The following is a 71,607-nucleotide window of genomic DNA, read 5'->3' as shown; positions in this document are numbered from 1 at the left end:
AGAGCCTTTGTGGAATATGCCAACCAAGAGGAAGCACCCTCTGGTCAATTATTAGCCAGGAGAGGGCATAAAAAAGGTGGCTTTTTGTGATGCACTAACCCAGATGGGGTGCCTTCCATAAATTGGCAGCCAGTCTAAAGGCAGCGCCTTTTTAAAACTGTACAGCAGTGCCCACTGGGCATGAGATTTACACCAAAAAGCCCTTCCACTGGGCTGATGCAGCCCTGTAAGGCTTACTTTGGTACAGCCCAATCCCCTGACGTGGTCTGGTGCCATGTGCTTTGTACAACTATGCACAACCAATCTGGAGTCAAATTGCTTAGGTTTGAATCCCAACTGTGTGACCTTGGGGATAGTACTTATAACCTGCTCTGTCACCATTTCCTCATCTATAAGAAGTACCCTACACTTATTTATGGATTAGATGGCAATAATGAATATAAAGCACTTACGGGGATGCCTGGCACAAGGTTAGCAAGTGTTCAAAAACTCTTCAGTATTGTTATTATTTTCAGGAACCTTCTTCTAAAATAAGTTTTAAGAAATAAAACTAGTTTTGAAGCAAGGCTTGCAGGACGCTGTTGGCTTTCTTACCACTAGAGTCTGTTTCAGAATCAGAGTCACTGTTGCTATCTTCAGATTATTTCTTGTGTTTTCTTTCCAATAAATTTTTTTTTTCCTTCCTTTCTTGGACCTTTCACTTGAATGACTAGACTACTTTTTTTCTATAAAAAATACAAATAAAAAAGTAACTTCTAAAAAAGTATTTCTGATTATCAATCTTACTACACTTGAAATACTGAAAAGGAATAGATGATAGGCAATCTGAATAAAAGTCTAATGTTCAACTATTTATAAACATTTTTTAACTTCTCAAGAAAAGTCTGTATCTTAAAATACCTTCTGATGTAGAAACTGAAGTAGTACATTTATTTGGCTCTTCATTCTCTACTTGCATATGTTCAGCAGAGCTGAATTTAAAGAAAATGGTTATAAGAATTAGAAAAGTGGGCCGGGCGCGGTGGCTCAAGCCTGTAATCCCAGCACTTTGGGAGGCCGAGACGGGCGGATCACGAGGTCAGGAGATCGAGACCATCCTGGCTAACATGGTGAAACCCCGTCTCTACTAAAAATACAAAAAACTAGCCGGGCGAGGTGGCGGGCGCCTGTAGTCCCAGCTACTCGGGAGGCTGAGGCAGGAGAATGGCGTGAACCCGGGAGGCGGAGCTTGCAGTGAGCCGAGATTGCGCCACTGCACTCCAGTCTGGGCGACAGAGCGAGACTCCGCCTCAAAAAAAAAAAAAAAAAAAAAAAAAAGAATTAGAAAAGTGATGAAATATGGACCATAGAGTATAAAAACATAGACTTAAAACTTTTCAGCAACAACGACAATTGTCCAAGAACCATTAAAAACAAGCATTGGACTGCTTTCATAAGATACAGTTCATGTCTGTAATCCGGCACTTTGGGAAGCCAGGTGGGAGGATCACTTGAGTCCCAGAGTTCAAGACTGGCCTATGCAAAATAGCAAGACCCCATCTATACAAAATATTTAAAACATTAGCGGCCGGGCGCGGTGGCTCAAGCCTGTAATCCAGCACTTTGGGAGGCCGAGACGGGCGGATCACGAGGTCAGGAGATCGAGACCATCCTGGCTAACACGGTGAAACCCCTCTCTACTAAAAATACGAAAAACTAGCGGGCGAGGTGGCGGGCGCCTGTGGTCCCAGCTACTCGGGAGGCTGAGGCAGGAGAATGGTGTAAACCCGGGAGGCGGAGCTTGCAGTGAGCCGAGATCGGCCACTGCACTCCAGACCGGGCGACAGAGCAAGACTCCGTCTCAAAAAAAAAAAAAAAAAAAAAAAAAAAAAAAAAAAAAAAAATAAAACATTAGCCAGGTATGGTGGTGCTTGCTTATAGTCCCAGTTACTCAGGAGGCTGAGGTGGGAGGATCACTTGAGCCTAGGATGTCAAGGCTGCAGTGAGCCATGATCATGCCATTGCACTCCAGCCTGGGTGACAGAGCAAGACTGCCAAAAAAAAAAAAAAAAAAAAAAAAAAAAGAAAAAACCACAGTTCAAGGGTCTGCCACCTTCATATAATAAAATAACTTACATTTGCACAATGCTTTACAGATTGCAAAGCACTATTCAAACTGAAAGCAGCATGGAGGATTTATATTTTCAGAAGAAACCACAGGGCAAAAATCGAGAAATCAGAATCAGAAGGAAAGATGAAAGAAACTGTATATAAGAAGTCTGAGGAAGATAAGATATCATAATTTTATTCTAAGCATGTGAAAAACAAATGATAGAGCAGCAACTGTTCTGTCTCCTCAGAGCAAGAAGACCCTAAGAAGCTACAATCTAAAGAGATTTGGGGGACACATGTTCTCAGGACCTGAGGCTACGTCACGGTAAAAAATTGTGTGTGTGTGTGCATGTGTGTGCGTGTGTGTGTATATATAAAAATATATTTGTTTTGTTGCAGAGAATTCTGAAAATAAGTATTATTAAAGTTTTACAGTAGGCTTGACATGGTGGCTCATACTTATAATCTCAGCATTTTGGGAGGCCAAAGCACAAGAAGAGCTTGAGCCCAGGAATTCAAGACCAGTCTGGGCAACATAGTGAGACCCTTCTGTACAAAAAATTAAAAAATTAGCAGGGTGTGGTGGTGTTCACCTGTAGTCCCAGTTACTCGAGAGGCTGGGGCAGGAGGATCACTTGAGCTGGGAAGGTCAAGGCTGCGGTGAGCCATGATCATGCCACTGCACTCTAGCCTGGGTGACAGAGTGAGACTCCACATCAGAAAGAAAGAAAGAGAGAAAGAAAGCAAAAAATCAATAAATAAAGTTCTATAATACTTTAGAAAGGGACTTTCTATATTATATAATCTTTCCCTTTGAAGATCACATCTGCAATAATTTAGGTATTGCCTAGAAAATTATTTTTAGGTTCCTTCTGACTCTAATTCTATGAGTCCCGGTCCTTTAAGCATTTCCCAAGGGTATCTATAAGAATACACTTCAGATAATAATGCTTTATCACCTTGTCACAAATTACAGGTTTACCTGTGAAGCACATTGCCTCAACTCAACCTAAACACAGAAATAGATGAGAGGGAAGAAGAAACTGATGAGCAACACCAAAGAGAAAAGAAATAAGAAAAAAAAAAGCATTAATATTTCACATAGTATTGGATACAGAAAAATTAACTAATCCAAACTACACTGGTATCTTCATTTTTAAAAAATCGCTGTGTAATACTATTATCTGGAATGCAATCTGCTCCTGGGTTGAGGAAAAAAATCAAAATATAAATGTATTATCTGTTTTAACACTGAACTCTTCTATTAATAGGAAATTAGCACCCCATGAATAAAATGTAAAGAAAACAATTAGCATGCTAAAATCCATGAGCAACATGTTTTAATTCTTAGGTATGTTAGACTCCCTTTAGTTCCTTCTAAAAAAAAAGTACCTTACCTATCTGTTCTTTGGAGGACATTAATTTTTTTTGTATTTTAACGTTTGTCATTTACTATTTTAATTTTTGCTGTTACTCATAAACTAAAAAAAGAAAACTAAGAGAGATTCAATTTCCCCAAAGTTTAGCTGCTTTCATCTATAAAAATCCTCATAAAAGAAATATATTTGATTTCATTGCTTGAATAAATATTTTTTACTTCTTTATTCAGGGAAAAGGTATTGTAAGTATACAGAGTTAGACTCAGAGGGTTTCCCATTTCAAGAGCAGGCAATCTAAAAGTAAATATATGTCTAACCGTTCTTGGAATATGAGTATAGGGACCAAGGATGCCTGCCAGACTATAAAGACACACAGTCTTTGTGGTGTGAGGCACAAAATTAAGGCCCAATATTGTGGACTACCTTGACAATTGGGGAAACCAGGAGGGCTCCCAATAGCCTAACTGTGAATTCCCTTCTCCATTCTGCTCCTGCAAATAAGGTCCCCTAGCCAAATGACCCCGCTTCTCAAAGAGACTAGACGCAGTTCCATCTTATCTCTGGGTAGCAGATTTTAGTACACTGTCAGCCTGTGGAATTATTCAAACCAGCCAATTATATCCTTCCAAGGGGAAGCAGGTATTACCTCAATTTCTTGATACCACAAAGTCAACCTCCCACAGCCCTTGATTATTCACTGTCTTACCAACAGCAACCTCGGTGTGGCCCTTCGTGGCACGCTGTGTTCTCTCCCATTCCAGCTGTGAATATATGTGATTAATAAACCACTGTTGATCTCATCTGTCCTGTGTTCAGCTACTCCATAACACAAAGGGTGAGAATCCTTCCCTCATCAACCTGGTGAAGAACAGATGATTGTAACAGTCCCTGCTGCTACCTGGTTTTATCTGTGCCTTAAGATAAATTATTTATCTTCTATGTGCACAAATGCAAATTTTACCCAAGTTGTTCTTATATCTTTTGGTTAGGATTCTAAAATAAGAAGTTTGTTTGATTGACACAGACTGGGAGGACCTTTCTATCCCAAAGGCAGGAGGGTTCCTCAGAGGAAAAGTGCAGTAGTTTCACTCACCTCTCCCACATGGGTAAAAAATGTGTATCTCTAAACTAACTCAGGACTGTTTTTACTGCTTCTGCTCCCAGGCATGAAACCCTAATAGCCAACACCTGTGAAATGTTTATTATGTTCAAGGCACTAAATCATTACAATAACCCTAAAAACATCAGTACTATTGTATCCCCCCTTTTACAGGTGAAAAAAAAAAATGAAGCTTGGAGAGGTTACCAAGGTCACACAGGTATTAAGTGGCAAAGTAAGGCTTACAAACTCAGAAAGTCTCAATCCAGAAGCAGTCCTTCTCATCACTATGCTTTATTATATCCCACTAGTGGAAGAAAAAGACTAATCATGACATCTCCCAACTGTTGGAATTTCAATCTATCCCTCAATACCTACAACGTTTTTAAATTTCTCATTTTTTAACTGTAGTGCATGTAAGGCACTCAGTATAGTACCTGAAACACTCAATAAACATTTGATATGAGTACTTACACAGCAATAATTATAACTATTTTCCTTCTCAAACCATCTACTTCACACTCCAATATTCACTCTCATTAGAGGAAAACTCATCTCACTCTCCTCTCATTCTTCAAGGTCAAGATTGAGACCACTTAAGACATTCCTCAAGGTAGCCACATCTGCAGTTTAGCACATCACTTTGCCCACATTCATCCAATTATCTCGTCTCAGAGGAAGGTATTCTCCTTTCCAATTTAAACCCTTAAGCTCAACCCTTTCCAACTCCCTACAAGGAACTTCCACTTAGCCTATTAGGATCTCAAACCGATAATTCACTCAACACACAACACATTCAGTAGGTTGAGCCCCTACTAAGTGCCAGGCATTGCAAATTCTGTAATGAATAAAATAGGGGTCCTCCTTTCCACGAGCTCAGTCTAGTGGAGAATAAAAATATGTTCACGAACGATAACACAAAACAAATGCTATACGTAGGTCTGTGACCCTTAGCCGTGTCTGCCCCGAGATGAGAGGCGAAAGAGGGTGGAGGGAGACCGGGACACCCTACAAAGAGGCCCAAGGATGAGTGAGAATGTAAAAGAGGAGAAGGGCGAACAAGGAGCTGCCGTGGATAGATTGCGGAAAAGGATGAAAATGGGTGCAGTGAAGGTAGAAGGAGCGAAATGCAAATGGTCAGAAGCGGGCTGAAAGATGAAGCGTACTCGCTGAACGCAAGCGGGCCCCTTAGAGCGAAGGTGAGGCCATGATATCACTCACCTCTGCCACGGGCTCACCTCCCTGTCCTCGTCCCGCAGGAGCGTGAGTAGTTGCCGCAATAGGCGCACGAGGAGGCAGAAGCGAAAGTGATGCCCCGCGGCGTAGAGAGCAGCTCTTGAGAATGGGACCACAAGTGGGAGCAGAAGGGCTGGTTTTGGGAGCCTTGGCTGAGCCCATTCCATTCCCCAGTCAGAGAGCAAGCGTTCCAGCGAGAGCTGCTCCCCAGCGGGGAATGGGAGGCTTTGCTGGCCTTGGGGCTCTTGGACGAACTGCAACACATCCTCCCCGGAGCCCGAGGCCTCCCTCTCGGTACTACAGAACCGGACACTGGAGCTACTGCAGCTTCGAAAACGGCACATTCTCAGGAGCCTCAGCAGTATCCGTTGTCTTTGCTCCAAAAACCAAGCCCGCGCAACCGCTGGAAGCAAAGGAAACCATGGGAACTATTGCGAGTACGTTGGCAAAACATTTCCCCAGGCCTATGTGGCCAAGGTGAAGAGGTGTGTGTCTTGGTGTAAATAAACCTCCACTGCAACCGATTTCGCTCATTCTTTGGTTCCGCGTTGAGGCTCGCCAGGGTCTAAATCCGCATGGAGACCACGTCTTCCTTAGGCTCCTACTTGAAAAAACTGAAGGGCAGGACGACAGACCACTGGAGACATTTCACAGAATGGTCATATCAACAACATAGTTAATTCTGTTCGTGTACAGGTGCTTTCCGTGAGTGTGTGTATTACATGCTCTATAATATTGGGCGCACTCTGTGTCGTGTGTATAAATTATGTACATTTGGTTATGTGTGTATATATGTACATATATAATAAATAGGACTGGCTCAAACAGATTCACATATTTTTTCAGTCTATTTGAAGTAAAAGAAAAATCTGAGATGGGAAGAAAAGGGACAAAGTATTCAAAGTATTTCGTACACAACTTAAAGTGTGTTTATTTCAGTGTTGTCAGATTTATTAATAGCAAAAAGAAATATACAGTAGGCCCACTTATCTTTGAATTTCAAATAAAGAATAATGTTTTAGTATAAGTATGTTCCATACAATAATACAGTAGAAAGTGACTACTTTCTATTAAAGATGAGGTGATAGCCACTGTTGTACTTCTTCCTTCCTCTCCCACTACTTCTAAAATTTGTTTCTTATATTCTTTTTTGTTTGCTTATTTTGTTTTGTTTTGTTTTGAGACGGAGTCTCACTCTGTCACCCAGGCTGGAATGCAATGGTGCGATCTCAGCTCACTGCAACCTCCACCTCCTGGGTTCAAGTGATTCTCCTGCCTCAGCCTCCCAAGTAGCTGGGATTACGGGTGCCTGCCACCACACTCGGCTAATTTGTGTATTTTTAGAAGAGATGGGGTTTCATCACGTTGGCCCCGCTGGTCTCGAACTCCTGACCTCAGGTGATCCTCCCACCTCAGCCTCCCAAAGTGCTGGGATTACAGGCATGAGCCACTGCCCCCGGCCTTGTTCCTTATATTCTAAGGCTTTTTGCTTGCTGTTTGAGAAAGGGAAGTGGGAGCAGCTCCTGATATCCACAAACTGACCTTGCACTTACAATTAGGCATGTTCTTCTCTTGTTGAACATAAACTCACAAAACACCAACCCAAGACAAGATCACTGGGCGCCTGACCAAGTGAGACAAAACAAGACCACTTCATAAGCTTGTGCAAGCACAGACAAAAACAAGTTCACTGTGACACCCAGAAAACACCAAACACCCCCTCTTGGCCAAGATAGGTCACTGCTATTTTGCCAGTTAATGTACATCTTTATCCTCCCTCTAGTCTGCCCTCCCTATAAATAAGATTTATTGAAATGTGCAATCATACAATTGCCCCTGCTTTCTGATGGATATGAGATGGAACTCCTGCTTCCTAGACCTTCCCCCAAATTGTCCAAATTCTATAATAGGTTCGTTCTAACAACTTCTTACTAAAACACATCATAGTTACCTATAGTGTGTGTTGTCCCTCCCTGGACTAAGAGTAATAAATCCAATTTGTCAACTATGGGTATGTTTCTGGTAGTCTGTGGTTGAAGGGCACTGACACATTCCACTGCCTAAAATGTTCTTCCCCAGATATTTATATGGCCCTTTACCTTAGTTCATTCCATTCTTTGCGCATACATCATCTTTTCAGAGAGGCTGTCCCTGACCACACCATTTACAATAACACCTTCATCATTCTCTATCCCTTTACTCTATTTTTCTTCATAGCACTTACTACTTTCTGATATTGTATTATATATTTAGATTATATATACACAAATGTTGATTGTATGTCTCTTCCATTATAATATAAGTTCCATGAAGACCAATATTTCAACTTGATAATAATTATATCCACAGTGTCTACAACATTGCCTGGCACAAAGTAAGCACCAAATGATATATATTTAATATGTATTGAAAAAATGAATGAAGTTTACAGTGTTGGGGTTTATAAGTTTCATTGTCACATAATCAATCTGTTGTTTGGGCTTAGTCTTCCACTTAAATAGATTGGCTTACTGCAAAATCTCCATTCTTAATTCTTTATTTGGACTCATTTCTTATTTGATTTGACTTCATATATTGCCAAGTAATTTTTCACAAATGACTCATGGGCAGTATATTCCCTCAATTTTGTTCAAGTTTGGAATAAGCCGTCTGTTGCTTTTTTTGGTAGATTGTATTATTGTTAGCAATTATCAACTCCTCCTTTTCCAGTAGGAGAGTTATATATCCCTAACCAATTGACTTTGGAAAGTTTTAAGAAAAAAGGACAATAGGCAGTATTAGACAGGTCACTTAGAGAGACAGTTGGTGGGATGAAGCAGAAAAGGGGATAGTGGTGAAAAAGCAACATATATTTGGCACTTATTGGGTTCCAGACACTCATTCATTCAGCATTAAGCAGCCATCTCTATCTACAATTTGTTGGGCCAAGAGATGCTTCACAAATAAGTTAATACTTGAGATGGGTTTTTATGGAAGACCAGGCACTTGCCAGGAACTAACCAGACAACATGTTAAGCGAGGTGTAGCTATGAAGGAAATGACTATTCCAAGCTCAGGGCTCCAGGCTCAGACTTGAAGGCAGTAAATTGCATGGCATATTCTGGAAACTGTGAGCAGTTTGACACTATGCGTAGTTAATTCATTTAATCCTCAAAGTGACTCTGTGGGAAGGTATTATTATCCCTATTTTACAGATGAAGAATCAGGCTCAAGATCAAAGAGCTAGTAAGTGGCAGTATCAGAATTCCAACCCACTCACATCTTCTCCTTAAGATTTTGTTTCTTCCACTCTACCTTACTAGGGTTTCTGCAGATCCCATGGAGTGACCTTACCAAATCTGTATCCATAAGCATAACATATAGGAAGGGCTCTAAGACTGAATGAGTGTCCCTTTATCTTTTGTCATCAATTAATATATATTAAGCACCCACAAGATTGTTGGCATTTTAACACAGGAGAGGACAGTTGCTACCCTCATGGAATTCATAATCAAGTTCAAAAGGCAAGAAAACACTGACAATATGGCTATAAAACCTAACTCATTCCATTTTCAGCCAATAAAACCTTTCTAGAATGTGAAACAATTCATACCTCCAAATCCATTTGATACAGGTTGTTCTCTGACCTCAGGTGATCCTCCCACCTCAGCCTCCCAAAATGAGTTCTTGTTGTTTGAAGTAGGGTTCAAACTACTGAGTTGTTTGAAGTAGGTTAAGCCCTCCAGATTAAAAACAAAAGTAAAAGTAAAATAACTAGTTGAGAAACAGAAAATTAATTAAACTTTCCGGTGATCCTGTCCCAAAGATGATCATTAAGGCCACTCAGGCTTCTTGGTCTGTTCTGCTTTCCTACAAATAAAATTCCTTTCCTGACCATTGGATCCCCTTTCATTATAGGTAGCTTTTAAACTTGTTTAGTTTTAGCTTGGTTAGGGGGTGAGAGACACAGCAAGAAGGGAAGAGAAGGTTTGCTGTGCTTTGAATGAACAGGTTTCATCATATGTCAGTTGGTCTTCCAAACTTTTAAAACACTTTCAGGAAAGTGACAAAGGCAAGGTAATTCTGTTGCCAGCCTCAGTGATGTAAATGCTGGTGCAAAATAAATTGTATTGTGCCTTCCAATTTACTGACAGGTGACCAACAAACATGACATCTAGAGTGGCATCTATGGCCACTGTAATCTGTATTTCAAAGATACGTCTTATTTTAGTTTTCATCAATTAAGCCCCTGAAAGATAAATAGATCCTAAACTTTCAAGAAATACCTGGTTCTAATTACTAAGATTTTTTTTTTTTTTACTACTAAGTTTTGGGGAGGATAACTCAGAAAAATGGTTATTAAGTACTCAGTTGCCAGGAAAAATACTAATCTGCCTTAGTTTATTTTACAACAGCATACTTCTATTTGCCATGAAATATCTTTATAGTAAACAATGAAACTTTCATAATGTTAAGTCCTAATCAAAAATCAATAATGCAATAATTCCCACATAGTTTGCATTCCCATAATACAAAATCTTGGAGAAGAGCTTAAGAAATTGCATATTTCCATATGAAATACAGCTATATTATACCACTTTGATGTTTTATATACCATGTGGCTTTACTTTATTGAGGAGGATGAAGAATAGATTAGGGATGGGTAGATGATGACATCCATGTCTGATTTCCTGTCAGAGAAAATTAGATATAGTTAGATCTGTTTTCAGTCTAATATCCTGATGGACATTTTCAGCAAGATTTTTTTTTTAGGAAAGAAGCACAGGAATTCTACTGCAAGGTATTAATAGGTACAAATTTAAGATTTTTGGAAATGAATGCAGTATTATCCTATAAATATCTTTTTAAAAAGATAAGGAAGGTAGTGAATGGCCTTAATTATGGCAGAAAAAAGTTACTATTTGGTTCCTTGGTTGAATATATGATCAATAACCAGCCTAAAAGGGAAATATTTTGCTCTCCAAACACCCATCCTGTTGTTTCATTCATTATGGTACTCAGTTGGAAGGGTATTAGCAGAGGATTTAAAAAAATTATGTAACTCACAATGTATTTTTTCAGTCATTAATCACTGAACACTTACTATGTGTCAGACACTAAAATCCTCTGAAGATGAAATGCTATGGAAATAGTAATAATAAAAAATTAAAATAGTAATAATAAAAAATTAAAAATGCAAGTGTTACTATTATTAATCTTTCAAGATACAGGTCAAATGACAGCACTCGATTTGCTATTCTCTTCTCTGCTTCTACACCTTGTACAAATATTTTTGTCCATGTTTGTGTACCGACCTACTGAGCTCCCTAAAGAGGTAGAGACCTTTGGGTTATTCATTTTTGTATTCCCGAGAGCCTAACATAGGGTTTTTGCTACAGATCAAGCAAGGGGTTAGTAAATGCTAGTTGAAATGAGGGAATTAACATAGTACTGCATCATTTAGTATTCAATTAGAAGACGGTTGTCCAAACACTAAATTTCTTTCTTAAAAGTAGTTACTGTGGCAGGGCGCGGTGGCTCAAGCCTGTAATCCCAGCACTTTGGGAGGCCGAGACGGGCGGATCACGAGGTCAGGAGATCGAAACCATCCTGGCTAACACGGTGAAACCCCGTCTCTACTAAAAATACAAAAAAATTAGCTGGGCGAGGTGGCGGGCGCCTGTAGTCCCAGCTACTCGGGAGGCTGAGGCAGGAGAATGGCGTGAACCGGGAGGCGGAGCTTGCAGTGAGCTGAGATCCGGCCACTGCACTCCAGCCTGGGGGCAGAGCGAGACTCTGTCTCAAAAAAAAAAAAAAAAAAAAAGTAGTTACTGTAATGTAGTTGCTGTCTTGTTATCCCAGAACTTTAATTACCATAAGAAGTTCTTTTTTTTTTTTTTTTTTTTTTTTTTGAGACGGAGTCTCACTCTGTCGCCGGGGCTGGAGTGCAGTGGCCGGATCTCAGCTCACTGCAAGCTCCGCCTCCCGGGTTCACGCCATTCTCCTGCCTCAGCCTCCCGAGTAGCTGGGACTACAGGCGCCCGCCACCTCGCCCGGCTAGTTTTTTTGTATTTTTTAGTAGAGACGGGGTTTCACAGTGTTCGCCAGGATGGTCTCGATCTCCTGACCTCGTGATCCGCCCGTCTCGGCCTCCCAAAGTGCTGGGATTACAGGCTTGAGCCACCGCGCCCGGCCAAGAAGTTCTTAATTCATATTTGATTGTATGTATTCTGATTATATTTCAAGATGGTTTATCATCTAGCGAACAGTCTAATAGAGCAGATTCAAACTTGCAAAAGAAATGAAACCTGTATAGTCTCTAAAAGTTTGTAGGCCCTATAAGTTCACATTGAATTTCGATGAAAACGACTCGCGTCCCTTCCATCCAATTGCTTGCGACTGCCTTACCGATCTTTCCCTTTCCTTTTTTCCCACCCTTTCGCCCTCCGGAAAGAGCCGAACACACAAGAGCTTCCCAGTCTTCCTCCGCCCCCTTGCGGAAAGAGCCGAAGGCAGAGCACGGCGCCGAGGTGGAGCCGCCTCAAGCTCGGGCCCTTCCGGACCACCCCGGCCTGCGCTCGGAAGAGGAGGGCGCCTTTGACTTGAGCGCTTCGCCCCCGCGCTGTGCCCTCTGTCGGCGGCGTGGGGCAGCTGTAGCAGCGTTGGCGGCAGGAGGCGGCGGCCGCGTCGACGTCGACCCAGACTGGAGCGACGTTTAAAGAAGGGGCAGAATCGCCGGGGAGTGCGGCTTCTTCTTCTTGGGGGACTCCCAGCCTTCCGCGCGTCCCGAGGTGGAGAAGCGGCGCCGCCGCGAAGCAGGTGAGGACCCGGCCCCAATCTGGGAGGGGGCGAAGGAGCGCGCTTGCCTTCTCCGTCCCTGGGCCGCGCCTGCGTTTGCATTCGCCTCACTTGAACCAGGAAGCGGCAGAGTCGGAGGCTCCGCTCCTCCGGCTCTTTCTTTGTGTGGGCCGGGGAGTGAAGGAGGGGACGAGCCGCGAGGGCCGCGGCGCGGTCCCCTTCGCCGTTAGGGGCCGAGGGGCTGCCGGTGCCCTGGGTAGGCCCCGGGGCGTGGGGAGCCCATCACAGAGACCCAATTGGCTCTTCCCTCGCCCCTCTCCCTGCTTTTTTGTGCCTCTTTTACTCTCCCAGCCCCTACTTTGATTTAGAGCTTTTCTGCCGGGCCCATCCTCCCCTTCCGTCCCCTTCTCCGGGCACAACAATGCCGCCTGCTTCGCTTCATACGCCCCCAACACCCCACCCTGCCTTTCGCCACCTTCTACTTTCCCTGGTACCCCATATTCCTCCCGCCTTCACTCTGCTGTTTGTACCTCCATCTGTATTTGCAAGAAGCTTGCTTTGCACGTGAATTGGGGTTAAAAACCTCGGTTGCAGCTGGCAGGGTCCATATGGGGAAGAGGGAGGTGGAGGAAGGGGGATGAGGTTCAGCTGCCGCAGGGAGCCGCGTGTCGGTTTGTTTCACTCCCTCGCGGATGGCTTTTATCTCTTTTTCACCGTCACCAGCTCCTTCAAACCGGCCCTCGGTCAAGGGTTTCACAGTGATGTGGAATGGCTTTTCCACAGTCGAATAGTAGATCTTTGGGGTGGGTTCAGACCGACTTGTGCTGTCCCTGGGCCCACCCTGACGGGGAGGAGGGGGACACATAAACGAAACGAAACCGAGTTCCAGCGTCACCTGGACACGTACATTTGACGCATTCCCATATTGGAAGAACCCGTGTGCAACTGACAAAAATTGCGTGCCATTTTCAGAAAAGCTGTCTTTCCACTTAAAATCGACTTCTGTCGAAATGCCCGTATTTCGGAAGCCCTGGTTTTTGGCAAACTGTCCAAAGGTCACCCTTTCTGATGATGATACCTTTGTGGTAACCTGGAATTCCTTGGTACTGTTAACATGCAACACCTTCTAATAATGTTTTAAATCTTTGATTTTTAGACTTTTTGCCTGCTGTTTGTTCTTAAGGTATCATTTTGAAAAATTTAGACAGAATTGCCCTCCACGTGTATGTAACTTAAGCATTGTGACATCTATACCTTTTTGGTAACTTCAAAGGGAGAGAATAGTAATAAAAATATTTCTTCACTAAAATTACTTGTCAACTAATTGTTAATATATAATATCCATGTATTAAAATATATCCATATATAATCATATGTATGGATATTATATGTGTATTTAATATATGGGTTTTTTAAAACTCTGGCCTCTTTGTTACCGGAAAGATCTTCTGCAAAGTGCAAAAAATGATGTTTTGCTAGTGCTACACAACAATGCATTCTGACATCATCCCCTTTTTCTAGCGTAATCTATTCCAATAAGTTAATGTTTTCATTTTCATTAACTCATTTGGTGTGAAAAAGTTCTCATACGAATGCACATAATTCTTTACCAACAAAAATGAAATGTTTCGTGTTTTCTTGGAAGTGGGCATTTAGAAATGGTAAACTTTCCTTTTCCTTTGTCATATTTTTTCATGATAGTGTCTGTTGACTTCACTTGGCACTGTTTAACATTCCACCTCTGGAAATTGTAAAGATGGAGAGATGAGGGGAAGGGACAAGGGGATGAAGAAAGAGGAAAGGGTAAGAAAGATGTTTAATAGTTTATCAAGATGAGGCACCCCAATTTAAATAACAGAAAAATAATGGGAAGTTGGGAGGTAATAATTGTCAGTGTTTATAAATGTCATTGGCTCCAGGGTGTAGATTCTGCATATATTCTTAAAGATTAGTTAAGAGTATGACTTTCAGACACAGTATTGCACGCACTGAGCTTTTCTGACATTTAAATCATTTACAGAGAAATAACTTCTGTGTGTTCATGATGATTTTCCTTAATTTTGACAGTTAAAAATCAACTCTTACCTCTTCTTGGAGAGAAAACCCAAAATTGAGACTAAGAAAATTAATTCTAATCTTTAAAAATCACCTAGTGGAGATGCATGTATCTAATATTCAAAAGAATGTGACTATGGAGATTACTGTTCAAATCTCTATAACAGTGTAAAACTTGCTCAACTTAGGAACAAGCCATGAGATTTGACACTTGTTCCAAAAGCCAACCTGTATGAACAATTTCTGTAAAAGCCAAAAAATTATGCCAAACTTTGTAATGATGCTGCAGCTTAAATTCTAAATAAGTACTTTTGTTTTTTCTAATCCTTTCCCATCCCCTCCTCTCTTTCTCTTAAAGGCATGGAGAGTAGAAAACTGATTTCTGCTACAGACATTCAGTACTCTGGCAGTCTGCTGAACTCCTTGAATGAGCAACGTGGCCATGGACTCTTCTGTGATGTTACCGTTATTGTGGAAGACCGAAAATTCCGGGCCCACAAGAATATTCTTTCAGCTTCTAGTACCTACTTCCATCAGCTCTTCTCTGTTGCTGGGCAAGTTGTTGAACTGAGCTTTATAAGAGCAGAGATCTTTGCAGAAATTCTCAATTATATCTATAGTTCTAAAATTGTTCGTGTTAGATCAGATTTGCTTGATGAGTTAATTAAATCAGGGCAGTTATTAGGAGTGAAATTTATAGCAGAGCTTGGTGTCCCATTGTCACAGGTTAAAAGCATCTCAGGTACAGCTCAGGATGGTAATACTGAACCTTTACCTCCTGATTCTGGTGACAAGAACCTTGTAATACAGAAATCAAAAGATGAAGCCCAAGATAACGGGGCTACTATAATGCCTATTATAACAGAGTCTTTTTCATTATCTGCCGAAGATTATGAAATGAAAAAGATCATTGTTACCGATTCTGATGATGATGATGATGATGATGTCATTTTTTGCTCCGAGATTCTGCCCACAAAGGAGACTTTGCCAAGTAATAACACAGTGGCACAGGTCCAATCTAACCCAGGCCCTATTGCTATTTCAGATGTTGCACCTAGTGCTAGCAATAACTCTCCCCCTTTAACAAATATCACACCTACTCAGAAACTTCCTACTCCTGTGAATCAGGCAACTCTGAGCCAAACACAAGGAAGTGAAAAATTGTGGTATCTTCAGCTCCAACACATCTGACTCCTAATATTATTTTGTTAAATCAGACACCACTTTCTACACCACCAAATGTCAGTTCTTCACTTCCAAATCATATACCCTCTTCAATCAATTTACTTGTGCAGAATCAGCAGACACCAAACAGTGCTATTTTAACAGGAAACAAGGCCAATGAAGAGGAGGAGGAGGAAATTATAGATGATGATGATGACACTATTAGCTCCAGTCCTGACTCGGCCGTCAGTAATACATCTTTGGTCCCACAGGCTGATACCTCCCAAAATACCAGTTTTGATGGATCATTAATACAGAAGATGCAGATTCCTACACTTCTTCAAGAACCACTTTCCAATTCCTTAAAAATTTCAGATATAATTACTAGAAATACCAGTGATCCAGGCTTAGGATCAAAACATCTAATGGAGGGTCAGAAGATCATTACTTTAGATACAGCTACTGAAATTGAAGGCTTATCGACTGGTTGCAAGGTTTATGCAAATATCGGTGAAGATACTTATGATATAGTGATCCCTGTCAAAGATGACCCTGATGAAGGGGAGGCCAGACTTGAGAATGAAATACCAAAAACGTCTGGCAGCGAGATGGCAAACAAACGTATGAAAGTAAAACATGATGATCACTATGAGTTAATAGTAGATGGAAGGGTCTATTATATCTGTATTGTATGCAAAAGGTCATATGTCTGTCTGACAAGCTTGCGGAGACATTTTAACATTCATTCTTGGGAGAAGAAGTATCCGTGCCGTTACTGTGAGAAGGTATTTCCTCTTGCAGAATATCGCACAAAGCATGAAATTCATCACACAGGGGAGCGAAGGTATCAGTGTTTGGCCTGTGGCAAATCTTTCATCAACTATCAGTTTATGTCTTCACATATAAAGTCAGTTCATAGTCAAGATCCTTCTGGGGACTCAAAGCTTTATCGTTTACATCCATGCAGGTCTTTACAAATTAGACAATATGCATATCTTTCCGATAGATCAAGCACTATGCCTGCAATGAAGGATGATGGTATTGGGTATAAGGTTGACACTGGAAAAGAACCTCCAGTAGGGACCACTACATCTACTCAGAACAAGCCAATGACCTGGGAAGATATTTTTATTCAGCAGGAAAATGATTCAATTTTTAAACAAAATGTAACAGATGGCAGTACTGAGTTTGAATTTATAATACCAGAATCTTACTAAACTCCTTTGAAATACTAGAAAGTTGTGTTTTGGATGATGGGGCAGGGGTTTCAGAAGATCTGTAAAACAAGGTGCAAATAAGTTAATTTGATCTGCCACATTATCTGAAAGAAGTGTAGTGGGATTTTGTTGATAATTTTTAGAAGCAAATTTTTCTGAAAGTTTTGACTAGAGGTGAGACCCCCTCCCCAAGTATCTGTTTATATAGTTAGTTTTCAGCTCATTTAAAAGGCAAAAATTAAAAGCTTGGAGAGATAGTTTTCTGAATAGAATTTGAAGCAGTCTGAATGTTCTTTGAAAATAACTGGAGTTATTAGCATACCCTAGTACGTCTTACAACTTTCCCCTTCCATGTTAGCACTTTACTGCTGAATTCTCAATTTTCTTAACATTGAGACAATAAATGTGTGTTTTGTCTTGTATATGGCATAAAAAGCAAATAAGTTTTAGAGTTGTTCTGGAAAATGTCAGAATAAGTCTCTGCTTGGGTTGTGTAATCTGCTAGTCCAAGCGGACAGCAACCTCCTGCTACCCTCTCTCCCTGAAAATAGCCATGCAGACAAGTCTCTCATCTGAAGAACAAATTAGATTTAGCTAATCAGAATTAATCCTTGCTTTCATTGCCATAGTCTGTAAAAGACTTTGGTGGCTAGACCACTTTATACCTTTGCAATGTGGTCTCTGGGGGCAAAAAACTAATGAAAAAAAAATCTCTGTAATGGCGGATAGGAGGAGATGAAAAGTTCTGTTGCATGTATTTTAATTCTCTGGCTACCACATGTAGAGAATGGAATGAAGATTTCCTTTTTGCTTCTTATGGTTAAAAATATTCCCATGAAAATTTTCAAATTTTGAATCTGAAAGCCACCAAATGAATCTTTATGTATAAATCCTTGTAAATGATAGATTCCATGGGTGAGACTTTACATATTTGGGTGGGAGGCTACTGGCATATATTTTTAAATGTTCATATTATGTAGAATCTCCAATAGGAAGTCTTTATTTGAAATAGTTGAATCAGTGATCTAGTATTTTCCTTTCAGCAAGATTTGTTAGGTTTTTACCCCTTCTAAAATAAGTTTTATTCCATCTGCAAATTGCTGCAATATTATAGCAATCAGAAACTACATAAGGAATGTTATATAGGCTTGTCAGTTCCCATTTTTCTTGACAACAATAAATACCACTTTTCTTCTTTTTAAAATGACACATATTTAAACACTTAGAAAATAAAGTTAACACTTACTGAAGCGCTAGTACTAAAATGTGCTAGTACTAAAAGGAAGCAGGTTGGAACATAACATATAGCCTAGCATTTATAACAGAATTGTTGAACGTCTGTAAATGATTTTTTGTTTTTTTGCAAAGGAAAAAATTGATACTGGAAAAGATTGTTGTGCATAGTTATTAGTCATTTGTAACCTTGCTTAAGTATTTCTTAGTACAACGTAGATATTTTCTTTCTCCTTACCATGTATTTTTTAAAATAGTCTATTTCTTGACTTTGAACTTAAGCTTTAATCATAATTTCTCATGTATACATCGTTCTTCTGACGGTAAGCTGGATTTGAAGGTAGTGGTTTCAGTGTTTCTTAAGTTGGTAGCTGAGGGTATCAGGCATCAGTACATGCAATAATACAAGAAAAAAAATCCTTTGCTTGCCAAGGGGTAGAGTGATGTGCATTTATCTGTTTTCTGTTCTGAAAGTCTAGACCTTCAAGCCATTTGTAAACTAACCCCTGGGAAATTTGAAATTACCTTATAACTTAAGACTCTGTGATCTCTGGAATCACCATATCTGTTTCTTTTTTGTGTAGATATTGATAACATCACTCTTTGACTATAGTATGCACTCTGAAATGTTCTCAGTGAAAATTTGTTTGAGTTTCATTAATGCTATTTCACCAGTTAGACATAATTACTTCTACCAATGTGAATGATACGGATGCCGGCAGAGCTTCCAGATCTTTCAGACTCAACTGCTAGGTCAATTAGTTTGTCATAATAAAACTTGGCAGTTTCTACAAGCCTATTATGACAAACCAGGAACTGATTCTATAATGGAAAACTATCCATTCTGAATAATAGGGATGTAATTATTTGCTGCTGCTGTGCTCTGTAAATTCTGAATATGACATTTAAACTCTGTGCCTACTAAAGGTATCTTCTGGAGTTTTTTGGGAGGAGAGAAACTGGAAAATTAAATTGTATTTTTGCCAGAAGACTCTTACTTGCATGTGTCTCAGGGTCTTCAGTTTTTCTATAAGTTTCCATATCCAAAGTTCGCAGCTCATGTGAAATACTTCTTTGGGGCAAAAGTCCTTCATTCCTGGTATTTATTGGATTGGAAATCTGTAGCAAGATGCTGTTTAAAATTACCATGTGGTTTTTCTATCTTATACTTAGCTCTCTGGCTCTTGAACTTCCTTTTTGTCTTTGAAGTTAGCTTCAGATTTGCTCCGATGCTAAATTACCTGTAAATATTCTGGATAGGAACTACTTGAAATAGTAATTTGTTAAAAGATATGACAAAATGAAAATGCTTAAACTACAGAAATTTTAAACTGCCATAACAATCTTGCAAGACTAACTTTAAAATATACTTTAAATGATTATTATGATTTTGGTGGTAATGATCCCCCACACACAACCACTATGAAGAAATAATGCCACATTTTTCCCCATTGTACCAAAAAGATAAAAAATGGTAAACATTGATCAAGGTATTTTGTATTGTCAAGGCATGCATATTCTAAAGAATTAAATGCTAACTTAACAGCACTGGCTTTCTGGCTGGTCAACCATATGAAACCTTGTTCATTCCTCCCAGTACTGTAATGTTCACACTTGTACAATCTTCCCTGTCATGACTTTAAGTTCTACTTTTCATTAACCATGGCCTGATATTAGTTCTTAGAGCTTCTTGTGGCAAAAATAAAATGATTTAATTCTGATGTTTGAGTGCGTGTTTTACAAGATTGTCTTTCAGAAATTATATGGGTTTTTATATTTTTCAATTTTTGTAGCAGGAGACTGGAGCTGTATTTCTGATGACAGCATGGCAGAATTTCCCATTAGGTTTTATATGTTGGTTAATCATGTCCCCTTTTATCTTGAACCCTAATAGTCAAAAGTGAGTCAGCTGCTGTCAGTTGCTTTAGAGCATTTGCTGTACTTTTATAGCTACCTTGACACAAGTGGATAAGGAGGATAGTTTTATTCATTTGAAACATCACAAAAGCAGTCTGAGCTTTCAACATGGCAGTGATACAGATTTTAAGCAACATCCAGTTTATACAGGTTCTGGATTAATATTTTAATGTTTCATGCCCAGTTCAATACTTTAAAGCAGAATTAGGAATAAAGCAGTAAATATTACAAAATGCGGTCAAGATACATATTGGAAATACAAATCCCTTCATTACAGCAAATGTTTTGCAAAAGAGTAAAGCAGCAAATATTAATTTTTCTAAGGTAACATGCACTTTATATAATCCAATGTAATAAAAGCTGCTCAAATTAAGTGTTACAAAATCTATACTGTTTCAGGTTATTTTGTAAAGTAAGAAAAATACGTAGAAATGAGCCATAGAATCTTAACACTTTAAGAAATGTGATAAATGTAGGATATACTGTGTAATGGTGCCTTTAAAAAATTAAAGACATTCACTAAAGCAAATGGTCAAGTGTAAATGGCAAAAAAATTCATTGAGTATTACAAGTTGATATTTGTTTAGTAAGTCAATTGGGTATTAGTCTCTTTGAAATCAGTAGAATTTTAATATGCTCAGAACTGTAAAAAATCATAGTAATTTTGTATAACACAAAAGGATTATAGTTTTTCAGATTCAAAATCTGGATAAGATAACATTCATGATGCTGAAAGTTAAACTGGATATCTTGCAAACATTTACTGTTAATGAGAGAGTGCACTTCCTGTGCCTTGATTCTTGATGGCTGGGTGTCTACAAGGTAGATGGGAGCACCAGCATTTGTCTGCTACCTCTATCCATTAAGTTGGGAGGTAGCAAAATTGGCCGGAAATTTTTTGGTGTGTGTTCTGTATTTGGAAAACTGTCTAATTAGGTACCCTCCTGTAGCCCCTGTATTTTTTACGTTATAAAGCTTAGGATTATCAATCTTCCTTTAAATCAATTCTCAGGTTAACGTAAGATCACAATGAAGGTGTTCATTCTGAAGTGAAGGCATGGGTGCAAAAGTGTTTTAAACTCATCAGGTTGATGGTTTAAAGCTATGTGTAATTAAAAGAACTGTACAAATAACCTACCACGGTGTGCCAGATGGATTTTAAATCTACCATAACACTTAAGTATTTGTCAAGTTGGCTACGTTTGAGGTTTTGCAGACTTGAAGCAGCATTGTAACACTTTCATAATCTTGAATGCTGTCATGACTGGTCTCAACAGAAAAAAGGACCAGTAAGACCAGTGGTATTAAAATACAGATGAGTCTTTTGGGGTGGAGTGCAGGATACGTGCGGATTGCTGGGGTTAAGCACAATATCTGAAGATTAAATAGTCACAAAGATTAGTAACAATTCATATCACGACCCAAGAACCTAATTTATAACATTTTTAAACTCTTAATTACAGCCATAAGATTTATATCTCCTGTAGCAAATGTATTTTGTAATAATGCAACATGTAGTAGAACCACTGTCTCCTAAGTGATCTACTTAAAGCATCTCACATGTTGCTGTGTATTTCAGTGTTTCCGGAACAATACATCCTGTTCCCCACTACTCAAGATGCAAGAATATTGCACTTTTCCCTTTAGGAGGTACCGATAACAAAAGCTGAGCTGAGTGATCACAACAGCCATTTTTACAATACTCACAGAGAAGAAAGGAGTAAGAGAGATGGGCAGCCTTTTTCAACATCCAGACACAAGCAAACAAAATCTTAGCCAGAACTCTCTGTATTGGAACTACTGTGTAGCCCCATCAGCTGGGAAATTATCCTTAGGGACTGACTTTAGTGGTAGGGAAAGATAGGACCTATAAGTCGGGTGCTTCAACCTAGGTGCTGGGGTGGCAATCTGCCAAGGGCCTGAGGACAACTCTTCTTTACATAAAGTGAAACAGATGGCAACCACACTTCTGCTGAATACAGAGGCGGAGCATAGGGTAATGCAGGTCCAAACACGACAAGCTTCTTGCTGGGCTGGCTCCCCAGCCTTGCTTAGAGAGTGTGAGCTGCCCTTCTTCTGTGCTGGGTTCAGCCTAGCCACCCCTGCTCTGCACTAATAATTAATAAGCTTCATCCCTATCTTTCCCTAGCCTGGCAGGCCATTGTAAAACTTTATGCATAAAAGTCACACTTTAAATTTTGTACCTTACACATTTCCACTGAAGCAGAAGTACAAAAGCCACAATAATCTCAATAGCCAGCAGGCATTCCTCTTTAGGGACTGTAAGGTGGTGGCTTTTCAAAAGGTGGATAGTAGGGTGGAGAGTAACGGGGCGGTGCACTTGAGGACCACATGTAGCTGGGTGAGGGAGAGGCAGACTGGGGCTCATCAGAAAGTCCAGAGGGAGGGGAGGATGGAAAGACACTGGAATGCTGTGTGATAAAAAGAAAACATCCAATCAATCACCAAATCCTGTTGCTTCTACTTCTGTGTTGTCTCTTGGATTCATCACTACCTTTTCTACATTTATAACTCAAGCCTCCAATACCTTTCCCTTAAGCTATGGCAACAACATCCCAACTAGTCTTCAAAAAGGTAATTTTTGACCTTGAGAACATTTAATGAGGTTAAGCCATTGATCCCTGGGAAAGTCTTTGCTAAAAGAGTATATCACAGAGAGGTAGTACAGTAGTCAGGAGCCCCTCTCATAGACAGGAAACTAAGGTCAGAGAGGTTAAATAGCTTGTTTGGATCTGGAGTCTTCTGACTCCAAGTCCAACATTTTCTACTCCACCTTAACTGCTGCCCTCTCATCCCCAAGTGCACAGTAGGCTGGAGAGCAAAGAGTAACAAAGGCATGGAGGTGAGAATGAGGACCAGTGTGTCAGGTTGCAGAGACACTGAGTATTCAGTTTTATTTTGTGTTGTCTTACTTTGGGAAAGGTTGTTAGTCTTTGGGAAAGGAATGGAAATGAAGTTTTTAAAATATGCAGTGAATTGGCAAGAGTCATTTTCCCCTTTCTCTCCCTGGCCTATGTATATCCTTGACCCTAGTGAGTTCCCTGCTGAAGGAGAGTTGGCCTGTTGTGTTTGTTGCTGTATCCTCCAGAGCTCAGAACAGTACTTGCCATGTAATAGGTGCTCAATAAATCTTGAATGAGTGAATACAATTTCAGGAGCATAGTAGATGAACTTGGCATGCTTTTAAAAAATAAAACCTAGGCTGGGCGTGGTGGCTCAGGCCTGTAATCCCAGCACTTTGGGAGGCCGAGGTGGGTGGATCACCTGAGGTCAGGAGTTCGAGACCAGCCTGGCCAACATGGCAAAACCCCATCACTACTAAAAATACAAAAATTAGCTGGGTGTGGTGGTGGGTGCCTGCAATCCCGGCTACTCAGGAGGCTGAGGCATGAGAGTCGCTTGAACCTGGGAGGCAGAGGTTCCAGTGAGCCGAGATCATGCCACTGCACTCCAGTTTGGGTGACAGAGTGAGACTTCATCTCGAAAACAATAAATAAATAAACAACCTATGTCCAGATTTCTAAGCCTTGCTTGAGACACAGAAATATTTTCCTTACCACATAATGTTAAGACTGAGAAGAGATGATAGCTGCCATCATCCCCTGCCTCCCAAATCCCATGCATTATTTCACTCTGAGTGAAGAAATGGCAGGGTCATAGAACCTGGAGAGCCCTTAAAGGCAAAACAACCTGAGGCAGTGGACTCAAGACAATCTAGATTCCTTCCTAAAAACTCATTTTTTCTCCTCCCTCCAAGAAGACACCCTTTGTTAAAACATCAGTATAGTGATTTCCTGATTTTCCATCTTGTACCCTTCAAACTCTCCCTTCCTCCTCCTCTCCCTCCCTCCTGTTCTATTGCTTTCCTCAACTAAGAACTCTCTCTTCTTAACCAGAGAGGGGAACAAAAACCCACCAGGGCAAAGAATCTCTGTGCCTGTGCATGTGGCACTCACTGCCTCTCTAAATCCCACTACAGAGATGACATTAGAGGCAGCAGGCCAGTTTTAGGTGTTCCCAGCCACAGAAGGGAGAGGCAAGTTTCCTGAAGTGAAGCTAAAGGCAGTTCTGTCCTGAGAGGCATTAAAAGGCTTCTGTGGGCAGCAGCTGCTGTGGGTGGCAGTTGTACACTTTGATAATAAAAGGGGGTGGTACAACGGCCCTTGGGTTTTCACTTCTCAGTTTTGTGTTTGAGAAGTATGGGGGGGAGGGGGGCATGATTCTCACTTCCCTTTGAGGATGCTGGGAGTCTTAAGGATAAAATTGAAGGGTTCCTGGCAGAGCTAGAGAGCTAACTGGCTGCAGTCCACACACCCTTGGGGTTTAGTGGGGGAAAAGGCCCACAGTACCACTGCATAGTTTCCTAGCAACAGGCAGGCACCTTGGGAAAGATTTGGCTTTGTTGCAGCTGGGGAGTTGGCCTGGTGTATTCTGGTTCCTGCCTGAGAGTGTGACTTTAATAATGCTGTGGACAGCTCAGGAGAACAGAGCTTTGAATCCTTATGCACCACCAAGCATAAAGAGCATCTAAACAGCCTACTGCTGGGCCTAGTCAGCTCCAGCTTTCTGAGCTGCTTCTTAGAGGCTGGGGTGGCCAACAGGCTGATGGTGCTCAAAGAGGAGCACCACCCTTTGAGGGACACAGACGGCTTTCCTCTTCCACCTTAGCCTGCCTCCTGCCTGCCTGATGGCTGACCCACACTCTTCAAGATCAAGTGCATTTCCATCAGGGCATGCTTCTCTCTTCAGGAACCTTGTGGGACAGTGACTTCACAAAGGGCCCGGGAACTGGCTGGTGATAATTACTAAAGACACTGTATCCCAAGGGTAAAATCCAGCATCTGTTGGTACTGTGCATTCCCTCTCTGTTCTGCCCCCAGAAGCAAAGCCTGGGCAGATGGAGAGAACAGTGGATAAAAGAAAGATTTTTTAAAAAGGGGTGAGTCGGGAACAAGGGAAAGGAAGGGAAGAAAGGAAAGACTTGACAGCGGGGCGTAGGGCGGGTGGTGGGGGGAAGAAAAAGTTGAGTGATAGCAACAACAGCTTGCTAAGGCTCTCAGCAACCTGTGCCATAAACTGTACCCTCCTAGGATCAAAGCAATCCTTTTATTAAATGGGCCCAATTTATAATGAGTAACTTTTAGTGGCTAGGGTGAAACCTAGTGTACCCTCGTGATTTAATAAAGAAAAACAGAGGCACCTTTGAATTGCATAGGTTGAGACTTTTGTTTTAAGCTTAAACTTGGCAGGTCACCAAATGAATGGGAAAGGGACCATTCCATGGTTAGAGTAAAGTAGGGGTACTGGCCCAGTATGCCAGACTGGGAAATATTGCTGGGAACCTTGAGGGGTTTATAAATAGCTGGGTTTAATTTCCCAGCAGAAGTAAAAACTGATGCTTTGTACCCTACAGATTTTGGACTACTTGGCTAAGGCTGAAGGGGTGGTGGGGAAATAGTGCAAAGGACAAGAGAAATGAGTGTTGGTAGATGAGGAAGGAGGCAAAGATAGTCTCAGCTTATATCCTTCCTGCTTTGGAGTATGAGGAGTTCCTGAGAATCGAGGACACCCTGGAGCCCAGTGCTTGAAAGAATCCAGTTTCTCTAAGCTCAGCACTCAAAACTTCCTCAGGGCCAGCTGATCAGACCCAAATCCTTGCTCATGTCTGACCACAAGAAGTGTTTCCCAAGCTGCCTCACTGGACAGCTACCCAATAAGGGTATGACTTTGAGGGGTTAAAACAAAACATTGTAAGTCTTTTTTTCCTCATCCTTCTATTAGCCTCAGGGTCAAAAGGAAGTTGAAATCACCAAACCCAAAGACACAGAAATAGTCCTACTTGGAAATAACCAAAATAGGAAGTCGTTCAGAAGAAAGTCTAGAAAGGCCCATTTTCTGGCTGTAACTTAGGTCATTTTACAATCAGAAGTACATGAGGGAGCTCTGGCCTTTTGGGGGTGGGTCTGTGCTTCAGGTAGTTTTATTGTCAGATCTGGAGTGCATTTGCTGACTGCTTTTTATTTATCTGGGAATATAAGCAGATGTTTCTTGGCCTCTTGACTTTTTTTTTTTTTTTTGAGACGGAGTTTCTCTCTTGTTGCCCAGGCTGGAGTGCAGTGGCGTGATCTCGGCTCACCGCAATCTGCACCTCCTGGGTTCAAGTGATTCTCTTGCCTCAGTCTCTTGAGTAGCTGTGATTACAGGCACGCGCCACCATGCCTGTCTAATTTTGTATTTTTAGTAGAGATGGGGTTTCTCTATGTCGGTCAGGCTGATCTCGAACTCCTGACTTCAGGTGATCCGCCCGCCTTGGCCTCCCAGAATGCTGGGATTACAGGCATGAGCCACCACGCCTGACTGACTTTCTTATGTAAAGAATGGTATTTTTGCCTATGAAACTATAAGGGAATGAAACTTGGTGAGCAAAATAAAGCTAAACTAAAATACTAAAATGAAACCATTTAAATTCTAGAGAGAAATCACTTAAAATCTTACCCTCTCAAGACCTAGGCTATACAATTATAAGGTCTTCAAACAGGAAATACTAAAGACATCTTGAGCCTTGGGAAAGAAGTGGGAGACATATAAAAAGTGTCCAAGCAGCCCCTGAATTCCCCTGAGGAATGCATGAAGGAAGGAATCCTTTTTCAGTGAGGATCAATTTAATAATTTAATAAAAAAGAGTAGAGAGACCCTTTCTGAGGACCATGAGTAGGAAGCTCACGATTTAAACCAGTAGAAAGTATAAATATCCCAAAATTAACTGAGGAAAAGATCTGTGCTCCAATTAGATTCACAACTTCAAAAATCCCCCAACCCAATCTCTGGAATCAGATAGTCCTAGATATAAATCCTTGCTCTTTCACTTACCACCTCTGTGACTTTGGTGAAGTCACTTAATCTCTCCATGATTCAGTCATCTAAAAATGGCAATTACAAGAGTACTTCTCTCAAAGAGGTAAATGACTGAATGATGATATAGATAAAGCACTTAGCACAATGCTTAGTACATAGTAAGTACTCAGTGAATAGTAGCTGTTATTAAAAAGTAAGGGTGGGCCAGGCGTGGTGGCTCATGCCTGTAATCCCAGCACTTTGGGAGGCCGAAGTGGGTGAATCACGAGGTCAGGAGTTCGAGACCAGCTTAACCAACATGGTGAAACCCCGTTTCTACAAAAGGTACAAAAAAAAAAAAAAAAAGAAATAGCCAGGCGTGGTGGTGCACACCTGTAATCCCAGCTACTCGGAAGGCTGAGGCAGGAGAATTGCTTGACCCCGGGAGGTGGAGGTTGCAGTGAGCCGAGATTGTGCCATTGCACTCCAGCCTGGGCGACAGGGCAACACTCTGTCTCAAAAAAAAAAAAAAAAAAAAAAAAATGGAGAGGCTTCTATAATCCCTGAAGTCCCTGCTACTAGGTTTGGACTAAGTGGCTAAATCTGGATCCCTTCGTTGGGTTGGTATACGGTTTCCATAGCATTCTGGGTAATGTTTTCTTTACTTTTTGTCCCCACTGCTGTCCCCTGACCCTCCACCCCCAGTCCCTAGACTAATGCAGGGGCTGTCTCATTTAATTTCTATTTCCACAGCTCCTGGCTCAATGTGTGGCACATGGAACACAGAGTAAACATTCATTGAACTGAAACCAACAATCCAAGTCACTGTTGGCATTCTCAATCTTGCTTTCATTTCTGGGGTAGGATTTGAATGAGGAATGATGGCTCCACACCCAAAAGAGAGGTTTCCTATCTTATAATTTGTGGTAACCATCACCAGATGTATTATTGTCCCTACTTAAAGGGTTCATTATAAAGTGCAAATTCCTGAAATCAATGTAATTTACTTTGATATAAAAGTAGAGGAGGCCTCTTGGGCTAGACCCATGTGTGGCTCCTCTATTTCAGGATGACTTTTTATTATAGGGACCCCAAGAGAATGATGACCCTCTTTGTTTCAGCTTCAACATCCCTGCATTCTTTTAAAGAATTCCTTGTTGCCTCAGTCACTATTGAAATTATTCCCTTCTTGAACATACTTTTGTTTTCCAATCTATACCACCAATTTGGGTAACAAGTTACCTGGGTTGTCTACCTGTGTACACAGTAGGCTTTAGAACGAATTTTATCATTTTATTTTCTAAGCTTTAACCCATTTATGCCTAGTGTCCCATTACTGGAACACTAAGCTTGTGGGAGTTATTTATATCCTCCTGCTCAAGGTCATCGCCGAAGTCTGATTTATCACACAAAAAAATCTGCAACCTCTGGCATAAATGGGTTAATGGATACCTTTTTGAAGTAGCACTATATTTTATACAAGTGAACAAGTGCATGTTCACACTATATGTATTATTACTGCATTATAGAACCACAGACCTCTCTGAACAGTATCTAAACCAAACACAACGACAATTTATTCAACTTAATCAGATTTTTAAGTTTCAATTATTTTGCCAAACTGAAGTTCCAATTAGGTTGCCCAACGGCTTAGTATTGCCAGACTGGCTGGTTAATTGGAAGTACCCCCAGATAGTCATAATTTTATGTCCCCACGGAACATTCATGGTCTCTTGATCAATAGAAGCAAATTTATTATGAGTTTCCCTTCCTTAAAAGGTATTTCCTTTGGTCACTAAAGTTTGAATTAACTAGATTTTAGTGTAACCTTGCTCTTCTGTGGTCAAGGGTTTATAATCATTATACATACCTAAAGGACCATTTCACTTGTTTGCCCAAAGTGTCTAGTTCAGTGTTCTGCATACAATGAATTCCTTTTAACTAAGTGCCTTTTTTGGTTCTGTTTTTCAACTAGTAGTCACAGTTCAAAAGGAAAAGGGGAAAGTGCAAATTTGGTAACACTGTTTTTGACCTACGTGATAACAGGGCAAAAGGGGAGGGGTGTTATAAAAATACTCTGTGTATTGCTCTGTGTAGTCCTAGTTAGGAAGCCTGGAGAAAAAGAGTGGGACTTCTTCCTCATTACAGGTTTGATTCAAACCCTTGTGTGGCTCAGAATGCCCTTGTATTAAGTAGTAGGATTAGGCCTCTCCCCATATCAGACGAATGGAAAAAGCCACTGTTGCACAGGAGTCCATGGTAGCGTACTAATGAGCTGCCATTTCCCAACTAGCTTATCTTCTCCTTGGTGTGGTTCAAGGCAATTTGGGATACCTTGATCCTACCTCCCTCTCTCCCTTTTTCTTCCATCTCTCTGTTTCTTCTCTTGGGCAGTTTCCACCCCCCATCTCTGCCATCATTGCCTGCCTACATAGTCCTTAAGCTAGCATCCACAGGCTTCTGGCCATTAGGGAGATGCATGGCTACCTCATACATATGCAGACAATGGAAAGGTTCCGTAATTGAATTTAGGGAGAGAACAAGAGAGCATGAGTGAGAGCAAGGGTAATAGAGAGTTCTTTTTCTCCCAAAACATACCTGAAAGTCATAAGCAGAATATGGTGGCAGGTGAGGAGGGCTATGGTAGTAGGTATTGTATGATGTCACTTGGGGATGAGCATAGTAAGAAACTGTTGGATGGGTATTTTCAACAGAGCAGTTCAGTGCTGGGAGAGTTGGGTTCTGTAGAAAAACACAAATTAGAAACAACATAAACAGTCATCACTAGGAAAATGGTTAAATAAACTTGGTACATCTATACTATGGAATACTATGCAGCTATTGATAAACAATGATGTGGACCTATTTAGGGAAAGTTGTCCAGGATATATTCTTATGGTTAAAAGCCATTATGTTATATTAATATAGCATGATTTCAATTTATGTTTTAAAAAAAGACCCCCAAAATTATACATGTATGTATGTTTGTAAATGCAAAGAAATTAACCTGGAAAGATGCATAGCAAACTGTTAACTGTGATTTATCTCTGGGGAGGGTAGTAGAATTAGGAGGTATATAGGGATTCTTAACTTTCTACTATATATGTCAAAGTGTTTACAACTAATTTGTATTGTGTCATTTTCCCCAAACTTTTTAACTTGAAACATTTAAACCTATAGAAAAGTTGAAATTATTTGTGTGATTTTAAAAAACAAGAATTAAAAAGAAAAAAATAAGACTCAAAATGCAAAACATCAAATAGACAAGGCTGAACAAGCTAGTGTTCTTGCTGTGACAGAGTGCATTCAATCACAAAGAGTTTGTAAAAGTTGTAAGGATTCTTAGAGATCTCAAACTTGCTAAGGGGCTCTCCTGAAGACATGAAGGGTATTCATTTCTCATCAGCCCTGTAGAGTAGAGGCAAAATTCTAGCAGTGCACAGAAGCCATGAAAGACCAAGAAGAATATATTGATCCCTTTTTTTTTTTTTTGCAAATAAAACGATGCAGACATAATTTTATATCCTTTTCACAACATGGTGGTGTGTGTAGCCCTTCACGGGTTAAAAATAATCTTGTCCAGAATGGAGGCCCTGTTCTCATCAGAGCCAAAGCACTGCTAAAGGAAGTTACCACTACTCATTAGTTCCCAAGTAGGACTGTGCTTTGTGCCACCTGGGTCAAGGTGTGGGGTAAATGTTTTTTCCATCTTCCATGTCATTGATACCTCCTCCATTCATGTGTATAATTGACAGATGTCTGAAAAATCAGTGTGTCTTCCTTCTGGAACATATCTACAGCACATTAACAGAGAAGCAGAAGCTTCCTCTCAAGTGATGAAAATGTGTAGGCAGGCTTTGGCAGTCACAAAGGCAACCATGTTAGGGTGTTGGCAGGGGGAAACTCCCTTCCAGCAAGTTTCAACACAGTTCTGTTGCTCTCTTCCTTGGAGTGGGTTACTGTTTACATCTCTAGGAGGTTTGAAGAGCTACAAACCTCAGTCATTATAATGCAGCTCACAGACAGCCAGATAAATGTTTGTTAGCCTCTTTAATGTGTGGGAGAGGGCTGAGATCTTGACCATTCCAAGGGCTGGCTCGCTTTACAGAGGAGAGCACTCAGAAATGCCCTACCTCTCCACCAGAATTCTGAAAAGAAATTCTATCCCTCGGGAAGTACCAGAAATCATGTTCCCTTGGCATTCTGTCAATTAAAAACACACCCTCCAGCTCTTGCAAAATGAAACCAGCTCTCTATCTAAATAAATTAAGCCTAACTGTGGAGAAACAATCATGCAATGTAAACTATATAAAAGTTTTTGTGTGTGCAGCAAGGCCAAGGGTCTAGACAATATTTGAAAGGAAGTTGACTATTATAGAGAAGGCAACACGGAAGAAACATGAGAGTAAGATTAAATGGGTATAGGAAAGTCTCTGAAGAGAAGAGAGTCGGGGGTAGAGGATATAGAGAAAATGGACAAGCCAACAAGAGAAGGAAGAAGAGGGAGGGGAATGGAGTGAAAACTTGGTCAGGGATGGGGCAAAAGAGATGGCCCAAAATAGTGGTCTGGTTATATTTTAAATCAATAAATCTGATTTTACAATAAATGTGGGCCCTGTTTCTATTTGTGTGCACATATAGGAGTGTGCATTTGTGTGTGTGTGTGTGTGTGTGTATGTGTATTTCTGTTAGAATTCTGGGACTTACATTGTGAGACAACTCCCCGCCCCCGCCATTATTGATCAGTAGCATTCTGAGCTCCAGTAACACAAAAGGTTACTAGGTAGCACAGGAAATGGTGAAAGCAATCTTGCCTGGACAGAACTGAGTCTATTCTGAGACAATGATTGTGGACTTTGGAAAGAATGCTACTTTTTTTCCCTCTCCAGTTTACTCTAAACCAGCCTACCAATTAGGAGAAAATGGAAAGACATATTCACCTTTTAAAAATTTGTCTCAAATCCTCATATCTTTGGTCAACAAACTCTTCTTCAAACATTTATTTAAGATCTTTTTCACCAAGCACCTCTTGTCAGGGTTCCTTTCATGATCCCACAGCTTTGGAAATGGTGGTTCCTAGCTGATTCCATTGAAGGCTGCCAGCTCACAGCCCTCGGCTCCTGTCCTCACTCTCTGGAAATGGCTTTCATCAGCCAGCACCCTGAGCCTCCCTGCAGACCCAGGGAACTCTACTCAGGGAGAGGCACATCACAAGTCACCAACCACACTTGGATGTAGGCCAAGGATTGTACTTAGGCTCACCTGAATGATGTTCCTGAACTTTTTACACCATGGTCTTTTTAATAGAGTGATCTAGGCAATGATTCCTCCTTGGTATCCTTATCTATGCCTCCACTGGTGTTCTCTAATCTCTTGAATCAAAGATCCTCTCCCCGGACCTTTGCTTTCATTTTTTCTGCCCTGGTCCTTGATAGAGTTCCCAGGATTTACATTTGATAATGCTCAGTACTTCTCTTGCTCTCCTTCCGTACTGTGAAAGAAGCTCCCAACAGGTGAAAACAACTTGCTTTTAATTTTTAAATTAAATGAACTAAACAAAGGAGATAATATCTGTTAAAACACTCATAGAACCAGAAAGGGCTATCCAAGTGTTAGTCAGGGGCAGCTGGGATGGAATAGAAAGAGCAAAGTCTCTGGCATTTGACAAATCTGGGCTCCAGTCCCAGTTCTGCTACTCGGCTCTGGGCAAGTCACTTGACCCCTCTTGGCCTGTTTCTTCACCTGTTAAACAGAGACCTACCTCATGAGGTAGTAATAGTGAAGATTAATTGTGCAAAAGCACTTTGTAGAGGGTTAGGGGCCATTACCATCAGCAAACCCATTTTTTCCTCAGGAGATCAAAGATAACAGTGAAATTAAGAATGCAGAAACAAATCTATATATCTGCAGTTAATTGATTTTTGACAAGGTTGCTAGGACCATAAAGTAGGGAAAGAGCAGTCTCTTCAACAGATGTGCTGGGAAAACTGGATATCCACATGAAAAAGAATGAAATTGGACCCCTACCTTATGCTAGATATAAAAGTTAAATCAAAATGTGTCAAAGCCCTAAATGTAACAGCTAAAACTATAAAATTCTTAGACAAAAATGTAGAAATCATGACCTTGGGCTTGGCAATAGATTCTTAGATATAACACTAAAAGCACAAGCAACAAAATAAAATGTAGATAAATGACACTTCATCAAAATTAAGAACTTTTGTGCATCAAAGGCCATTATCAAGAAAGTGAAAAGACAACTCACAGAATGGGAGGAAATACTTGCAAATCACATATTTGATAATGGTCTAGTATCCACTATTTATGAAGAACTCTTTCAACTCAACAACAACAAAACATTTAAAATCGGCAGGATTCTTGGTGAGTGGCCAGGTCCCAGCTACAGCAGGGGAGTGGAGGGTGTGGGATGCTGGGGGTGCCCAGCTCTGAAGCTCAGTGTGGGGCCCAAGACTGAGGTCCCCAGCCCTTACAGCTGCTCCATGGGGAGCCCTGTCTGCACCCAGGGCCCTGAGCATTTGCTGAGGCATCTGGCTTGTTGAGGCAGGGGTCCCCAGGTCAGAATCCATGGAGGGCTCTGGGCACCTCTTTCAGTACTGAGGGTGCCTCTGGGGAGCATGAGGACCCTGTAGCTCAGGCCTTGTCCTTAGGGTGTGGGAAACTGAAGGTCCCATTGACTGAGGTTGGCTTTTATGCACTTGATGCACTGATATGGTTTGGATTTGTGTCCCTACCAAATCTCCTCTTGAATTGTAATCCCTGTAATCCCCAGGTGTTAAGGGAGAGACCTGGTGGGAGGTGATTGGATCATGGGGGTGGTTCCCCATGATGCTGTTCTCATGATAGTGAGTGAGTTCTCAAGAGATCTGATGGTTTTTTTTTTTTTTTGAGACGGAGTCTCGCTCTGTCGCCCAGGCTGGAGTGCAGTGGCCGGATCTCAGCTCACTGCAAGCTCCGCCTCCCGGGTTTACGCCATTCTCTCGCCTCAGCCTCCCGAGTAGCTGGGACTACAGGCGCCCGCCATCTCGCCCGGCTAATTTTTTGTATTTTTTTAGTAGAGACGGGGTTTCACAGTGTTAGCCAGGGTGGTCTCGATCTCCTGACCTCGTGATCCGCCCGTCTCGGCCTCCCAAAGTGCTGGGATTACAGGCTTGAGCCACCGCGCCCGGCCAAGAGATCTGATGGTTTTATAAGGGGCTCTTCCTCCTTTGCTTCCTTCACATGCACTCTTGCCTGTTGCCATGTAAGATGTGCCTGCTTCCCCTTCTGCCATGGTTGTAAGTTTCCTGAGGCCTCCTCAGTCATGCAGAGCTGAGTCAATTAAACCTCTTTTCTTTATAAATTACCCAGTCTTGGGCAGTTGTTTTTTTTTTTTTCCTTTTTTTTTTTTTACGGAGTCTCACTCTATTGCCCAGGCTGGAGTGCAATGGTGCGATCTCGGCTCACTGCAACCTCCACCTCCCAGGTTCAAGTGATTCTCCTGCCTCAGCCTCCCGAGTAGCTGGGATTACAGGCATGCACCACCACACCTGGCTAATTTTTGTATTTTTAGTAGAGACAGCGTTTCACCATGTTGGCCAGGATAGTCTCAAACTCCTGACTTTGTGATCCGCCCACCTCAGGCTCCCAAAGTGCTGGGATTACAGGTGTGAGCCACTGCACCCGGTCGGGCATTTCTTTATAGCAGTGTGAGAATGGACTAATACATGCACTTTACCTGGGTTATCACATCAACCCTCACAAGTCCACAGGTAGGTGCTACTAGTACTGTTGTTTATAGGCTGCAGAAAATGTCAATGCTACTTTTGAAGATCAACAAAAGGTAAACAAATTTGCAAGGAATATGAGTAGAATAACAGAGCTGAAGGAAGAAACAGAAGTAAAAAGGAAACAACTCCACAATTTAGAAGATGTTTGCAATGACATCATGCTTGCAGATGATGACTGCTTAATGATACCTTATCAAATTGGTGATGTTTTCATTAGCCATTCTCAAGATGAAGCACAAGAAATGTTAGAAGGAGCAAAGAAAAATTGGCAAGAAGAAACTGATGCCTTAGAATCCAGAGTGGTATCAATTCAGAGTGTTAGCAGATTTGAAACTTCAGTTATATACAAAATTTGGGGGTAACATAAACCTTGAAGTTGATGAAAATTAAACATTTTATAATAGTTTAAAATTTTGTTCAACAAACTATAATATTGTTTGGAAAATAGAAAAAAATGGGCAAAGAACTTGAATAGATATTTCTCCAAAGAAGATATACATACAAATTGCACACAAACATATAAAAGATGCCCAACATCACTGGTCAGCAGGGAAGTGCAAATCAGAACCACAACAAGATATCACTTTGCGCCCACTAGAATGTTTATAGTTTTTTTCAAGAAAGTGTTGGTGAGGATGTGGAGAAATTAGAACCCTCACACACTGCAGGTAGGAATGTAAAATGACACAGCTGCCATGGAAAACAGTTTGGCAGCTCCTCAAAAAGTTAACCATAGAATTACCAAAAGACCCAGCAATTCCACCCATAGGTGAGAAAAGAATTAAAGCAGGCAATCAAACAAGTACTTGTATATGATTGTTCATGGCAGCACTATTTCCGGTAGCTAAAATGTGAAAACAACCCAAATGTACATCGATGGATAAAAAACTAAACAAAATGTGGTCTATCCATACAATGGAATATTATTCAGCCATAAAAAGAAATGAAGCACTGATATATGCTACAAGGTAGATGAATCTTAAAAATAAAAATTATGATAAGTGAAAGGAGCCAGACCCAGAAGTTCAAATATTGCATGATTCCATTTATAGAAAATACCTGTGATAGGTAAATCCATAGGGACAGAAAGCAGATTAGGGGTTGCTGGGGGCTCAGGGAAGGGGCAACAAGGAGTGACTGTTTAATGGGTACAGGTTTCAGGTAATGAAAAAGTTCTAGAACTAGACAGAAAAGATGATTGCACAACATTGTGAGTGTACTAAATGCCACTGAATTGTACACTTTGAAGTGATCAATTTTATGTTTGTGACTTCCACCTCAATTTTTTAAAAGGGGCACAGTGAGGGAAAACAGGGGACTAAAGCTAAGGCTAAAAGCTTGGCAGGGTTGTATTCCTTAGCTTATCACCTTCCTACTCCTCCCTTCTTTCCAACTTCCAAAAATTTCTTCAAAGTGTCCATCTAGCCACTCTCCTTGTCTTCCTCAGATGCCCTTTGCCTTCAAAATCCAATTCTTTCCATCACCATGGAAAGGGTCTTATCAAATCCTTCAAGCTGAGAGATTAGTAACTCAAAGTATTAACACCTCTGTGGCCTACAAGCCTATTCCTTTGTTTAATACATGCATTTTGAAAGCGGACAAGGAGAAAAAGGACAATGCTTATCTTAAAGTAAGGAATAAAACATGGTGGCAGTTTCAGCACCCACAGTAGGGTAAAATTGGAGAGGGAGGAAGCCTTACAGGCACCCCACAGAGCCTACCAAGTAGCTACCACCTACTGCATTTGTGCATCAAGGTAGCTTTGCCATCCAAGCCTGAAAGCTCTAAGGACAATTTAGAGAACTCTTAACGCCCATCCTGAGGTCCCATCTCTTCAACTCGCCAAACCTGAGAGCGTCTCTTCCAGCCAAAGCTGCTGAGATTCCACACAATACCTGTACTTTCATCTGCCCCCTGGGGAAAGTCTCCAAGAACAAAGGGCTTTTTTTCTCCAAAGAGGCCCCAACCCAGAAACAGCTTTTTTGCAGCTCTCTAACCTGAAAGCTTTCTCAAGGCCAAATTTACAGGAAATCCTTTTCCCTCCTGGGGCTCCACCTTTGTTGATGCTTCCCCTACTTGTTAGTGCTTGGGCATTCCAGAGTCCGGGGAGGAAGCTGGGATGAGAAATGTGCAGATGAGAGAGGGAGAGAAAGAAGAGAGAAAGACAGAGTGCAGACGGGCAGGAAAGGATTTCTCTTGACTTAAGAGTCACTAGCAGGAACACTTAATACTTCCAGTCAGCCCAGTACTGCTGGAGACTTGTGGTCCAAAATGACAGAATTTTTTTCTTTTCCCTTGTCCTACCCCACCTTTCATTTTCCGACATTTATCCTTTTGACAATCCAGGATCAAATTACAAACTGCCTTTCAGGTTTCTGTTCTTCAGGGACCCCAAAATCTGACAGAAACAGCCAAGGGCCTAGGGGCTAATTTCTGGGGTCAAAGGAAAGTCCCTCTTAGGCACAAAATAATTCCATAAACAGATGTGGGACGTTCATTTAAAGCAGTGGTATTCAATCATGGCTGCAAACCAGAATTACCTGGGAGCTTAAAAAACAAAAACAAAAACAAAAAAACCTGATGATGCCTGGGCTTCAGTTTAGACCAATTAGAGAAGGGGCCCAAGCATTTTTTTTTTTTTTTTTTTTTTTTTATAGACAGGATCTCACTCTGTCACCCAAGCTGGAGTGCAGTGGTGCAATCATGGCTTACTGCAACCTCAACCTCCTGGGCTCAAGTGATCCTCCCACCTCAGCCTCCCGAGTAGCTGGGACTACAGGTATGTGCCACTACACTCAGCTAATTTTAAAAAGTTGATTTTTCTTAATAGAGACAGGGGCTGTTGCTCAGCCTAGTCTCAAACCCTGGGCTTAGTCAGTCCTCCTGTCTTGGCCTCCCAAAGGGCTGAGATTACAAGCATGACCCACCATGCTGGGCAGGTGATTCTTATATGAAGCCAGGTTGATAACCATAACTCAAAGCTATTATCTCCATAATTAGAGATCTAGGCTTATCAAATAAGCAAATAAATGCTTAGAAATGCCTTAAAGGTGAATACTATGCAGCCATCAAAAAGGATGAGTTTGCGTCCTTTGTAGGGACATGGATGCAGCTGGAAACCATCATTCTTAGCAAACTATCACAAGAAGAGAAAACCAAACACCGCATGTTCTCACTCATAGGTGGGAACTGAACAATGAGATCACTTGGACTCGGGAAGGGGAACATCACACACTGGGGCCTATCATGGGGAGGGGGGAGGAGGGAGGGATTGCATTGGGGAGTTATACATGATATAAACGTTATGCACATGTACCCTAGAACTTAAAGTATAATAAAAAATAAAAAAAAAATAAAAAAAAAAAAAAAAAAAGAAATGCCTTAAAGGGAAAGGAAAAAAAGAAGCCTACTATATGGAGTACCTACTGAATGCTGAGTTCTGGTGTGCCTTTGCAGACACATACACACAAATAGAAAATATTTGGAAGGGAAGAATGGAAAGTGGGGAGGCTGAGGTTGAGGTCCAACTTGAAGGCAAGACCTGGCAAGCAGCCTAGCCTAGAGCTGGCTGTGCGAATGCAAACAGAAAAGAGCCCAGATGTTCTTTCTGAAGAAACTTCAGGATGAAATACCTGGGGAGGGGGAGACTAGCATTAATCCTACCTGTAGCTAAAATAACCTTCCTTCCATCTTTCCCAAAGTTTGTTAGGGGAAAACTATTCCCAAAAAATTTTACTAAAAGTGTGGGCCACTATGTTTACATAACCAGTGCGAATGGGGGAACTGAGAACACCCCTTCCTCCTCTCACCCCACCCCCAGAAGGTGCCTCCAGAACAAGATAATTTGTGTATAACAAGAAATATTTGCAGACTGATGACATTACCTGGCTCCTTCAACTTGACACATTTGAAGACAGCTACATCCTTGAAGCAATTGCTTCTGATTCCTCCCTTCAAAATATGTGTCTGCATTTCCCCCAACTGCCTAGCCTTCCCCCTATCCCCAACAGGGGCCACTGTGAAATGCAAAGTCAATTCTTTCCTTACCATGTCCTTAAAGCCTCCAAGGACAGCGGCAGTGATGATGCCCAGGAACAGGCCAACAATGTTGAGGATGGTGGCAGACCAGAGCAGGTGGTAGAGGTGGATGATATCTTGGCAACTGCTGACATCGATGTATTCGTAGTACCCACCAGTGATCTCCACCCGGCTGAACAGGGAGGAGCACGCTCCAGTCAGTCCCCAGGGAGCAGGCTGTCCTCCCCGACCCCCTCTCCAACCCTGGGATTGGGCTACCATACAGCTCAGTGAAAAGACAGGTGCGCAGGTGGGGAGCTATAGTAAGAGACATCATAGCCATGCACTATAATAAATCAAAGTGTGATTGTTGATCCCCACTCCCCGAAAAAATCCTTCTACCTGCCAGAAAAATACTTGTAAACATCACTAACACTAATCCTAGATAGCACTTATTGATACTTGCTATGTACCAGACACAGTGCTAAGCATTTGACATATGTGAATTCATTAAATTTGTGCTGTTTAATATGGTTGCTACTAGCCACACATGGCTATTTAAATTTAAATTAAGTAAAATTAAGTAAAAAGAAAAATTCAGTTGGTAAGTCTCACCAGCTACATTTCAAGTGCTCAGTACTCACATGTGTTAGTGTTTACTATACCGGACAGAGCAGATTACAGAACATTTCCATCATTGCAGAAAGTTCTGCAAATCCTTACAGTATTCTATCAAATAGGATTATCATCATGCCCATTTTTACAGATGAAGAAAGTGAAGCACAGAGAAGTTAAAGAACTTGCCCAAGTCATAAGTGGTAGAACTGGGACCTGAATTCAGGCTTCAAAGACTTCAGTGTGTGCCCTCTCAAAATGAGCTGCGGTTTTGACATGTTGCCCAGGCTGGTCTTGAACTCCTAGGCTCAATCTATCCTCCCATTTCAGGCTCCCAAAGTCCTGGGATTACAGGCGTGAGCCACTGTGCCTGGCCAATATTAAGACTTTGTAGGCACAAACCACAATATGGGAATAGGATAGTAGTTTGTCTTAAAATATTCAATAATTTTAGATAATATATACTTGGTTTCAGTTTGAGTGGTTACAGCAGCTATTTAATTTTTTTTTCACTGAACCATGAAGGAAAAGAAAGTTAATTCTTAGATATGGTTCGGGTTTAGCAAATTAATGTGGTTTTTTTCTGCTTGAGATTCAGGATTCCATTGGCTTCAGTCTCTGGGCAGAGCTTCCTCTGAAATTGCACCTTTTGCATTTCCACTGCTCCCATCCTCATGCCTCCATCACTGTAAGGCTGTCCTGCCAGACTCTACTGCTGCCTGATCACTCTTCCTAAAACACTTTTAAAAATATGTCATTCACTTAATCAAAACCCTTCTGTGGCTCCCCAGTACCTTCAGGGGAGTGTTCAAATTCCTCAGTCTGCCGAAGTCCAGTCCCAAAATGGAGTACACACTCCAGCCAGGCTGAAGTCCACAGAAGCCCCACACTGGCTATGCTGGGTACTAATTCCAAACCTGTGCTCAGATTGCTCCCCCTGCATTGAAGGTATTGCTTTCTGTTCTCTGCCTATCCTAATCTCTCTCACTGCTCAAAGCTTCAATAGTGCCTTCTTCAAAGACGCCACTACCCATTCATTAGCTTTTTCCTTAGACTCCCATAGTCTATTCCTCTTAGTTTGGCACTTTGTGTATATCAATAATTCAGTTATTTATTTAATCTAGTATGTACTGGGAGCGTATCAGTGCTAAATACTGTGCTGGTGCTAATGTTACAATCAAGACCAAGGCCGACATGATGTCTCTGTCGAAATCGCAACGCTTTGAGGGCAAGGGTCGTTTCTTAACATTCCTTTGGGCCTCTCTCACTGTCTAGCACAGTGGTAGAAACATTAAAGGTCGTCAATAAATACTCGGTGAATGAGTAACTGAGTGCAAAGACTAATTATTGTATTGATCATGAGATTGATTACCCAATGTGGGCTTTTACCCCCTTGCTCTCAACATTCTGGGTGGACCTAGAGAAACGGATAAATTCTCTGTGTTTCAGTCTCCTACTTAACAAAGTAGGTAGTAGAAGATCTTAGATAAGGCAGGAGGGTATCCTTCTGCTCTTCCATAAGGGCCTGGAGCACTCACCAATTCTTGGTGGACAGGCAGTGGCAACGGCCAGCCTCTGTGTGTCTCTCTCCTGCTGTATGCATTCTGCATATACATTTAAGTCCCCCTCCCTGCAATCCCCCTGGCAAATTGAGTTCCTTAAGGGCAAAGCTGTGTCTTATTGATGCCCATTCTTTTAGAACAGCCCCTAGCACACAGTAGGAGCTCAAGAAAAGTTTGTTGAAGAAAGGAGTGAATGGAAGTAGGCTATCTTCCTTCATTTTGTTACCAGCTAATGCTGTTCACAAATCACTTCATTTCCTTTAGGTTACGTGCTGAAAACCAGTGATTTTGATTTGACCTTTCCAAAGATGAGTGAGTAGGTGAAAGCCTGAAGTACTCTGAAAGGCAACTGCTGAGGAGCTGTGTCCTAGAGAAAGCCACCTTCCTGCATGAGGCTAAATAGAATAATCTATGTTTGGTATTAAACCCTCAACACCCCTGATGTCAAAGAAGGTCTGTGGGTTCGGGGGGACAGTAGAGACTCTGTTTCTGTAGCACTGTACAAATGACTGCCTGATGTTTTTGTTCCCACTTTTTTTTTCTTGGCCTCCTTTCCAGGAAATGGACTGGAGGAGCTGGCAATTGATTAAAAATAGGCTTCGTGTGAGGAAAACAAATACACATTTGGCAAAATTAAAGTCTCCAAGCCTCAGAATGCTTATTGCTAGCTATATTTAGGCCTTGAGTTTAGGTCTCTTTAGCGCTGGGTGGAAAAAGCCCCAGGTCAAGAAAAAACGTTTTCCTCTATTGTGGACCCTCGCCTCTTCAGTCTCAGCCCAGGGTTTATGGCCTGGTGGGACTGTTTCCTCAGGAAAAGCTACGGAAGTCCTTTTCTAGTGGTTTTGCCCTTGGAATCTTAGCACTACAGACTTGGGAAAGGGCTTTGAGAGATGTCTGGGGCTGACTTCCAGGCACTAGGTAGGTGAAAGATATTTCTAGACTTGAAGATCTTTAGCAGGACTGTTCCCATGACCCCTCTCAGTTGCCTAGTCCAATATTTTATTTTCCCCAGTGAAAAGGGAGTTCTTCTTTTTGTTCCTTTTCAACAAACATCACTCCCTTTTCATTAGCTCTTTATTCATGCCCAGCCCTGTGCTGGGGCCAGGGAAGTATAGATAAGATTAAGTCATGCTCCCTGCCCTTAGGGAGTGCATAGTTTAGCACAGCTCCTCATAAAATTCCTTGAAGACTATTCTGGTATAACTTGCTTTAAGAAAGTAAGGAAGTCGATTTTTATGAAGTTCAGAATGACCGGAAGATAGAATGGACTTGAGCCTCCACTTTCAAAAACAATTCACCTGAGGGCTCAGCTAAATGGAATTTAAAGTAGGATTTTGTGTATTCAAACCTTTTTCAGAAACACACTGTCACAGAGAGAAAGGTGTGTCTGCAAGGAATCACTTCTCAGCCCTCTCAGTGGGCCTTCTCTCTCCTTGAGATCTCAGGCCCAGTTCTGGCCAGCTCCCAGCACCACCCTAGGAGGCCATGAAATGGGAAAGGAGAGGAGAGCACCAAGGAAAACGGAGAAGGATGGCAGGAGGAGGGAGAGAAGAAGGAGGAGATAAAAACAAAGGGAAAGACAGATCGGGGAAAGAAGGATGAGGGGAGGCAAGAGGAAAAATAGTAAAATAACCCCAATTCCCCTAGGACCCGTGTTACATTTCTTTGATCATGTCTGTAAGGATGGGCTGAGGAAGTACAGTTATAGCCAGCTCTCAATCATTGCTGCTAAGGAGGGAAGTCTTTTACAAGTGATGGTTATTATTACAGCATAAATAATTGAACTCCCCAGACAATCCCTAAACCTCATTTGAATCTGTAAATTTCTCTTTCTCCACTGCCAAACCTTTCAACAAAACAAGACTGGCACAAGCCAAGAAGGTAAAGGGCTGGTGTATGGTCTCTGCCTTCTCCTCCCTGCCTCTAGTCTGGCAAGTCTTAATCCTTAAACCAGAGTAACTGACCCCAAAATATCAACAGTAGGGAATGTGAGTGAGGAGGGGGCTGCATCCACCTGCTGCCTCTGAATCTAGCTCCATCCAGCCCCACTCTGCAGGTTCCTCCCCTTACTCTCTCCCTCCCATGGCCCTCAGTTCACCTTCACTAAGATTCTGAAGGAAATACGTGCATGACAGACATTGGTCAACATACCCTGCATGGAGAGGTGTTCACTCACTGTGCACATCACCTACTCACACATCCCTATTGATTCCACCTTCCAAATTGCTCTTAAAATGATTCCCTGCTTTGCATTGTCTTCAACTTCATCTAGGCTCCATTCTCTATGGCCTGCACTCTTGCAGTGGCCTCCTAGCTGCCTCCATTCCTCAACCACTCAAGTCCATCTTCCATGCTGTATCCTTCGATGGCCCCCAATTGCCTACAGGGTCAAGTATGAAGTCATTCTTATGGTCAATGAGTTCTCTATCATCTGATCTCTGGCTGCACCTCTCTGTCTCACCTCCTACCACACCTTCTGTAACTACCTCCACCTCCTACCTCTTCACAACTACCAGGAATATCCTTTCCACCTCTATCTTCTTTTGGTTTGTCTCCTAATTCCCTACTTATTCTGTAAGTTTCAGCTCCCACATCACTTACTCTTTGACACTGCTCCCTCCCAGCAAACTCTGACTTTCATTCATCGGGCCTCCAGAGTCCTCACCACATCCACTGATCCCCACTGCACTTATCACATTATATTGCAATCGATTGTTCACATGTCCATCCTCTTACTAGTCTGCGAGCTCCTCAGTGGCAATCTCTGTATTCCTAGCACCTAAATATGTTTTGAAAGAAAGAATAAAGGATATTTTAGCAATTTGGAGTGCACAGAGCCAGAGTGGTTGCAGCAGAACCAGCACCAAAACTGCTCCTGCCCCAGAACCTTTGCACTTGCTATTCCCTCTGCTTGAGACTCTCTTTCTCCAGGTATCTATCTGGGTTGCCCACCCCCACAACTACATTCAGGTCTGCACAAATGTCACCTGCTCAAAGAGGCTTTCCCTGGCTACTCTATCTAACATAGAGTGTGCATGCAGCTGCACCTGCACACACACACACACACACACACACACACACCTCATCACTATCTACTTCTCCTGCTTCATTTTTCTTCAGAGCTCTGATCACCACCTGGCATTATATTATATATTTATGTATTTCTTGACTGTCTCCCCTACTATAATATAAGCTCCACAGGGGAAAGGACTTCTGTTTTGTTGGCTGCTGAATCTTCAGTGTCTAGAACAGAGCCAGGCACTGAGAAGGTACTCAGTAACATTGTTAAACGTGGGTATAGACAGAGCTGAGTTTGAATCCTATACATATTATTTTCAAGTTCTGTGTAACCTTGGGCTAGTTGTCTGTTTCCTCTGAACTTCACTCTCCTCATCTATAAAATGAGGATTAGTCTGCATACATCATAAGTAAGAATTAAATGAGATCAAGCATGTGAAAGTACCTAGTATGATGCCTGGCACAGAGAAGGCAAGTAATGTCTATTAGCCAAAATCTGTTAACAGATCAATGTCTTCCACTTCCCTAATTCCCACAATACACCCTTCCTTACCCTCAGCCCTTCTAGTGTCCATTGTGGTCAAACTGTTATTCCTGTGTCTGGCCTCAACACTTACTTGCCACAGTTGTAGAGGTCACAGCAGAAGCAGGTGTTGCCCCGGATGCGAGGTGTGCAGAATTCACGGCTTAGGTGAGGGCAGTTAACCTGAGGGTATATAACAGTGAGGAGATGAGCTGGCATTGGATAGGAGGCAGGACCCTCTGGGATTGGAAATGCGAGTTAGTGACTGATGGAGACAGTAAGGATGGCTTTGAAATGAACACACCAATGTGTGGGAGGGATGGGGCTGGGCGGTGAGCTGGCCGAAGTTGTGCATGAGGCAAGTCACTGTGTAGCTGGGCTCATGTCCAGCCTCAGCCACAGCCCTCGGTGCCCCATGCCTGAATGGCGGAGACAGAGAGGAGGAAGGACAGATGGAAGGACAGATAGAAGAACGAATGGACTGGAGGAGATGAGGATATGAGGGCAGGGAAAATCAGGGTACAGGAGGAAAGCAGATAAGGTGGGAAGGAAGACAGAGGGGCCGGCGCATGCACTCTGAAGTACAATAGTACCTCTCTAGCTGCCTGGGTAAGGTTCCTCATAACCCTCGTGGAAGGAGAATTTTTGGTTGAGGAACTTATGACCTTATATAGGAAAAATAGGGTTAGGGGGACCAGGGTTACAAGTGAACCTATGGAAGTCATTGTTATATTTTTACAGTCACCAAATTAACACAAGAAAGCTATCACGACAAAATCTAGAGAACAGCAATGACATTTTACACATTTTGAGTTAGCAAAAGGGTTTTAAAAATGGAAAAGAATTCCATTTACCATCTCTTCTTAGCAAGAAATTTTCCAGCTTTCTCCCCCATCCAGATACAATGAAGTGCTGGTAAATTTGTCTTGCTTTGTTATAGAGAATATTCATAGCAAATAGGCATTTTTTTCTATGTTGGGTCCTTCATCCAAATGCTCACTGCCTTTCAGACAAGCTGTTATCATATATGCATTTCTATTCTTCCTATCTAACCTGAGAACAGTGAGAGAAATATTAAATTTACGGTTGTTAAAAGAAAAAGTAGTCAAGTGGACGGCAGAGACATAATCAAAGTATTTGGCATAGTGCCTTTGGAGCAGGACTGCTTTGCCTTACTCCAAGGGCATCTATTCACATTGTATTTTATGTAAAATGGCTTCCCTTGAAGCTGTGCAATGCAGTGGCCATTTTACATCCACTTGCCTTCCTTTTCTCTTCCCAACTGAAAGTTTACCATTTTTCTAACTATTTGGGAATGATTGACTTTCAATGTGAGGTTAATAAGAGTATAAAATTGTCAAGATTCCTGGAAGCCTAGGTACAGTTTCATATGGAGAAATCCCTGGGTTGGGGAGGGATTATTGCATACTGAAATGCAAACTCTCCCAAAATGACCTGGAGTCATACTTTGCCTCACTACGCATTGCATCTAGCTCTGCCTGAGGCAACATGGAACATAAGGAGAGCTGTTTGGGGCAGAAGAGAGACTCATCTGTGCATGCTCAAGCATTATTAGGCTGGCCTCTTGGACGTGTTATGAGAGGGGCCAGGCTGACAGTCCCAGCCTCCTCAGAGCATAGAGGTGGATCTGGCTTCTCAGTTACCTTCATTTGGCTTCCAGACCCATCCTATGTGTGGAACTCAGGCTCTGCCTCCATAGTTCAGGCCGAGTGCCCTGGTGGGGCTCCCACTTTTATTCCAACTGAGCACTGAGTTCAGTTCCCACTTTTATTCCAACTGAGCACTGAGTTCAGGCAACTGAACCATCATCCATAGAGATGGGGGAGGGGCATGTCCTGTGGCCTCTGTACGCTTATCTGTCCCCCTGAGGATCAAAGCCACATACGGGGAGGCTTCTGGCTGGGGTCAGAGGGTTAGCCTGTGGCCACAGAACAAAGTAAAACTGATTAGGCCTCATGAGGCTCCAACCTATGACCATGGCCTCATTAGCAATGTGCTCTGACCCACTGAACAAATCAGCTATACATACCTAGAAATAAACCTTAGGCCCATGAAAAGGAGTAAAAGAAAGGGTGTTTCAGGCAGAACAGGGGACTTTCCCAGGAGGTAAAGACATGCAGCCTCATTCTGGCTCACCTCCTCAGCTTCCTTCTGGGATGTCTTGGGAACATAATGGCACCGGTTAGCATAGAGTGGTTTCAGATCCTGAAAAGGGAAACACCAAACCAAAGGGGTTTTGGCTTTGGAAAATAAAACAGCAAGTGTTGTACTTGGTAATAAAAGGTTTGAACACACACACACAACACACACACACACACACACACAGAAGCAGGCAGGCAGTAGATTGGGTTAATTTCTGAAAGTTACCTGTCTGGGGAGACTGAGTGAAGATTAGACAAAAATACTTTAAAAATTACTTTCTATTAGACTACTTGGTTAATGAGAAATTATGAAACTGATTGAGAAATGGGCTTCTTGAAATTTCCTCTCTGTTTTCTTTTACTTCTAGCCTTTGTCTTCTTGTAAACAGTCCCCAGGGGACAAGATGCAAAACTCCAGGTTATTATGAAATGACACTTTCAAACTAAGGGAGATGAACTCCAACAATGAGGTTTCATTATCACCTGCGGACAGGACTAAGGCTGGCTGACTTGTACTCTTGCTGTCATTTCCACATCACTTTCAAAAGGAAGAGCTCGGGAAGCAAGCCTCAGGAGAAGGGGCAGCTCCTGAGGCTGCTGTAGATTTTAACTCAATTGAACTATGAGCATTTTCACCCAACTACATAGATTAGATAAAGTCAGTGAACTCCAAAAACACTATTCAAGCCTCAGAAAACTAACATGGGGCTCAAGGACAGTCGATATACTCTGCTGGCTTGGCCAGCTTCCTGATGAGAGAAAGCTATCATGCATGGGGGTTGGGGTAGAACCAATAGACACAAGCCAGGGCTGCCTGGAAGCTTCCAGGCAGGAGCTGCTGTTCACTTTCCGGACTGATGCTAAACATCCCCTGAGTGGTAGGGGGCTTCTGCCAAAGGCACCTTAGGACAGGACAAACAACTTATGCAAATTGACCTTGGGATTTGGCAGACGTACCCAGGCAGAGGGAATTTATATATTGTCTCCTTCCCTTCTGCCCCTACTTCTTTCACCATTTCCGGTCATCTCGGTGGCTGCTTTTCCCCACACATGTGATTTAGCATCTCTTGTACTTGGCACTCAAATGCCTCCTGCCTTCTAGCCGGCCTCCCCATTAAGGATATAGGACTTTTCATCAGCTAGCTACTTCTACATGAAACTCCTGCCTGCTCAATGTTCTAAAAGTACCTTGCCTTGTTAGCTTAGCCTGGAGTCTGGCTGGAAAGGAATTGAGGGTGTTCATGCTCACACCTGGAATGGCTTATTGTCCATGTTTGGTGTTTGGGTGGTGGCAGAATAATTATCATAATTATCCTGCTGAAGAGGAGGCTTAATGTGCTGGTTGCAGCCCTTCTCACCTCCTGGTTTTGCAAAAAGCATTCAGCCACCAAATGCCCTAAATGAAGACAGATGTGTGATAGTTGCCCATTTGCTGCCTCTGGCTGATACTCTTCACTGAGGTCCAGAAGAGGAACAAGAACAAGACAACTGGAAGGCAAGAAAAGGTCACTAAGCCAGGGTTTGGCAACCTCTGTAATCTGAAGAGCTACCAACTATGGCGTGAAGGAGTAGAAAAGGAAATTGTTTTATATTGAGTGTCTGCTCCATGCCAGGCCCTCTTAGGGCATGTCCATACCCATTATTTAATTTCATCCTCATGCTAACCCTGAAAGGTAAGTTACTACTATATCCATTTGGAAGAAAAGGAAACTATAGTACAAGAAGGTAAAGTGATTTTCCAAGCTAGTTAATGGCTATACTAGGGAGAGGGGAAAGGAAAGAAATATGAGACAAAAGAGAGATGACACAAGACACATAGAGAGGGGTGAGTGAGAAGGTAGTAAGTAGGTCTTGAGAGGAAGTTCAGATTCACCCAAGCCAAAGGAACAGGGAAAGATGATGTTAAAGGGCCTCAACAATAGGACAGCTGGCTCTCACCCATCCAAGCTGTGCTAGGGTCCAAATGTGCCTTTCATTTAAGTTGGCCAACAGATATCATCATAGATTAATAAAGCCTCCTTCCTCAAAACTCTTTGGATGTCAACGAGGACTAGCCAATGTCTTAGGGCAGGTACAGTATAAGCAGAAAGATTTTCTTAAATATTCATCCAGTCTTACCCCCAAATACTTGAGTCAAATGCTGTACTGCAGGTCACCAGCAGCAGGAGGTACAGAGGGCCTGGACTCAGAAGCAAGTAGTGGTCATTAGAGGAAACTTCCAGTAAATATAATTTGAATTTTTGCCCATTGTCTTTGACTGGAGCCAATGATCAAAAACATTGGAATGTCAGGAAAATGCAAATCAAAACCGTAATAAGATACTGCTTCATACCCACTAGGATGGCTGGAATCAAAAAGTCAGATAATAATGAGAGTTGATGAGTATGTAGCAAAATCAAACCCATCATATACTGCTGGTGGGAATGTAAAATAGTGTAGATGCTTTGGAAAACACTCTGGCAGTTCCTCAAACAAATAAACATACTTACTATATGATCCAGCAATTATACTCTTAGGTAGAAAGAAAATGAAAATGAAAATGAAAACATATATCCATGCATAAATTTGTACATAAATGTTTACAGTAGAATTATTCATAATAACCAAAAAGTGGAAACAACTCAAATGTACACCAACCAGTGAATGTACAAAGAAAATGTGGTATACCCACACAATGGAATATTATTACTCCGTAAAACAGAATGAAGTACTTGATACAACATGAATTAATCTTGAAAATATTACACTAAGCGAAAGAAGCCAGTCACAAGAGAATATATATGTTATATGATTCCATTAATACAGAATGTCTAGAATAGGGATACCTTACACAAAGAAAGTATATTAGTGGTTGCTTGGGTCTGGGGAGAATGAGGGATTATGGAGGTGAAAGCTAAATGGTATGGGGTTTCTTTTCAAGATGATGAAAATCTAAAATTGACTGTGGTAATGGTTGCACATAAGTAACTGATATATACTAAATACATTAAAAATCATTGAATTATACACATTAAATGGGTGAATTGTATGGGATGTGAATTATATCTCAATAAAGCTATTAAAAAACATTAGGAGTGAGAGGAAGAGGGGAAAAAAAGGAAGCCATTTTAGTTCATGCTGCCATCAAAATCTACTGCAGGCTTCTTAGCCACTAGGCCTATGTTGCCATGGAGACTGCCTCAGAGTGAATACTGTTTGTCAAATGGGGATAATAATGCTTGCCCTATATATATCACAGGATTACTGTGGGTCTCAAATGAGGTAATAGATATGAAGGCACATCGAAAAGCTAAATGCACTACACAAAAACAAGGAATTATTGTTATTAAGATGGCTTCTGTTGAATACAAAATAGTATGCATACTATGATTGACTGCAACTATGCTACAAAAATAGGTATATACTCAGCAGCTAATATGCAAAAACAATAAAAATTGTCAAGTTAGGGTGGTAGAATTATGGATGTTTAAAGTTACTGATGTGTCATTTGACTTTATAAGAAGAAAAAATGATGAAAAAGATGGCTGATCTCAGCTAAAATCAGAAGGGATGGATCTGGTAGAGGGGCCTACATTTATATTCCTGGTCCTGAAAGAAAATCAGGCAAAGGGCCTTTCTCTGGCATCCCTTATTTTTCCCCTTGCCCAGGAATTGTTTCTTCAGATGCCATTGCACAGACTGTTTGGGTGACAGCATTGACCATAAGTCATGTGGCTTCTTGGTGCTCTCTCTCTACCCTGTTACCCCCAACACTAGTTCTAAGCAATTCCCTTGACCCTTTGCCTTCCCAAATCTTACCCACATGTCAAAGGCCTAGCTCTAGCCCTACCACCACTGAATGCCTTCTCTGACCCCTGGAATCCAAGATAAGCCACTATGGCACTTGGAGTTTGTTCCCCCAGCTTAGACCCGGTTCTCTAGATGTCTGCATGTCCATTGATGTCTTCACCTTGACTGCCAACTCCTTGAGAAAAGGGACTGTGTCTTCTCCCTCTCATGTAACCCTCATGGCACTTAGCAAAGGGCTGAATATCCAGCACACATTCAATGCGGCCTTGTGGTATTGCATGTTTACTTTAACTCAGGATGAAAAAATACTCACAATGTGTCTGGCAGCAAAGACCCCGTCAACTATGGCACAACAGAAAGCCGCAATCACACCAAAGCTGATAAACACGATAGAAGCCACCAGCTGTAGAGGGGAATAACACAAAAGCGTCTGTTAGCCTTCCACTCTTGCTGCCTCTGGGGACCAGGCGATCCCCAAGAGACTTCCAGCAAAGCAGAACTCTAGCCTATCACCCCATGGGAATGCTCTTTTTGGTCATACAGGATGAGTGGAAGGGAGGTAGGCAGGGGAGGCAGAGAATGGGCAACTGAAGCAATTTTTACATTTTCAAGGAAAGCTAAGAAATTCACTCTGTGAGCACCAAATGAAGAGGAGGCTTGCTGGTATCTAGCGTGCTGTCCATGAAGGAATTTGACTGCATGACCCTTCCATCCTTGGACTCAGAAATAATGTTGGACTTTTGACATTAGGTAGTTCAATCCTCTATTTTATTTATGTAGAAATGGAGGCACAGTGAGGGGAAGTGGTGTGCCCAGGGTCTCCATCTAGTCTGTGGAAAAGCCTGGTGCCCACCAACTCCTAGTCCAGTGTTCTTTTTACCCCCTCACACTGCTACTTGATGCTATAGTGGGCACTGATGAAGGCAATGATGATTCTGAGGTCCTGCAAAACTCTACATGACCTTCCACAACATTGAAGAACCAGGACATTCAACTTAAGACTTATATGTCAAGGACATTTTACAAAGGATTGAAGTCTCTGAAACTGATCAACTTTGTATGGTACATATTTTTCAAATTTTTAAATTTTTTTAGAGACATGTCTCCTATGTTGCCTAGAGTGGTCTCAAATTCCTGGGAACAGGCAATCCTCCTGCCTTACCCACCCCCCCCAAAGTGCTGGAATTACAAGTGTGAGCCACCATGCACAGCCAGTATGGTACATATAAAAACTTTCAAGTAAGACAAATGTTTACTTGAACCAGGCTGCCCTATTCTCTAATTGTGTTAGATAACAGAAATTTTCCCAATAATTTGTCTACTATTACAAAGATGCTACTACAACCCAATGTGGGGGAAAATAGGAATTTCAAGGCATTTCCAGGGGCAGGAATAGATGCTACCTGAGCCCACCATCTGCCTGTGTTGACCCTCAGAACTAGATGGAATCAGCACTTTTTTTCCCTGAGGTTTTTGGAAGAAAAGAGGGGAGATCACATGGCATTAAGTTACTCTCTAGGGAGAAGGAGAAAATCAAAATCAAGGCCACCCCGGGCGCAGTGGATCACGCCTGTAATCCCAGTACTTTGGGAGGCTGGGGCAGGTGGATCACTTGAGGTCAGGAGCTCAAGACCAGCCTGATCAACATGGTAAAACCTCATCTCTAATAAAAATTTTTAAAAAATTAGCCAGGCATGGTGGCGTGCACCTGTAATCCCAGGTACTCGGGAGGCTGAGGCAGGAGAGTGGCTTGGATCCGGGAGGCGGAGGTTGCAGTGAGCTGAGATTGTGCCACTCCACTCCAGCCTGGGCGACAAAGCAAGACTTCATCTCCAAAAAAAAAAAAAAAAATCAAGGCCACCCTAGGGTTCTCCCACCTCAACAGGCTAGGAGGAAATACTTATCTCCTTTGGGAGTTGTTCAGAAACCTCTCCTCATAATTCTCACTTTACAGTGCTACAGAGAATTGGTAAATAATGTATGAACAATATCATGAAATGGGCATTATTAGCTACGCTATGATTAGTTCTACAATTAAAATTCCCCCATTACTTTGAATAATTTAAGCCTAAAGTGCAAACACAACTGGCAAGGAGGGAGTCCAGGTGAAATGGAAGAAGAAAACTATTAGAACTCCCTTAAGGGTGATTCCCCACATCGCTGGGGGAAAACATATGGTTAGAGTTCTCTGTCCCTGGAGCTATTACGTTATCTGATTAAACTTGCTGTGAAATAGACCCCATTATCAAAGTTTCAGTGCCACAGAGACTGTACAGGGGGAGCCCAATCACAATCGGACCACTCACCAGGCATCTTGATTTACAACTCTATAAAACTGCAATATGCTTTCAATTCAGTCTGTATCTTCTACCCTTACCCTTGAGGAAGCCTTTTCAGATTGAACCAGGAAAGTACAAAAGCTTGCCCTTGTGTGTCCCTGTTAAGACATAGAAGCTTCACCTTCTGTTTAATGCTTGTCCTTCCTTTCTTTTCTTTTTTTTTTTTTTTTTTTGAGATGGAGTCTCGCTCTGTCACCCAGGCTGGAGTGCAGTGGCCGGATCTCAGCTCACTGCAAGCTCCGCCTCCCAGGTTTACACCATTCTCCTGCCTCAGCCTCCCGAGTAGCTGGGACTACAGGCGCCCACCACCTCGCCCGGCTAGTTTTTTGTACTTTTTAGTAGAGATGGGGTTTCACCGTGTTAGCCAGGGTGGTCTCGATCTGCTGACCTCGTGATCCGCCTGTCTCGGCCTCCCAAAGTGCTGGGATTACAAGCTTGAGCCACCGCGCCTGGCCTGTCCTTCCTTTCAATCTTACAACATGCTTAGCTTTGAAATATGGGTAATGGAGATACTTTAGGATAGCTTTATAATTTTATTTTACCTTTTTGTTGTGCCACAAGTACATTTGCTCATGCAATCAAAGTCTGCTATATTGTAATCTCCTAAAAGGCAAGAACTCTCTGTGAAAACTTGCTCAAAAGATTATGTATCAGAGAGAAAGATGTGAGGGCCACCAGTAACCCAGGGCTGTAGTAACAGAAATGGAAGTAAAAGCATTCGAGGTGAGGATCATAGCCTGACTGGATAGGCTGGAGCACTCCTTTGGGAGTAAGGAGGAAAGCAAAGGGCAAGATCCAGAATATTCTATCCCTTTGGCATAAGGAATCTAGCTAGGCCAGTGAGGGAGCATCAAGCAAGATGAGAACCAATCCCATATCACAGGGTCACAGTAAAACACATTCCCTAGAGGTTTAGGAGAAAGGGCAAAGTAGCAGTTCCTTTTATGACCAAATCACGCAAACTTAAGAAATGTGTTACTTATCCACATAAATGTTGTGCTTTTTTAGAGGAAGAATTTGACTCTATAAGGGATGAAAACTTACCATCTGCCTTTTGTTTTCAATAAGGTTTGATCCGATGATTCCGAGGAATGATCCAAAGCCGAGCTGCAAAGCAATATGGCATACATAGTATGTGGGATGACAGTCAGGCTGACCACACAATCATTCCAGTCCCTGGATATGATTCAGGATAATAGAAAAAACTGGGATATCGATGCTAAAGCCACATGCAGCTGTTACTTACACAAATACAACATGTACAATAAAAGTATTTTTCCCACCATTTGCCAGTTTTCCCTTGTAGCTATGAATTATACCTAAGAAGAAACTCATGTGCCCAAAAACTAAAAGTAAAGGTCAACCATAGCTTTTCAGAGCCTGCCTATTTCAATTGCAATATCTATTACCTAGCGTGTGACTGGGAGTCAGTAAGAGACATATAATGATGAAAAGCACATGTTATATTTTTATCTTTATCTTTTTTTGAAAAAGACCTTCCACTTTGATGTGTAGATCACAAAATAAAGGTTTGCAAAAGCAATTTTGATGCCTCTGGCATACCAATCCAACTCAGGAAGTACTTTAGAAATCAGGAAGCACCTTAACCCACACTAAAAAAATTTTAAAAAATCTTTTTTTTTTAAAGCCTATATTTGTGGTTGACCCACTGCAATTTATGTTAGCACTTATTCACCTCTTCTTCCATCCCTGCTTCATTTATGGACAGAAAGCATTCATTAAAGGGTGAACATAAATGGCAGTGTAAAACCCTAAAAAACAATTTTCCTGTCTAAGTGGCTGGGATTATGGCTTGGTATAACAGATCTCACTGCCCTCTCAGCTCTGCTATTAGAGGACTGAGTCTGCCAGTCTTAGATGAAAATGATCACTAACCGATAGTTGTTGATGGGGATGAAAGTGGAAGAAGTAAAAAGTGGTGAGAATGGACCAATAAATCTTAACACAAGTTCAGTGATGTAGTTACTTTCCTCTTTAGCCTCACTAATGGTCTGGGTTTCCATCTGCAGCCTTACTTTGACTCACAGGGACATCTATTTCAATTTGAGACCCCCAAGCCTTGCACCTAGGTTTGGGAATCTAACAGACCCAAGGGCTGGGCAGCAGCTTAGTAGGACAGTGTAGGGGGACTGGGTGGTTGTCTCAGACCCCAAGAATGAGAGAATGAACGGAAGGAATGAATATAAATCTCCAGGACTCCTTGTGCAGGGCCACTCAGACAGCAATGTCTCTTGAGAAATAGATACTACAGTGCGTGAGGGTAATATCCAAGACTACTGAGAACATCCTCATTCAACAGTCAAGCTATGCCTGTCTCCCGCCTGGTCTTATTTCAGATATAATTAAAATATGTTGTCATAAAATATACTGATTAAAACTTAGTTATCACACTAGCCTGGCTTCCAACCCCAGCTCTTCTATGTCTGTGTAACCTTGAACAAACTGGTTAAGCTCTCTAAACCTCAATTTCCTTATATTGTAAAAATAGGAACCACAGTAGTGACTACCTTATAGGGCTTTTGTGAGAATTAACTAGGATGATACATTCAAAGAACTTTGCACAGCGCCTGGTACACAGTAAGTACTCAGTAAATATTACTTTGTTCTAGTGATTATTATTATTATTATTATTTTTAAAGTCATTTAACTTTTGAACCACTCTAACCCAATTTGAGCTGGAAAATCCTGTAATTTTTTATAATGTGCTCTATTTTGTGCTAAGAGAGTTTCCTTGTTCTATCTTGTCTCCCCCTCTGATATGTTCCACGGCTTCTATTTTTTAGGAGAAAATCCATGAATAGTCTGTGCTTTTGGCACTCTGGGCCACTTGTGGAGTTGAGAGAAATTGGGAGGCAGCTTCTTACAGGTTAAATAAGTCATTTTACTTAACAATTCATCAGCTTCCAAAGGTATTAACAGAATGTCTCCTGAATCATGATAGCAGTCTTTGTCCTAAGACAGGAAGCAAAAACACTCATCCCCCCTCGCCGACCCCACTATTCCTCATACTCTCTCATGGCAAATAACTCTCTGATGGCAGTGACCAGAAGAGGTGGGTGGAAGTCTTGTGGAATTGTTTGGAAAGACAAGGCACTCCAGAACTGGAAATCCCAGGCCAGTCAGTTACTTCATCCAGTTCTCTCCCCTTTCCCTCTATTATACTCTATTCCACTCCGATGCATTCAGTTTTCTGACGTTAACTACTAGTTTTATGTCAGATGAATAAGACGTGGCTACTGTCCTCCAAGAGCTCACAGTCTAGTAAGGGAGAGACAGACTGGGTTAAGGACCACAGACCAGGTAAAAACAAAGTGCTATAGGAGAAAGGAATAATTCGTGCAGCCAGAAATATAATATATTCCTAGCTCTGCTACTTATAAACTCTGTGCCCTTGGCCCAATTCCTTAACCACTCTGTGCTTTGGTTTCATCATTTATAAAATGGGAATCATGATAGAGCCTGCCATACAGGGTTGCTTTGAAGATTATACGATATGAAGTATGTAGTGTGATTTGTATAAAGTAGGCTGCTAAATAAACGGTAGTTCTAAGGTTTCATGGAGAAGGAGACATTTTTATATGGGTTCAAAAGATGGATTAGAGCTAGGCAGGCAGGGAACTAATATGTATTGAGTCATGGCTGGAAGAATTCACTTACCTGGATGGCAGGTTAATGAACTCACCAGTGTTGCTAAAGCAATCTTCCATTTCACAAGCATTTTAAGTTAAAGAAGTACTTGCCCCCTAGTTTGGTCACATGAATATGACGGAGTGTGGTGGAATTGATATCATTCCCATTTGACAGACAGGAAAATGAAGGCACAGAGAATTGTAAGGATGTATGCCCTCTTATGGCAAGTTAATGGTAGGTCTGGGACTAGCCCTCGGGTCCCTGAATAACAACTTGCGTTCTTTTAGCCACACTTTGCTGTGTTTGTGGCCAATGTTAGTAGAATAGTGACCTCCAAGTGATAAGGACCTAATTGTTGCTCCCTAGAGAAGAAGTTCTCTGCAAGGATGGGGTGAGAAGTTTTATTTGTGGAAGAGCTGAGGGGTTGAAAATAAAGAAGGGAAAACCAACAGTTTCCTTAAAATGGACAGCTGCTTCTAAACAATTGCTTGCTCCCCTGAGACCTCAGAAAGGTAAGCTCTGTGGTCTCCCCTCAAGAGCTTCATGGAATCATGTAATGTTCAGACCTTTGGACCTCCATCTTGATTCCCCATTACCTGAACAAATAACTAGTTTGCTTTGTTTTGGCTGCCCTCCACTTGTGGGGGGAAAAAAAGGACAGATGATTAGATATCAAAGTCAGATTCAAGGGCTTTTTAGAGGCTGGACTCTTGTCACCTATGCCTATTCCCATTCACTGTCCCAGACATCTAGGACTAAGGCTAAAAAAATTAGTCATTAGGTAAATATTAATTGGACATCTACTCTGGCTGGCACTGTATTCGATCTGTGATTTAGAGGCCAGGAGGTGGGATGGGGTATGATCAAGACCACTCAAGCTAAAGGTATGATCAAGACCACTCAGGCTAAAGGAGCTCATACTATAATCAGGTAAAACAGTCCACAACCCCTTTCCATAATATTGAAATCCACAAAGCTCTTAAAACCAAAAAGTGTGTGTGTTTTTTTTTCTTGAATGTAACTAACTTGGTGGCAAAACCTGATCTTGAACTGATGTGAGGTTATATTACCATCTTTTTAAAAAATATTATCATCTTTATCTCACTTAGTGTAAAAATCCATGTTTTATTATAGAAACACGAGGTGCTTGATTATGGGATGCTTCTCAAGGCTCTACTTGATTGTTAGATAATATGTGGTATATGTACTGTATACTTTTTCTAAAATAAAAAGTCTAAATTCTGAATCCCATCTGACCCAAGGGTTCAGAGAAGGGATTGAGGACCTATATAAACAAAGCTAAATGAGAATATAGCCCCAACAGATGCCACAAAGCAGGACATAAGTATTTTCCAGCAACCATGAATAGGAGGAATATATGGTAGGGAGTTCAAAGATGGTAGACACCACTGTGGATCCCAGTATCTGAGAAATGTTTCTGCTGTGTCTTTAAGTTAGGATAGAACAGAGCACTGAGAGAGAGAGAGAGAGAGAGAGGAGAGAGAGAGAGAGAGAGCGAGGAGGATATTTCAGGCGCAAGGAAAAAAATGTTATGATGGCCCCAAGGCAGAAAAGCCCAAGTCATGTTCAGAGTACTGTGAATTGACAATTTTGGCAAAAGAGAAGTAATGAGAGACTAGGCTGAGGGCATCTATGGAGAGCTCTGAATGACATGCCAAGGAAGCAACAGTGAGCCAATGAAGGTGAGAACCTTATGGTATTATAAAAGTCTTACCCAGCAAATCAAGATTCAAATGTATTTATTTATTTAGAGACAGGATCTCACTCTGTCACCCAGTCTGGAGTGCAGTGGTGCAAACAAGGCTCACTCTAGCCTCGAACTCCTGGACTCAGGCAATCCTCCTGCCTAAGCTTCCTGAGTAGCTGGGACTACAGACCTGAGCCACTGTGCCTAGCTAATTCTTAATTTTTTTTATAGAGACAAAGTTTTGCTATGTTGCCCAGGCTGGAGTGCAGTGTTATGATCCTAGCTCATTGCAGCCAGCCTCGACCTCCTGGGCTCAAGGAACCCCCTTGCCTCAGCCTCCTAAGTAGCTGGGACTACAGGTGTGCTAATTTTACCATCACACCTGGCTAAATTTAAAATTTCTTGTAGAGATGGGGGTCTCACTATGTTGCCCAGACTGGTCTTGAATGCCTGGCCTCAAATGATCTTCCTGCCTTGGCCTCCCAAAGTGATGGGATTACAGTCATGAGCCACTGTACCCAGCCCAGGTGTCATTTAAAAAATGTACTTAGTAAGTTAGGGACTTATACTTTAGAATGAACTTAGATTTTAGAAACATTTTCAAACAAGAGGTAGAAACTTTTTCACCTCTTGTTGAAAATCTTTCTGCCTAATACACAATTTACTACAAAATCCCACTATCCAGAGCTCCTTATGTTTCCTGAGCATTCATGTTAATTAAAATTTCTTTGGAGTTTTCAGAGGAGTCTTTACATGTGAATCTGAGGCCACACTGATCTAAAGAAGGTTTCTGGGATATTGATTGTTTTGAATGATCCCTGTTGTCCCCATCTCCTAATATCTCACCGTAACTCTGAAATGATTTTCAATTAACCGATTCTCCTACCCACTCCCTGGGAAAGGGGGCAGAAATTCTTGCTCTTTCCTAAAAAAAGACTGAGGCTAGTATGGGCCCTAATAGTATCAATACAGCAGCTGAGGAGAGGGTGCAAGAATGAAAGGCTTGTCTCACTATCCAGGGGGCCAACTCCATCTTGTGGGTTGCTTGGGAAACACATTTAGAGGCCTCTTTTTCCTGCATCTAAGGTAAGAGGGGGTGTATCCGGAAGGAGCAACCACCCTCCCCTGTCTCTTTCAGCTTCAGGCAACAAATGAAGCTCTTGGGTTTTCAGGCCTTCAGGGTAGAAAGCTCACCTGAACCCTCCTGGAATAAAATGCCTTGAATATTTGAGGACAGTAAAATTCTTAATCCAGTTTGTCTTTTTTTGTTGGTGTTCGGTTTTTGTTTCTGTTTTTTTTTTTTTTTCTATTTTTTTTTTTGAGACAGGGCCTCACTCTGTCACCCAGGTTGGAGTGAAGTGGCGCGATCTCAGCTCACTGCAACTTCCATCTCCTAGGCTCAAGCGATCTTTCCACCTTAGCCTCCCACGTAACTGGGACTACAGGCTTACACCACAGGGCCAGGCTAATTTTTTTTTTTTTTTTTTTTTTTTTTTTTTTGTGGAGATGGGGTTTTGCCATGTTGTCTAGGCTGGTCTCAAACTCCTGGACCCAAGCGATCCGCCTGCTTCAGGCTCTCAAAATGCTGGGATTACAGGTGTGAGCCACCGCACCTGGCCGTTTTTAGTTTTTAAATTTTATTTATTTATTTATTTGAGACAGAGTCTTGCTCTGTTGCCCAGGCTGGAGCCCAGTAGGGTGGGTGATCATGGTTCACTGCAGCCTTAACCCCCTGGGCTCAAGAGATTCTCTCACCTCAGCCTCTCCAGTAGCTGGGACCAGAGGTGTGCACCACCATACTTGGCTAATATTTTATATATATACTTTTTGTAGTGATGGTGTCTCACCATATTGCCCAGGCTGGTCTTGAACTCCTGGCCTCAAGCTATCCTCCCACCTCAGCCTCCCTAAGTGCTGTGATTACAAGCATGTGCCACCGTGCCCAGCCTGGTTTTAGTTTTTTTAAAACTTTACAGTTCAGCCTGTACAGACTAGCACATCTTTAAAGAGGCATGTGTGTGTATGTCTCTTAGAACGATGATACCACATTCTAGCTCAGGTAGAATAGCTAACATGTCATGAGAATGCACCTCACTGTACAAATATATTTCATTTGGCAAAATAAAGATGCTTCCGAAAAGCTTCACATGACTTAGAATTACGCAAATTGAGTTATATTTTAAGTATCTGAGATCACAATATTTAAATGATTTGCATGGTAAGTCTTCTTTTAATCTAATAACTTCTCCCTAATTTGTTTTGAAAATTTAAATTCTCATGTATTGTTAACACATTTAATCAAAGTCTAAAACATCAGAGTTCCGAATAAGCTGAAACTTTTCCACAGTTCTATACATTAGTAATTTATATTTAAAGTGACCAATTTGACAGTGCAGAATCTCCAGATGACACATTATGATCCTGGTTTTATTGCTAAGCATATTTTACTGTGTGTAAATTCTCCAGGTGGTTGCTAGCCCACCTGAATTAGACTCTTCCCCCCCTCCCCCCCGGGATTCTTTCCCCTCTGGTGGATTCAATATGTATTACTTTCTCAATCAAAGGTTAGTTCATGAAAAGAAAATTCAGATTGCTGGGGCCCATGCAGACCAACTGAATCAGAATCTCTTGGGCTAGGGAGTAGAGATGTGCATTTTTCACAGGTTCACCAGGTCATTCTGATTCACATCAGAGTGGGGAAACCACCGGTTTAGAGTTTCTATAGTAACTCCCTAATAACCAAGCTATTCAATTAGTGAAAGTACCCCATTCCCAGACAAATCTGGATTCTCAGGCATTTACTGTTTCTGAGGTATGAGTCGTAATTGTATTTGTTACTACGTGATCTGACCTATAAACTCATAGATTTTTCTGCTATTCAATCTGCTATCTTTTCCCCTTTATTCTATGTAATTAAAATGCATTTTAAAGAAACGATCTCCAGGAACTATGAGAGCACATTTTTAAAGGTTAAATCATGGGGGCACAGTATCTGTTAGGGATGGCTTTCCTATTAACACTTCCATATCAGCTCTTAGTGAACCACTCACATGCAAACACACGCCCCCACTGCTTCAACTTCCAGTGCTAACTGAACATCAGGTACTTGAATAACAGCAATCAGTCACCCTCTTTCCTTTGTTAACGTATTCCAACCTAGCCGCCCACGGTAAGATATTCCACAGAGAAGGTTCACAGCCACTGTTCATGAATAGGAGTTCGTACTCTTTTTTTTTTTTGAGACGGAGTCTCGCTCTGTCGTCCAGGCTGGAGTGCAGTGGCCGGTTCTCAGCTCACTGCAAGCTCCGCCTCCCGGGTTTATGCCATTCTCCTGCCTCAGCCTCCGAGTAGCTGGGACTACAGGCGCCCGCCACCTCGCCCGGCTAGTTTTTTGTATTTTTTAGTAGAGACGGGGTTTCACCGTGTTAGCCAGGATGGTCTCGATCTCCTGACCTCGTGATCCGCCCGTCTCGGCCTCCCAAAGTGCTGGGATTACAGGCTTGAGCCACCGCGCCCGGCCAGGAGTTCGTACTCTTAAATAACATGGAAAATACCTTCCCCTCACCCACAGAGACTCTGAATCTTGGCTTCAGCATTTGCTCATCAGTCAGAAATATTTTACTAATGCAGCTACCTGAAATACACAAAGTCACGCAGACCCTATAAATTGCTTTTCCAAGCCACCGAAACGCTATCTTACCCACTCTGTTCCTCCCCGCACACCCCCCCGCCTCCCGCCCGCTTCACTTGTGTTTAAAAATAAAACCCAATTCTGCTGACGACTGGTTTTCTTGCCTCACCACAGGAAGTGGACTGGGTGAGTTCTCACATCACATGTTTAACAGAGGGCACCAAACAGTGTCTGTGGGTCACCTGCCCTCAGCTGGGAGGAGCCCTGCCTGCCCTGGAGCTGTGGAGGCACTTCCCCCAGCAGCCTTCAGCTCCAGGAAGGCATAGCCTACAGCCCACGTTAGGTCCCAGCTTCTCAAGAACTATTGAGGAGGCTGACTGTGGAGTGAAATCAGTGACCTAGGCAACAGGCTCCAGGCTTGGTCACTCATAGCTCTGGCTTGTCCAAGACATCATCTTTAATCTCTTCCTCTCGCTTTGCTTCTTTCTTCAATCCCCATCTCTCTCTCTCCCCCTCCCCTCTCTCATTTCATTTCAAAGAGAAATGAAACAAAACAACAACAAAAAATACATCTGACCTCTTTGCTGTACTAAAATACTTATTAACTGAACTGTCCTAAACTTCCTTCTGCTCTCTAGCAATTGAGGAGCCATTTAATTGATATTTAAAATATGATCTCACCTCTAGAGTTAGGTTTTTGGGTTCAACAGCAGTGTACGTAGACTCAAATGAAGTTTTGGTTTTTCTAATGCAACTAGTTTAGCAGTCTCCAAAGGGAACTGCATGCACCCTAGGGTAGATAAAACAATCCACTGGAATACGGCTGTTTCCTATTTATTGTTTATCTAAAATAATAAGAAAGAAACCAAACATTACTAATATTTAATAAACAGACTGTCACTGGCACCCTCTGTCCGTGTGAATGTCAGGTGATCAGGTGAGCTATCCTTCTGAAGGAGGGCAAGTTCCAAGCAGCAAAGGGTTGATGGTGGGGCATTTTATGTATGCCTGGATTGTATTATCCAATTTTAACGAAACTAGTCCCAACAAAATGGATAAAAGGCTTGAAAAGATTCCTCTTGAGACACCAGAAGTTGAAGATGACCCTAATAATGTAAGCAAACGTAAGCAACAAGAAAATGGCAGAGTTTGATACTTCTAACTCCCAGCTTTTTTGTCAGCCAAATTGTGAGACTGACATTTAAAAATATGACTCCAATGACAATCTAATCATATGGGATAAGAAGGCAGCCAAAAATATTCACAATTATCTACTGGGCCATTTGAAATAAGGATTTAAAGCCACTGTCTTTAATGACAAATTTCATGCTAAGTGCATATTATCTGGTGACATTTTAGTTTGTGTTCACATGAAGATGTTAAAAGTTATTGTATACTTAATTTTTATCTAATTTTTGAATGTTCATTTTTATATAAGTTTTATGAACATGTATATATATATATAATTTATAAGTGAATAAATATATATATATTTTAAGAATATATCTTCCACAACTTTTTCTGATAGGAGTGCAGGATCACTTTGGAGATCAGTGCTGTTGGTCAGAGTGTCAAGCTGCCAGGATCCTCAGATTTCAGGTAAGATCAGATGACCTCTATTATATATGGGAATGCAGATGCCTGGAGAGAAAGGACCTTAGCCTAAGGTTAACACTGCTAGTTAGTAATATCTCCTAAACCAGAAACCTGGGTCTTAAGGAGTGAGATGACTTGCTCAGGATCACACTGTTAGATAGGGATGGTGCTGGATTCTTCTGATTTTCAGTCCAGTGCTCTTCTTAGCAGGCCCAGAGTTGCCTCTCTACATAAATATAGAGAGATATAAAGGAGGAAATCTGAGCAAACACTAGACACTCAAACAGAATCGAAAACTATCAGAGCAGAGCCAGAATTTCTGTAGACAGCAAGCTACTGCGACCTACCTGTGCCTTCTATACTTACAATAACTCCTGGGTAATAACCTCCTACAGTCACATTCTGGGTCCTGGTGGTTGCAGCAAGGCCCACTGTGAGAATTAACACGGACACAATAAGCAAAGTCACGGTGACATAGATGGAGTTTCGTTTCCTCCGATTGAATGCTCCTGAAAGCACAGAAAGAAACTAAAATTGCTCATTTCAGTTGGGGAAAGGACTGACTTAAAGAAAAAAACACTGAGAAGGTTTTCCTTTCCTATTCCTACTGGTAACTGAAGTTATCTTTGGTGGTGATGGTGGGGGAGTGTTGTGGGGAAGGGATAGAGCATTAGTTTTTGCAGTCATCAGGTGCCACTTCTATAATAAAAAATGTATTTCCAGTTTGAAAATAAACAACAGAAGAAATTTCACCAGTGAGTGCTCCTGGCACTCTGTAAAAGATGTGTCATAACTACTTAGTAGAGTGGTTTTTTAGACCAAATTAGAAGGCATATGATAAATGGGAAGTGTGTGGGGGGGTATGAAATGAAAACATTTTAAAGCCAATATCCAACTAAAGAGATTTTTTTCATAAGCTAGAGATATGAAATTTCATTTTCAGTGTAAATATCACAGCCAAGCCAAGTTACTGGGATTTTTTTTTCATTTATTTCTGACATTTGCCACCTCATGTATAAACTTTAAAATGGTATATTGGCAAGATTTGTCACATAACAAATGTGTGTAATAAAGTGAGTGTTTGGAGGCCATTAGTCCACAAAGATATGTATCGGGGGAGGTAGGTGGAAGGATTATAACTTATACACGTTTAGGCTTATGTGAGGGTGACATAAATATAAATGATGAGAAAGCCATTCTCCCGCTCAGGCTTATCAGACATGATAGTGCAAACCAATATTTTTTTGAAAACAGGATTATTAAGTCAGATAGAAAAATGGTATCTAAGCTCACTTTTTAATTTAATTTTTTTTAAAGGAACCGAGCACTGTCCCACACTCTGCAGGGATTTCTCAGGCATAGGGAGAGGGCCTTCAACAGGACATATCAGGGGAGAGTTACCACCTAGGAGTTAAAAAAAAAAAAAAGCAAATGAAAAGAGTCTAGCTCCCTAGTGGAGGTGTGGAGCATGAGGAGGATGAAGCAGTGAGGACCCCTGATGGAGTCGCCCACTCACGTGGCTTGACTGTCATTTATGGCCCTAAAGAGATCACTTGAGTCTGTCCATGAAGACCCTGTCATTCTGGAAGACCTCACTGCAGCCTCAGGAAGCAGTTGTTGAGAGAAGCCATGCAGACTGTTCCACAGGGAAGTGGGGGAGAGGAGATGGAGGAAGGGGGAGGAGGTCAAGGAAACCAAGCGAGACCCAGGAGGCAAGGTGGTGGTGAGACAGAGGGGCTGTGGCTGGCCTTGCAGCCCCCTGCAGATATCCCCTCCTGTATGGAAGAAAAGCACTGGGAGTATCACCCAGGCTTAACCCCACCATCCGTCTTGTCTTCCCCAGTACAGTCCCTGCTGAAGTCTCCAAGGGAGGTGGGAGGGGCTGGCGGTCTCCCCTGATGTCAGCCTCGAAAATGAGGGATGTGACTCATCAGGGTCATTTCTAATATGGGACTATTCTAAGACTATTTTTCATTGAAATGTAGAAGTGGTTTGAACGTTTGTAGGTATCTACAATGCTAAAGCACCATGTCTCACCCTGGGGAAGAGGTAAGAAGAGTTGGCAAATGAGACTCCTCTTTAAAGAGACCTGAGTCCAGCCTCCAAGGGACAAAAACATAAAGGCCCACTAGAGACACCTGTAACATCAGGGCCCTTTCATGACAGAGCTATTAGGGATGCAAATGGGAGCTGACTAATGGTAAACACATGAGCAAAGCTGGGAGCTCTGGACTGCATGGTACTGGGAAAGGAATAGTAGAGGGGTTGGGGAAGGCCAGGAGTTATTTCTTCTGTTTACCTGAAGTGTAGTTATCCTTCCTTTTGATTTTGAGGGACCCTAAATGAGTCTCTAAACCAGAGTGCCTAAGTTTATTTGATGGTAGATACTTCTCAGTGAATCTGTGAGTTGGTTCTACAGAGGGGCTGTAACATAAACTTACCAACACGGCCTCCCATTCTTACATCTTCCCTTCGCTTTTGTCACTCACACAATCTCTAGCCTTCCCCTGCCCCAGATTGGCAAAAGAGAGTGAGGGAACATTTGGATACACCACGGATATCTTTGTGACACGGAAGTGTCTCAACACCTTACCCAGAAAACATGTAACCTTAGAGACTAAATTGGAGAAGTGTGTGTGCATGCATGGTCTTTTTAATTTTTGTTTGTTTGTTTGTTTCATTTGCCTGCTCCTTCCCCACCAGCTGGCCTTTAATCTTATTCACAGCTCTTGGGTCTTCTTTGCAAATAATCACTCTAACTTTTAAAAGCGCAGGAAGGGCCAGGTCAGAAAAGTGACTCAGCAAACCACATAGTGTCATTTGAAAATCTTTTTTCCTGCTTTAGAAACTGAATTGAAAATTCAGTCACTTGAGCAACCCAGGCAAAGATCCCACAGCCCCACAGGGGCCTTGCCTCCAGATAGGATTTGCTTTGGGTAAAATTCCTAAGAAAACTCTTCCCATCACCAGGTCAAATATCTAATCTCTGTCCCCTCACGAGCATCCTTCCCTGTCACCACTTATTTTATATTATAAGGACTATAATTGTGTAACATGAAATTATTTCTAGTTGCACTTGGGAAATTGACTGTTTTAAGGAACTCTCTCCCAGGATGACTCGTTTTGAAAATGAAGAATCACCCCTCAATTTATCTTTAGTGTCAATTTCACTCAATAAAATTCACATCTACTTAGAGCAAGACATACCCATTTTCTGAAGGTGTGGCCCAGGCTTCTAAAAGGCAGTTTATTGTGTCTGCTTAGGACATTTTCCTGGTGGTTGTTTTATTTTAGAAGGGAGAAGTACAGCCCTGTTCTTGTTTGGGTACAATTTGGGGCTTGCCTTAGATGTTTCTGTAAACACAGGACCATCTTATTCTGATTTTGTTCAGTAAAGTGACACATAAAAAACTCAGGCACCATGAGGTACTTAAATAAAGCAGCAGGTATATGAAAATCATGCCTATTACGATTTATACCTAGTGTTTGATACCGAATAAACAGTCCGTACTTGTTGAATAAACAAGAGGCAACATCTCAGAATTGTTTCCCTTGTAATCAAGAAGGATGTGGGAGGAATTGTGTGAATAAATATGGGCTGTTCTCATAGAATTGATTTTTTAATGTAGGGTACACCTGAGGGTTCCCTCAAATTAAAAACTTTCTGGCTAACTAGTGTGAAAACTACAATATCTCTCACTACCCTGTCTCCTTGGCACCCAGTATATTTCTGCTTAAACAACAACCACCTCTGCAACCAACAGCAGTGAGAGAGTCTGAAATCTTGTCATTGGCTTTGCTTGCCTCCCCTCAGCAGACTCCCTGCAGAACTACTGCAGCCCTCCCTCTCTGCAGTGCCCCACCTCCACCCCAGATTCCTGATGACCAGGATACTTAGCTCTAGAAGCCCCCAATTGTTTGCTGTCTCCACCCTTCCAAAACCAATCAGCTTTTCTCTCATCCGAGTTTTCCCCCCATCAGAGCCCCCATCTGCATTGCGGTCTTTGAATCTGGGTGCCTCCCTTAGAAGCATGCTCAAAATTCCCCTCCTCCAAGAATTTGTTCTTGATCAAAATTAATCACTTATTCATGTCCCTAAATTCCCAGGTACCTTACTCAATAAGTATATTAATTGTAACTGGTACCATTATAGTTGTAACCGTGGGTCTGGTCCACAACCCATATGATGTCTGCCAGTCCCAGGATTATGTATCTGAGGGAACCAAGACGTGGGTTGCTAGAAGATAGGATGCTGTATCTGTTACTTTGTTTTACCTTGCACACGTTTCTTGATTATCCTCTCTCAAGAGAATAGATAAGGTGTATAATCTTTATTGGGCGCAGTAAAGTTGGGAACCCAGTATCCAGTCCTGTACACGGTGTTGTTGATGCCTGGCTAGTTCTCTGGGTTGATCTTTTGAACCGATTAGGATTTGCTTACCTGAGTCAGCTTTGCCACACAGGGTGGGTCCCTGAATATCCCCACCTTGAGTATCCCTAGAAACAGGTGGCTGCCCACACAAGGGCCTCAAGACCCTGCCAACCTCCCGAACATTTCCTTAAAGGCGCTGAAATCCATCTCTCCCCACTTTAGACAGTTCTCTGAATGGAGAACATCCAAGGCCGCCGGCGAATTACAAATGTGTTATTTGGGAGGAAGGAATGCCCTACTGTAGTAGAGGTGCCTTTGCGCCTGGGGGCGGTGTTGCCAAAAGGGAGAAGGGGGTTGCTGGGAGGAGATGGGGGGATGCCGGAGTCAAATTACCATCTTCTTAATTGCCAAGTTCCTGCTCCACTCTGAGCCTTGGACGAACTGCTCTATTCCCAGGCAGCCAGCAAGCGTAGAGTGCAGGCTTGGTGCAGTGTGTCTGTGTTTTAAATTTTATTGTTTTGGTTGCGGTTGTGTCTTGACAATAAGGAATCCCCTCAGAAATGCTGCCCTTGGAGGCCGAAACACTAACCCACCTACCCATTGTCCTCTTCCCCCCACGCAAGGGAAGGTGGTGTTGCCAGACGCTAAGTGGGAGTAGCTCCTAAGTAGCCTAGACGCTGATTCAGGCCCGGGTTGTGCTGGACCGGAGCCAGGGAACTCCGGGGAGACTCCCCTGTCCAAACTATGGAAACCCAGCGTTACCACTCGACTCAGGAATTTGCTAGTGCCGTCGGTCTGCGGACTTTAAAAAGTGGAATGCGTGGCGCCGGCTCCGCTTCTGTCTGGGATTTATGATTCCTTTCCCGCAGTGTGGAGACTAGGCTGGGCGAAGCCCACTCAGCTGTTTGTTGCGCAGACCTTTCGAGAAACACAAGATCGCTGAGGGCCCCTGGGAGTCCAAGAAAGAAAGCTCTTCATCTTGTTCCCCAACCCACAGAGCAGTGCGCCAAGTAGCAACTCTTTAAGCCCTGGACCACCAACCAGCCCACTCCCCGAAGGCAGACGGGCTCGGGGCGTTGTGGCTTGATTTGCAGGTGGTTAGGTGGTTGTCGTCCGCAGCGGGAATGGACGCTGCGGAACCCTAGCGGTCTTCCACTCAGCCCTCCCTCGCGAAGCGCAACAGCTTGGCGTCGGGGAGCCAGGACTGCGTTGTTGGCGCCGCAGCTGGCCAAAGTAAGGAGTGCATTCCCACCTGTCTCTGTTTCTCTGTCTCTCTGTCTCTCTCTCGCGCGCTCTCTCTCTCTCTCTCTCGCTCGCTCTTTCTCTCTCTCCCTCTCCTTCTGTGTATGTGTGTGTGGTGTGTGTGTTGGAGAGAGAGAGTGCGCGCGCGCGAGCTGGGAGTAAGGGGGAGTCTGGTACTGCTGGGCTCTGGATTCGGACCAAGTCCTTGGCCTCATTTGTACCCCGTTGTAAGTAACTACGCCCTTAAAAATGAAAAAGTAAATTCTTATACTGAATATGCAAAACCACTGAGGATACGGATCTTTCTACCATCCAGAGATAACACTTTCTGGGGCCCCTCCGGTGAACGAGTTTTGTTGACACCGAGTCTTCTGCGGGCAGTAGGGAGATTATTATATAGGGGGTTCGATCTTCTCCCTGCCCCCTCCACTCGAGATGTTCCCGCAAATTCATCGGAGAAAACCTGAGCAGACTGGTGGCAGGAACTGCGGGACAAAGGGATTTTGCAGAATGTAAAGTATGTTGGAAAGAGAGAATTCGATTTGATTGAAGTGTACCCGAGGCGAATTTTAAAAGATTAGGTGGGATCATGATTTTACAATCCCCTCCCGCTCTCCAGGGCTCCAAATTAATTTCTCCGCCCAGTAAAATCATAGGGCTTGGGAAGATGCCTAACAGCTGAGGGGGACTGGATTTGTTTTTTGTTTGTAACTACCAAAAAGCAGCTTCAAGCGGCAGCCAAGTTGGTGCCAAAGGTAGCTGTCCCCAGTTTCTGTAAGGAAAGGAGTCGAAGGATGCCCCTCCCCCTCCATTCCGCCCTGAGAGGAAAAGCGCTACTTCAGAAGATGCGCGGGCTCGTGCTGGATGTTTCTCGCGCTCTCACTCCTGTACCTTACTCCCTTTTCACACTCATGCACATTCCGTGCATTTGGAGCAGAGTAACAATCAAATTCAAAGAATGTTGATCCTGCCGCTTCAGAGGGCAGGGCTGGGCTGTCTTGAGTGAGTCCTCAGGCATTCCCCTCCCCTCATCCCCCCTTTTTTCTCACCCCCCCGCCCATCCCCCAGAGTTGCGCAACCCACCCGCCCCCTGCATCAGCGAGGTGCAAATCAGGCCCCCTCCCAACTGCATCTCTAAATTTCAGGGCAGCTTCAAGAGAGTTGGGAGGGGGCGAAGACCCTGCTTCTTCTAATTGTCGTTAGTTGTGAGCTCTTAGAAGTGACCAGGACTTTGCAAAGAGGGAGTGTCGAATGGAAAGCTAAGGCGCAGGTTGCAGGAAGTGTTTTGATCCTCAGATTGCTGGGATTTACTACCCGACTGCAAGTCTGTAGACACACGCACACAAACAGGCACACACCCGCACTCCGGGGCAGAGATACTCCGACGCAAGCTTGGCGCTCCGATCTCCGCACGTCGCTCCCGCTGCAGCCAGGCCGCTCCCCTGGGACTCTGGTCCATAACCCAGACGCTGGGGCGCGAAGACCACCCCACCCATGCCCCGTTTCCCGCTCTCTGGCTTTTGGGGCAGCCGGGGCGTTCACAGTCCAGAGGCCAGCGCACTCACCCCCTGCTGCCGCCGCCCGAAGGAAAGGCCGCTAGACTTACCCATGGAATCGGGCAGGGACATGTCGCTGGACCGCTGCTGAGTCAGGGACTGATGCATGGTGAAAACTGCCCGGTTGCCCCAGTCCCCGAAGCTGCTTCAAGCGCCCCCGGCTCTGGGCGCCCCGCAGAGCATCCTACTCCGCGGTTGCCTCTCTCGGTCCCTCCGAGAGCTGAGAGAGACTGCCTCTGGTTGCGAGCTGCAGCCCAAGTGCCGCCTCCCCCTCCCTTCCCCTCTTCTCCCTCCTCCTCTTCTGCCTCCCTCTGCTCCGGGAGGCAGCAGCATTGGCGGTCCGTGCAGCCGCGTGCGCTTGCGCAAGACCCCCCCTCCTCCCTCCCCTTCAGTCTCCCCATCCTAGTTATCCACCTCCCAGCTTCCCAAGCCAGACAGGGAGCAGTTTTAGCCCCTTGGGGCCAGGGCTGCGCAGAGAAAGAGGGGGAAGCTTCAGTCTGAAGCCAACCAACCTTCTCTGTAGTTGGACAAGGTCTTGGGTAATTATCCTGTTCTAGGATTTATAACTGGGGAGGGGGTCAGAGTCAGAGGTTCAGAGCTGAGGAACACACACACACACACACACACACACACACACACACACACTTGAGCAGGTCTGGTCTTAGTGCTTCCAGAATGACATAATGGAGCTGGAGATGATCCAGAGAAGGGCCACTCTATAATCAAAGGGATGGTGTGTGTGTGTGTGTGTGTGTGTGTGTGTGTGTATGTGTGTGTGTGGGGGGAGGGGCTGACATATGAAGATAGATTAAACAAATGCAGACTCTTTAGTCTAGAACGATGAAGGCTGGGAAGGGATGTGACCAGAGTGTATAAAATTATGCAGAGACGGAGAGAGGGAGCACAGCCTTATTCACCAGTTCTGAGAATTCTAGAACCAAAGGCCCCCAATCTTTAGCTAGAAAATTCAGCTAAAGTATGACTCTGCACCAGAACCCCAGCTTGTACTGTTCAAG

The 71,607-nt window shown here is 42.5% G+C and overlaps 3 protein-coding genes and 1 pseudogene across 9 annotated transcripts in view; 2 read left to right on the top strand and 2 right to left on the bottom strand.

The window, feature by feature from the left end:
• Positions 1-6,374, bottom strand: part of LOC117077397 (putative uncharacterized protein CXorf42) — a 111,812-nt gene extending 105,438 nt beyond the window's left edge. Inside the window, exon 1 of one of the 3 annotated variants that reach the window (XM_033201077.1) lies at positions 5,791-6,374. In XM_033201077.1, coding sequence (XP_033056968.1) covers positions 5,791-6,149 — 359 coding nt within the window. In that variant the 5' untranslated portion in view covers positions 6,150-6,374. Of the gene's footprint in view, positions 1-5,788 lie in introns of all 3 variants that reach the window. The other 2 variants (XM_033201078.1, XM_033201079.1) reach the window with 2 other exon arrangements.
• A 6,064-nt stretch (positions 6,375-12,438) lies between these two features.
• ZBTB33 (zinc finger and BTB domain containing 33) lies at positions 12,439-19,972 on the top strand. The gene is given in 3 exon segments (XM_033202128.1): positions 12,439-12,603; positions 14,996-15,799; positions 15,802-19,972. Coding segments are annotated over 2 exon segments (2,019 nt in total). The 5' UTR covers positions 12,439-12,603; positions 14,996-14,997; the 3' UTR covers positions 17,019-19,972.
• Positions 19,973-20,223: 251 nt separating this feature from the next.
• TMEM255A (transmembrane protein 255A) lies at positions 20,224-71,017 on the bottom strand. 5 transcript variants are annotated; one of them, XM_033202132.1, is made up of 10 exons: positions 70,642-71,015; positions 63,788-63,930; positions 53,880-53,942; positions 50,810-50,899; positions 46,703-46,771; positions 45,139-45,210; positions 44,640-44,728; positions 38,858-39,020; positions 29,622-29,765; positions 20,224-22,600 (listed from the first exon to the last, which is right to left on the bottom strand). In XM_033202132.1, exons 1-10 carry the CDS (start codon positions 70,697-70,699, stop codon positions 22,442-22,444), a joined length of 1,050 nt encoding a protein of 349 aa, XP_033058023.1. In that variant the 5' UTR covers positions 70,700-71,015; the 3' UTR covers positions 20,224-22,441. The 5 variants fall into 5 exon arrangements, 4 of the variants coding, with proteins under 4 accessions (XP_033058023.1, XP_033058021.1, XP_033058020.1 ...); XR_004435019.1 differs by lacking the exon at positions 45,139-45,210 and having other exon boundaries at positions 21,431-21,542; positions 22,373-22,600; positions 70,642-71,012; XM_033202130.1 differs by lacking the exon at positions 45,139-45,210 and having other exon boundaries at positions 70,642-71,012.
• On the top strand, positions 31,423-35,200 carry LOC117078400 (annotated as a pseudogene).
• Positions 71,018-71,607: the final 590 nt, after the last annotated feature.

The sequence above is a fragment of the Trachypithecus francoisi genome, unplaced genomic scaffold (assembly GCF_009764315.1).
Source record: "Trachypithecus francoisi isolate TF-2019V2 unplaced genomic scaffold, Tfra_2.0 Lachesis_group6, whole genome shotgun sequence".
Classification (NCBI taxonomy): Eukaryota; Metazoa; Chordata; class Mammalia; order Primates; family Cercopithecidae; genus Trachypithecus; species Trachypithecus francoisi.
Note: the sequence above shows the minus strand (reverse complement) of the source record. Positions and strands in the feature narration are given on the sequence as shown.

Bases quoted from the DNA above. Each gene is read 5' to 3' on its own strand.
- TMEM255A (XM_033202132.1), bottom strand. From the start codon at position 70,699: ATGCATCAGTCCCTGACTCAGCAGCGGTCCAGCGACATGTCCCTGCCC. The intron at 63,931-70,641 runs GTAAGTCTAGCG...CTGTGCTTTCAG, and splicing joins GTCCCTGCCCGATTCCATGG to GAGCATTCAATCGGAGGAAA. The intron at 50,900-53,879 runs GTAAGTTTTCAT...TCCCCTCTACAG, and splicing joins TTGAAAACAAAAGGCAGATG to CTGGTGGCTTCTATCGTGTT.